At 41.2% G+C, this 72089-nt stretch overlaps 1 protein-coding gene across 1 annotated transcript; it reads right to left on the reverse strand.

The window, feature by feature from the left end:
* Positions 1-14526: 14526 nt before the first annotated feature.
* Positions 14527-43916, reverse strand: Tnfsf8 (TNF superfamily member 8). Its single transcript, XM_070012354.1, has 4 exons — positions 43436-43916; positions 31392-31434; positions 19961-20032; positions 14527-18461 (listed from the first exon to the last, which is right to left on the reverse strand). Exons 1-4 carry the CDS (start codon positions 43628-43630, stop codon positions 18067-18069), a joined length of 705 nt encoding a protein of 234 aa, XP_069868455.1. The 5' UTR covers positions 43631-43916; the 3' UTR covers positions 14527-18066.
* Positions 43917-72089: the final 28173 nt, after the last annotated feature.

The raw sequence follows: 72089 nt of genomic DNA on the forward strand, positions 1-72089 counted from the left end.
CCATTGTAGAGGTGGGAGCATTTTGGGCTTTCAAAGGTTAAGATCCTGCGGGGTTATAAGCCATTCTGCCAACACCCACAGTTGAGGGCATGATCCTTTATCAACATCCAGGCCATGGTGCTCAGTCATCAAGGTTTCCCAACACCCCTCCCAGCCCTTGAATCACTGTATTAAATAAACTATGATTCAATTTAATTCCACTTATTTCTTTTCACTTTTTTGGTCACCGATAGAAATATCTAAAATCAAAATCCTATTTCTGCTTCACATCTGTGGCTGATTCCTATTGGTAGCATTTTATTTATAGCCTACATTTTATTTCCCCAATGTAATAAAATTAAAAAGTAAAGTACATGCTGTAATAATAAATAAAACCCAAGCTATTTAGAAATTGGAAAAGAAAACCAAAATGTGTATCATAAATACTCACTTAGACATCTTTTTTAGGTCAATGCAGAGTAGTTAGGAAATAAGTATGGATAATAGAATTGTATATGTCAAAACATAGAAGATTTACTGAAAAGAAAATTAAGAATCTCATGACGTCATTATTAAATAAAAAAACAAATATACTACACAGTTTACTCCAGAAATTATGAAAACAAAAAGTATGTTAACTTCAAGAATGGGAGACCCTGGACAATTGTCGAATTGTCTCTGTATCCATGTTTCCTATGAGCTAAACAACTAGGGCTTACTTGTATCATGTTGAATCCTTTCAAACTCAGTGCAGAGTTGGCTTCCTTGTAACCCCTTTCCTGAAGTGGAAATGGGCCCAGAGGTTGTGTGACTTGTTCAACACCTCACAATAGACGAGACATTTGCTTGGAATGCTAGCTTTAATGTAACCTACTGGTTACATCAAATGCTAACATACATGATTGGGGTAGTATACTCACTTGGGGCTGGAGGATAGAACTCTGGAAGTTAGAAAACTGAAAAGCCTCAACCATTCTTGCATTTGACATGATTTGGTAGGTGCCACTTGTTTTCATTTCAGAATTCTTAGCCTTGTCCTTTGAAAGACAAGGGAATGATAGGTGATTGCTTAACTTTTCTTTGCAGTGGGGTAGGGGGAGTGGTTACCAATGAAAGGTGCATTTGGCAGATCAGCATTCCAGGTGTCTGGTTGGTTGGTTTTTTGTTGGCAAGGTCTTCCATCCTGGTGTGGCTTGCAGTCATGTATTTGGGAGAGAGCTCCCTTGAGTTAGGGCCGTCTGTCCAAGTAATAATCTAACACTGACTTCATACCTGGAAACATTGCATCTAAGCCTTTATTAGCTACAAGACAGATAGGGAGAGAGAGAGAGAGAGAGAGAGAGAGAGAGAGAGAGGAGAGAGAGGGAGAGGAGAGAGAGAATGAAACAGAGTGGGGAGGGAGGGGGAGATAGATATCAACAAATCAACATGATCCAATTTTGTACTTTGAGAAGATCCTTCTTCATGGATGGAAAATACATTGGGTGGCAATGGGGAAGAAGACAGATGAAGAACTGGTGGGGGCCCATCTCAGATCCAGGTTAAGAAAGATGGCTTGGGCTCCAAGGAAAACTATGTGAAACCATCTCTGGAGGTAACTGTAAGGAGAGACTAAGCTTATTTCTGTACATAACTAAAAAAACCACACAACTCTTCAGAAGACAGGAAGGGAATCCATAAAATAGAATTCAGAACCCCAAAAAAGATGATTGGCCTTTATTAGGAGTAAGCATACTGGCTCTGTGATGGCAGGTTAAAAAGAGAAAATAGGTAGGGATACATGGGCTTCACCCTGAGTGGTGGAGGAGCTGAATTTGTTCCTGGTAACTTCTGTTTTTCTCCAGTATGAGGCAAGGTCATCTGTTGAAACTAGATTAGATGGAAGAGGAGGTGTGAGAGTGGTTGGGAGTGTAAGATTATCTGTGAACTGGAAAGGGCTAGGCAGTGAGGTGAGCCTGATGATCATAGGACCATTAGATCAACTTTCCACCTATCCTGAGACAGCCTCAAAGAACAGAGATTTGGTGGCTGGTGAGAAAGGTAGAAGGGATTTACCAGAAAATCTTTAAAGTGATAGTTCTTGAAATCTAGGATGTAAAGTAAGGGGAATGAAGTCAAGAGAATCCAAAGGATACTGGGAGATTGGTGGAGAGGGAGGGATAGCCTGGACCTTGTATCCTGAAATGCTAAGCAGTGGTGGTCAGGAAGGGTGTGGAGGGGGGACAGTTCAGGATGATACATTCTCTGCTCATGAGAAGATCTGAGCATGAATGTGAGAGTGGGTAGCTGAGATAAACGGGAGGAAATGGAGGAGGGGTGGACAAACCAGGATCTGGGAAGTTCTGCACAAGGATGTTGAAGCTTGTGATGTTGATGACAGGGGTCAGGAGCTTAGATCTTTAAGACTAGGGGTGGGGTGGGTGGTCAGGAAGCAATGAGTGCAGATATATATATATATATATGTCTAAAACATATGATATATAATTATTATATATTGTAAATATTTTATCACAACATAATTATGTAAAATATATATATATATAATTATATTAAGATATAATATATTTACATATTATAGCCTATATATTATATAATAAAGTTATGGACATAAGTATCTATATCAGGATCTATGTCTATTATATATTATAATCATATCTATGGAGATATATTGATATAAAGTTATCAATCTCGATGTGGACAGGCGGGGTATAGTTGGTGGATCATAAGGCGGCCCTAGGTTTTGTTTTAGCAGGAAGCCAACCAGGCCTCCAAAGCAATCAAACTACTTTCACTTCCTCCAGCAACAGCGGAGCCTTTCTGTTACTTCACACCCTCAACGACAAACCCTCCACAGCAGCAGACATCTTGATTTGAGGAATCTGGTGGGAGGATAGCAAGATCTTGTTGTGGTTTTAATCTGTTTTCTTGATGATGAATGATGCCATCAGAGAACCATCAACTTGCTGGTCATGTAGATAATCTCTTTTAGGAAGTCCTATTTGAGTTTGTCAAGTTTTTTTTTTTTCCTTTTGTGGTTGTGGGGCTTGAACTCTGGGCCTGGGCGCTGTCCCTCAGCTCCTCAGCTCAAGGCTAGTACTCCACCACTTGAGCCACAGCACCACTTCCAGGAAGTCCTATTTAAATCATTAATTTACTGAGAAATATGACTGGTCCAAATTAGGTTGATTTGTCTTTTTCATTGACATATGAGGTTTTTTTATTGTGAACATGAATACTCTGTCACATATGAACTCATGTGAGAAGTTTGTAATTTTAGTAACATTGATGTATCAGTTTTGTGATTTTTTTGTCTGTGAATGATGCTTTGCCTACCTTGATATTGTGAACGAATTCTCCTACATTTTATCTCAGAAACTTCACTGTCTTATTGTTGGCATTTAGATCTATAATCTGTCACAAATAAATGTTTATGTATGCTATGAGGTGTGAGAGTCAGAGCATTCTTCCATAGGCATGCAATTGTTCTGACATGGCTTACAGAAAAGAATGTTGAGATTTTTCACAATTTAAATAATCACAGTATGAGTTCATTCTAAGGGCCTTTTTTCTGTTTGTATATGAACAAACTGCTTTGATCTCTTATACTTTAGAGTAAGTTGACATCTGATGGCAAGTTTTGTAATTCATTTTATTCAAATCTATCTTGGCTATTCTAGGTTCTTTGCATTTCAAAATAAATTTCACAGTTTGCCAACTTATTTTCCTGTTTTTATTTTCTTCTTAAACTTTTTATTTGTGTATGCTAGAGATCAGATCCGTGTTTACTCATGATAGGCAGTAGCTTTACCATCACCCCTCAGCTCAGTCTGTCAATTTTTATATGTCTTTGTAAATATTAATTAGAATCACATTGTTTTGTGGATTAACTTTGGGACACTTTATATTATTATATATTTAATATTTCAATTCATGTATCTTAAATCACCTGAGTTTTTTCAGCAAGATTTGAAATTTTCCAGTATGGGGTTTTAACAGCTTTCATTAGAATTATTCATTGACATGTGAGATTTTTGAATACTATAATGAATGGTATATTTTCCTTAATTTCATTCATCAGTTTTTTCTTTATATTAAGAATGCAATTGATATTGTGTGTGCCAGTTTTGTTTCTGAGGTTTTGTGCTCCAGGGTAGTAGTGTACCTCTTGAGCCACAGCTTCACTTCCAGCTTTTTGGTGGTTAATTGGAGATAAGATCTCACATACTTTCTTGTTTGGACTGACTTTGACCTGCAATTTTCAGATCTCAGCCTCCTGAGTAGCTAGGATTACAGGTGTAATTACAACAGATTCTTTTTATTCATAAAAGAGACCTTTTGAATGAATGTGGTATGAGTGCAATTCTGTATGTAAGACATGCTGTGAATGGAGTCATTCTTATCAAGTTATTGTTTCTGAATATTAAAAGAGGAAAGTTCTGCCCAGAAATTCAGTGGGCACATCAAGATATATGTCTTAGAAGAGTCAAACAACTTTTGAATTAGATAAAGGTTAATGATTTCATCCCAGCCATTGATATACTCATGCTCTAAGGCTCCAGTTCTTACAGTGTCATCAACTCTCATTGAAGAAATATAATAATATAATAATCTCTACTAATACATAAAATATTTGTTATTTTCATTGTTCTTAATAAATGTTGGATAATGTTGAATTTCAATTCAACATTTCAGTTTTTGAGTACAGTGAATGTTATGAATGGCACCCCTCCCATCATTCTCCCTCATTTTTCCAATCCTATTCATCCCTTCAGTTTACCTAGTTCCATTTCACATATATATTAGACATGATGACTGCATTTGCCCATCTTTCCTTTCTCTGTTATTCTGTCTTTCCTCTCTCCATCTGTCTACCTCCTTCACCTTGACCTCAGCCCCTCACCCCCAACACATCCCAGCTTCTTGGTATTGGTACTGGTAGTCATTTTGTTAAACTGTACACTAGTTGTTCAAAGGAGTTACATTATCAGAGTCTTCCCTCTTCCCTGTATATATCATATTTTAGTTAATGCATGTGTGTATGTATGCATATGACCTTGTACATACTTACATATACTTATAATTTAGATTGAACTTCCACATATGAGAGAAAACATGCAAATTTGTCTCTGTGCCTGACTTACTTCACTTGACAGAATTTTTCCAGGTCTGTCTATTTTCCTGCAAATGACATAATAGCATTCTTCCTAATAAATGAGTAAAATTCCATTGTATGTATGTGTGTATATGTGTGTATAGATGTAGATGTATAGATAGATAGATAGATAGATAGATAGATAGATAGATAGATAGATAGATAGATAGATAGATAGGCAGGCAGGCAGGCAGACAGACAGACAGACAGACAGACAGACAGACAGATAGATAGATAGGTAGATATAGATGTAAATAAACATTTTCCAGGACTGCCAGCAGCATGATTTTTATGCCAATGGGACCCTGATGTAGAAAACCTTAAATCACAATGATTATGTGTTTCTTCACAAAAAATATGAATGGTACAGGTTGCCAAACTCTGAAGGTACTACACATAAAGTACATGGAGTTCCACTAGAAAAATGTGTAGTTAAAATTGGGTGGGGGGAGGGGGGAGGCCGGGAAGGGAAGTGAAGGGTAAACAAAGGAGGAGGCTGCAATGCTTGGTAAGAAATGTATCCATTATCCTGCCCATGTAATTGTAGCCCCTTTGTACAGTATGTTCTCAAATAAAATAAAATACAATTTAAAAAAAAAAAAAAAAAAGAAAGAAAGAAAGAAAGAAAGAAAGAAAGAAAGCCACCATGAACAAATTAATCTCATTCCAAAGATGCACAGATGGCTCAACATATATAACTCAATAAATATAGATAAAATATAGATAAACAAAATAAGGGATAAAAAAAAAAAAAAAAAAAAAAAAAAAAAGAAAAATGTGTAGTTGGTAAAGGAACTATCCCACTTAAAGACCTTTGAATAGGAATTCTCCCTTAATGGTACATAACAGACAAAAACCAGGAGCTAGCTCCATTGAAAGACAAAATCAACATCCTTCAGTTGTTACCAATTGGAATTGGCTTTTATATATTGGCATTGTATCTAGCAGCTTACTAAATTTATTTAATTGTAAATGTATTACAATTGTAGCTCAATTTGTATCATCTGTCAATAAAGAGACACTGATCACTTTTCCTATACTTTATTTATTTATTTTTCCTACTTTATCACTTTGGCTGGAAGCTCCAGTTCCATTTTGAATAGCTTTAGTGACAACAGATATTCTCATCTATTTCCCAACACAGGGAAAATATTGAATATGTCACCACTGAATAGGATGTTAGCTGTAGCTTTTTACAAATATGACTCTTTTTATTTCTATGAATAGGCCTGCATCATCCTTTTGGTGGCTTCAGAAGCCTTGTCTTTCTTTCATTCTTTTTTTTTTGTTACTTTTTCACATTGTTAGGAGAGATTTGCCAGGTCCATGGTCAAAGCCCATATGCTTGGTCATGGGAAATGTGCAAGCTAATTCCAACACACTTGACATAGCTACATCTAGGAAGTTAGTTACAGGGGTGAATGTATGTGTGCATGCATGTGTGTGTGTGTGTGTGTGTGTTTGTGTGTGTGTGTGTGTGTGTGTGTGTGTGTGTGTGTGTGTGTGTGTGTGTGTGTGTGTGAATATGCAAGGAGGGCAGTGCTGGTGAACATTTTCTGTAGAAGACCAGGTAGCCATTAGGTTAATCTTTTGGGGGCATGTAGGATCTCTTGTATTCAGAGGCATCACTTCACCTCTGCCATTGGAACAAAAATCCAGCCATGAACTATGAGTGAATGAAGGATGCAGCTGTGATCTGGCAACTGGTAGAGGCCTCCAGGGCTGTAATTTGCTGATTCCAGAATATAGAGCAGTTCTGGATAAGAAATGAGAACACATTGATGACTCTGGAGGCCAGCAATGAACTGAGCATGTGTCTTCCCATGTTCTCTTATCTGTAAAGTTATATTGTAAAAGAGAATATTCTCTCATCTTGGAAGAATAGTTGTAGAATCTGAAAAGTACTCCATAAAGTCACTTGTGATGGTATCCACTCAGCCTGTTATGTTTTCAAGAAGCGTAACAAACGTCTGCTGAATGGCAAGAGCTTTATCAAGGTGATGGTAGATAATGATGAGACACATAGAATTTGGTAAAGGTACCAATATTGGAGTGTTTGGTGTTGTCCTAGGGCACAATGACAGCCTGACAGTGGGGGTGGAGCTTTCTCTTGGAGGGAATTAGTGTTCTGGGGCAGTCAGTTTGGGAAGTGGTTAACCCTGGGCAGGAAATGAGTGGCCCTTTGAGTTGGAGGTGGTTACACTCTCTTTCTTCTTTCTGGAACCAGGAAGAGTACTATTAAAATTCCAAATCTCAGAAAGGCCTGGATGACTTTGTCTGAGGGGAGTGAGCTGTTTCCTGGCTATGTTGGGTTCATCATAAGTTCATGATTTTCCACTTAGTGATAACGATCAAGAAGAGAAATATGCTTTATGGAGCAAAGTGTGTCAAAGCTCAGGGATGCTGAGAGCAAGAGCCTATCAAGAGCCTAGAGTAGGGTGTGAATGATGGTGGTGGTGTTGGAGTTGGAAGGGTCATGCCAGAATAATTAAAAGGAAGAATCATTACTTTACAGATACCACCAAGAGAAGGACATGGGTCGACAGAAGCCCACACCCAGCATTACAAAGAGCATTAGAGTGCAGTTTTCTGGGTGCTGGGATGGAGGCAAAGATAGCAAAATCTCCATTGGATGCTGACTTTAGTCTGGGAATAGCTCTGAAGAAATAATATCTGAGTTGGGATTTTAGGTCCAGTTAAACAAGCTGAGAAGGAAGAAGCCATTGTGGATGAAGAAGCCATTGTGTGTGGGGGGAGTGGGAAAAGAATGAGGGAGGGTGTAACGAGTTCGACCAGAAATGTACTCCCTACCTATCTAAGTGTAACTTCTCTGTACACCACCTTGACAATAAAATTAAAAACTTCTCTGTACACCACCTTGACAATAAAATTAAAATTAAAGACAAACAGTGTGTTCCATGTCAGGAAGCCTAGCTGCAAGGCAGTGTCATGTAGTATTGGTAAGGATGTGGCTCTGGGGTGGGAGGAACAACATTTACATCTTGGTTCTTCAGCTCAGAATCTAGATAAACCTGAATAGGCTTCTGTATTTCTTCAAGGCTCTGTTAGCCCCTTCTGGAACATGGGCAACATTCATCAGTCTCCAGCTCCTGATAGTCCTGTGAGGAAGGCAACATAGCATCCATCTGAAGGCTTCTCCATGGTGGCTGGAACTTGGGCAAGCCTTCCGTAGGAGTCATCAGTGATAGGCACCTGCACTATAGAGCTGTTTAAGTTAACAGTACAGTCAATGAAGAAGGAGCAGGAAATGATCAGACACCATTGTGGAGGGGGGGTGTTTGTGTGTAATGACTGTACCAGTGGAAGCATTTTCTTGCTTGCTGCCTTTTGATCTTGTGGTATTGATCCTGGGATAGATTGTGGCTTTCCTTCCTTTGACTTCTTCCCTGGATGCCTAGCTGCATCAGGCCAACTGATAAATATGGAATTAGAAGGACAGCATGTAGGTCATCTGAAGCTACTATCACTCAGAACTTCTGGCTATGGTGGAGCTATGGCCTTCATCTCTGTGCATCTGTAGCCACTTAAGCTGATAGCCCAGCCTGGCAAGTCCCATAGTGAGTGATCTGTGACATCACATTTTAGTCACAGATTTTGTGACAGACACTGGTCTAACTGATGGCTTAGGGATGGAGGTCTTACTTCTTTTCTTTAGGGGCAGAGGGCTTATTTCTGGTGTGTCAAGGGGAGCTGAGGGAGAGGACCCACACAGTGCTTTGTGTCTCCCCCATGCCTAATCACCTGATTCAGTTTTCCCTACAGTATGAACATGTCCATTGAGTGTTTGTCTCGTGGGGAGACTTTTGCTTATTCAGTGGGTGCTTTTTTTCTCCTTTCTCCTGATACAATGGGAACAGGTTTCAGTATGTTTGAGAAACCTTCATTCCTCAAATCTGCACTCTTTTTCTGTTCTTCTGCAAAGTTATTTACAGATATCAAATATAATAAAATACCCATAGATGAATCTTTGTCTAGCTTAGTATATATGTTTGTGCTTTGACAGCTTTGGGAAGGATTATTTTTTTCTCATCTGACAGTTGAGGATATTGAAGTTTGGAGTGTCTTGGTGGCTTGCCAAGGTCAGAGTGTTAGCAATTTGCTTAAACTAGGGCCCACCCTCAGGTGTGTAAATGCCATGGTTATTTTCTTTCCCATGAGCTAACTTAGCTTAGATGGTTTTCTTTTTCTTTGGTCCCAGAGAAAGTAAAGCCCTTCCTTTGAGCATCTGGACTGTATCCAAGGCTTTCACCAAACTGGCCAGATGTCTGTCCCTGCTGTTACCCAAGATTTTCAAGAAAGAGAGCGGGATGAAATCACAAGGTTTTGAAACTCTTTGATACTAATTAAAAACTGAACAGCATCGTGTAGACTTAGTGATTCAGGCCCTAGTTTCTAGACTTTCACATTTGCATAAGTATCAGAAAGGGATAAGAGAGAGTCGGCAGCTTGGGGCAAACAAGAACATAATGGACTCAAAGCAAATTTCTTCACTAAGGAAGCCAGTGTTCTGTGAACTGTACAGGGCTCAAGCATCTCCTGTGAATACCATTAAAATTCTGTTTCTACATGTATCTGAATAAGATGCTCATTTAAAAATTTTTATTATTATTATTAATTATTATTGTGTGTGTCAATCCTATTACTTGACTCAAGGTTCCACACTCTCACTTGGGATTTTTCCACTCACAGTTGGTGTTCTACCACTTGAGCCTGTCACACCACCACTTCCAGCTTCCTGCTGGTCAAATGGAGGTAAGGGTCACCTGGCCTTCTTCATCCTGGGCTGAATTCAAACTTTGATTCTCAGATCTCAGACTCCTGGGTAGCTCCTAAATTACAGGTGTGAGCCACCAGAGTCTGGCAAGATGATGCTTTAAAAAAAGATTAAGATAAAAGTGATGTGCAGAGGGGTTACAGTTATGTAAATGTACACTTTTTTTTGACAATGTCACCCCTTCCCTTACTCTCTCCCAGTTTTCCCTCCCATCCCCACCCACAAGTTGTATAGTTCAGTTTCAATGTAGTATCTAGTGAGTACCACTGCTGCATTTGTTTATCTTTTGTCTCTCCACTTCTGGGCTTCCCCTTATACTCCCAAAGACATATAAACAAACAAGCAAGAACAAAAGAAAAGAAAATAAAAACAGCATGAAAGGAAAAACAAACCCTCTTGTTTCCATTTCCTTGAATAGTTATCAGAATCAACTCCAGGAAATGGAAACTAGATTTTAAAAACAAACAAAAAACAAAACACAAATAACAAGCTCTCTGATGGTGTCACACATCCAGAAGAAAAAAATAAATAAATGCACATAATTAAGCCACGGAATCCTAGAGTTTAAACATTCATGTTTGAAACCTTAAAATAATCCTGATTTCTGGGGTGAAGGTTTGGATAGGAAAGGTTCCCCGCAGGCACAAGTGCGGAACACCCGTTCTCCAGCTGATGGCGCTATTGTGGGAGGTGGTGGAAACTTGGGGAGGGGCCGAGCCGCTGGAAGTACGTCACCATCACCGGAAGGGAGGTGTTTGACGGTTATGCCAGGTTCTTGGTGCTTGTTGCTTCCTGGCTGCTTTGGTGAGCTGCTCGTCTGCATCACACCTTCCCTGCATGATGGGCTGACACCACCAAAACTGTGAGTCAAAGTAATTAATTCCTCCTCTTCAGTTGTTCCCGCCAAGCATTTGGTCACTATGACAAGGTTTCTAGCAACATACAGCTTCTAACCCCAGAGATGCTAAGTTAGTCGGTCTAGGATGTGACCTATGGTTTCAGGACTAATAAAAGCCTTTGGCTGATTGTAGGATACATCAAAGTTTGGTTTAGTATTTCTAAGATTCATGTCATCACTAATTCTTTTTACCCCCCATGGTGGTGGTGACCAAACCTGGACCGTAACATCCATGCGAAGCAATCACACTGAGCTACTGTCTTCAAATGTTTTGAATCACTGAATAGTTAGGATAGCATGGAAGGCCGAAGGAAAGGAGATGGATTATATAGTAACTATTCTACGCCTTACTCACATAAGGGGTTCAATTGAAGTAAGGGGACTGGGGCTATGCTTCCCCTAGATAATTGGCTCTTGCTTTCCCCTGTTTGTTCCCTTAGAAGGTTTGCTTTTATTTAACACTTCTATTAGGTTTAAGTGTTCTCATCTGGTTTGTTTATGTATAACATTTTTGTTAGGTTTAATTACATACACCTTATATGGGCTTGGCCTATATAAGCTTTGTGCTAGCTGCATTCAGGGCTGCTGGTTTTTGAGACAAGAGTCCAGCAGTCCTCTGGATCTCCAATAAAGGCTCATAATTTGGCCTCTTACATAGTGGTTTCTGTTTCTTGTGACTGAGTTTCCTTACAACACAAAAGAGTAAGTGAAAATTTGCCTTTTACTCTTCCAAATTCTCAGGTAGCACAGGTGGATTAAGTTTCATCAAAACTTTGTTTTTCTTTAATAGGCCTTCTTTTGAGTGTTGAAAAAAAGATTTTCCTAAGATCAAAGTTCATTATCTGCATGTATGGAAATATCACAATCCTCTTTTGCTACAATTAATATAAACTATATATACACTATATGTACACTAATACTAATTTAAATAAGAAAAATGGTAGCTTTCAATTCACATTTTCATATTATGTAGAGTTGCTTTTTGTCTTTTTCTCTGAAATGGACCTGCATTTTAAGTGTTTTCTTCAGTTATTAAGGACTTTCTTTAAACAAATTTAAACTTACTATAAAGGTGATGTACAGAGGGATTACAATTACATAAATCAGGTAAAAGTACATTTCTTTTGGGATGTCACCCCTTCCCATGCTTTCTAAGAAATTCTTACTGAATAGACATCTCCCTCTCTTAGGAACTGTGCTGAACTCTAAAGACCTAGCACTGAGGAAGAATGATAGGGTATCTATCTTCTGGAGTTTAGATATCAGAGCAAAGCTATAGAAAAAAGCCACAAGTGTCCACAGAAGTATAATAGCATTAAGGATGGGACAAGGAAAGAGACAACAAGGAAGTAGGTGAGACCAGAGGGTCAGGAAGACTTCTTTGAGGAGGTAACATTGAAATGGAGACTAGAGCAATGAGATAAGGAGAATGAATTGAATCTCTCATTAGAAAGAAGAGCATTCACCAACACTAGGGGAGAAATAGGATGGGGTTCAGTGTGACTTGAGCAAGGAGCCCAAGGAGGTAGAGATGTTTGTATACAAAGCTAGAGAGATGTGTGTAGAGTCTCAATGGAAAGGGGCCTGATAAAAAGAGCCAGTTTAGGAAGTTGTGCATGTAATTGAGGCATGGGCTGTAGAAGACAGAGTCCCAAATCCTAGCTGTGAGTGCTGTTGGCCATATTACTCAAAATCTGGGATTCTTGATGTCCTTGTTGAAGAGTATGGGCATGGTGATGCTTACCTCAGTAAGATTGCTTTAAGGATCGAATGTAATAACTTGATAAAGGACTGTTATTACTAGTTCCAGACACCATCTATACACTGATGGCAATACCTCCCAACTCTCAGCTTTGTTCCAATCTCATTCCTTACACACTCATATGCAGACAACATTAATACTTGGCAGCATTCTAGATATTGCATAGCTTTTTTAGACAGTCACAAGGTAGCAAAGGCAAAGGACTATGAGAGGCTGAGTTAGTTAATGAAATTTGGAAGAGGACTAGAGAAAAGACTGGGGTGAGTCGCATGGAATAAGTCAATTTGAACATATTGTGATTGCATCCATTAAGGATCAGTGACAGAATACATAAACAAGGTGAATAGGGTTTATCTTAGGCTCTACGTGGCCTGTAGAATTGTTGAGTGATGAGGAAACTACTTTCAGGAGCAGCTTTTAAAGTCACTTCTAGGAAGGGAGATGCTGTGATACCATCTGTCACCTCAGTAGCTTTGCAACCAGGAAATCGATCCATGTAGAATCACAGCAATGCTGTTGTTAACAGGAAACCACTGCAGCCAGGAAGCTGCTACTGTTGGGATTCTAAAACTGATGTACTTCTGCAACAGATTGCGTTAGCAGAATGAATGCTCTTCCTTCTCCATCTAGATTCATCATGACTTAGTGAACTAGTTGCAGAACACACAAACTTTGGCAACTGCAGCTGCAGGAAAACAAAGTGCTTTTCCCAGCTGTGCATGCTGTGAAGAATGTACAGATGATTCCAGATCTTGTCCATTTCAAACTCCACAGCACCAGAGCCTGAGCTATAAGGGAGAGAGTGAAGTATATTTTTAACTTTGCAACATCAGTAGTTAGGAAAGCACTAGGACAGTGTTTGGCAAACTACAGTGTGTGACTGATGAGAGCATCATAAAGTCAAGTCAGGTGGTAACAAGATTCTTTTTTTAGTTCTTGTTGACAATTTAAGATATTTCTTTCTCCGGGTCATGGTTAAAAACAACAACAATAAAAAAAACTAGAAATCCACTGAGCTGAGTGTTACCTGCCAGTTTTCATTGCAGGGTCTCGTGAGAGAACTGTGGGGAGAGCCCAGTGGCTACTCACCATCTAGGGTTAGAATTTAAGAGAAAGGAAATAGTGTTTACAGTCATTGGTTAAAAAAGTCAGATCATGAGAATGGTCACCCAAGGTGATGGTTTGGGCCAGATTTTTGAGGAGTATGGAGATTTGATTTAAAGGGAAGAATCTGTTTTTAGAACTGTGTGCATAGTTTATGCACTCTGGGATTTTTTTTCCTCCACATTTACTCTCTAGTAAAAGAGGTGGATCCAGACAAGACCCAGAGAACCTTGGAAAGCCGTATATGCAGGATCAGAGACTGGCATCTAACATGGGTCCTGCATTGCACTGGCACTAAGAACATGACTGTTTCCTAGGATGCACAGAGGGGACAAGTGCTTAGCAAAGATGCAAAGACTCCTTCACATTCCAGACATGAAGCTCCAGCTCACAAGCTGTGAGCATAGAAGAGATGAAACCCGCACTCGCCATGGTTGCCACAGAAGCTTTGGGGAGCCATTTATTTTCCAAGAGTACTTTGGCAGTATGGAAAAATAGTGGCCTCAGTGATTGGTTTAGGTGTTAATGTGAGGCCTTGAGTTCAAACTCTTAAACTCCAGAAAAGGAAAAGTGTTAACAGGGAGTAGGAGCTGTTGAACCCCAGATTTGCTTATCATAGCAATCTGTGTAATAATAAAACCATGGAGGTGAATTATTTATCCTTAGGAAAAAGGACAAACTGGTTTCTTCAAGCAATGAAATGTATAGTATTTAAACGAGTGAATTAGCTCTGCGTATATTAGTCTGGACAAATCTCAGAAATCTAATTGTTACAGAAGAATGCAGGTCACAACAGGTTATATAAAGTATATCATTTATTTAAAATATAATGTCACACAAAATTGAACTATATATTCTTAATGAAAAATGCCAACTTATGTAAATAAAGGGCACATACAAAATTCTAGAGTCAGTCAACTCTAGATGGGAAATGGGCAAATGGGACAGTAGGAGTTTAGTTATCTGGATTTTTTTTTCAAGAGAAGCACAAGATGGCAAAATATCAATAGTTATTAAATAAGCTGATAAAGCAAAGAAGAAGCATTTTCTGTTTTGTTCTTAATTAAAAATAAATAGAAGCATACATAAGCATTGCCGTTCCCAGTGCAAGAATCAAACTTTCTTCCTTGAACCAGGTTAAGTAGATGACTTGTAAAAATTATTAGTACACACACACACACACACACACACACACACACACACACACACACACACAGAGGCACACAGACAGACATAACTTCAAATTAAAGAAACAATATTCTTTATGAAAAAAAATACTGGCTTGATCATATAATTTTTTTCTTTTTTTTTGTTGGTCATGGGGCTTGAACTCATGGCCTGGACACTGTCCCTAAGCTTTTTTGGCTCAAGGCTAGCATTCTACTACTTTGAGCCACAGCTCAGTTCCACTTCCAGTTTTCTGGTATTTAATTGGAGATAAAGAGTGTCATAGACTTTCCTGGCCAGGATGGTGTTGAACCATGATCCTCAGATCTCAGCCTCTTGAGTAGTTAGGATTACAGGTATGAGCCACCAGGACCTGGCCCATATAGTTCTTTAGTTTCTGAGAGTCATAACTTTAAGATTGGGAGACACACTTTTCTGTGTTTCAACCATGTGCTACAGAAGATGGAGACCATTGTTGTCTTATATTTCAGTTATGATTCTGAAGTGATTGGGATGTAATGGGGTAGGGAAGAGAAAAATCTCTGGATGATGAAGACTATTTAATTAGAGCCCTGAGAAATTACAGGAAGGGTCCAGGAGAAGCCCAATAAAATCTGGTGAGAAATATCAGAGATAGGAATCAGGAGATGGGATTGAAATCCTTGTGAGGGCTATGTGTCTGTTCCCAAGGGGCTGACATCCTGTAGGAATTCCATTGGTGTTAGCTGTTTTCTAAGGCTTGTTCTGGGGATGACTCGGATGACTTCCCTTTTGATTTATGGGTTTTGTCCCCATTAAATGATCAGTGATATTCTGGTGTTTCTGGAACTCTCTCTGGTTTTTTGAATTGTGGTCTGATTCCCTCAGTACTTTCTCCCTTGCGTACCTGTTTCTAACAAACCCTTTCTGTGCACTGGGCCATTATCTGAGCCATCTTGTCTGCAGCTGAAGGATTCTGCAGAGGGTAAGATTGTCTAGTAACAGGAAGTATCTCAGTGGTGATAGAAAACAGGTGACAATAGTCACTGATCTATGTACACTGCACTTGCTGTATCCCAGCAACCTACCCATCTCCTTCTGCAAATTCAAGTTTGTGTGTGTGTGTGTGTGTGTGTGTGTGTGTGTGTGTGTGTGTGTATGTGCATGTGTGTGTTCAGTGTGGGGTATGGGAGGAAGGGAAGAGGACAGGTGTGTTAAGCTCAAGTTACCAAAGAGGCATGTGTCTCAAATAGCCTGGGTTCTCTGTGAGATGCCTGACTGATTTCATTTGCACAGATATCATTTGCTTATATGGTTCCCAGGGCCTAGTTAATTCTCAAGAATAATAGAATTTGAACTTCCTGGATTGTTTACTTCCTACTAGTTGACTTATTAATAATTATTGGCTTCTACTTTTGCTTTGTTGTATCATCATCATTATCATCATCATTAATATTTGGTACTAGAGGGGTTTGAATTTAGGGATTTATACCTGCTAGTCAGGCAGTCTATCACTTGAGCCATACTACCAGCCCTTTTTGATTTTTAGTTATTTTTTAGTTAAGTTCTCCTGCTTTTTACCCAGGTCCAAACTTGGATCCTGATGCTTCTACCTCTGCCTGCTATGTAGCTGGGATTATGGCACCAAATCACTATGTTTGGCTTACTCTTTGAAATATAGAAGATTACTAACTTTTTGACTGTCTTGGCCTTCAACTCAGAGTCTCTTAATCTTAGGCTCTCAAGTAGCTGGGATTACAGCTGTGAGCTACCACATTTAGCCTGCCATATTATTCTTTAAATGTGCTCCTTGTATCTTTTGTTGTTGATTCTCTGAGCACTGTGTGATAGGAACTGAGATTAGAAACATTAGTTTACACACACTTAGGTTACATAGCTTTTCAAGAATGAATGAATTTATGAAGATTCATTTGTCCTACATTTGAATACAACTCAAATGCAGATGTGCGTTTCTTTCCAGCTCTGTGTTCTCAAAAGCTGTTCCTATTTGACCACATACCACTTGGCTTGGGAAATTCAAGGCCTATTCCAATGCATATTCCTCCTGAAGAACCTACTCAATAAAAAAGGTGAAGAGAAATGTAGGTTTTACTGAACATTTCATAGTGGAGACCTAGGAGGAAGTTGGCATGGCTCCCGCTCAGGAAATGACCTAATTATGTTTTCCCTTGGTCATTTTTGTTTACCCACAGCCCTCTCATCTGTACCACAACTGTTATTCTTTCTTCTTTAAACCTTTTCTTTGACAGTCTTTTCTCTTCCTTGAAAAAAAGGCAAATTTTGCTTTTTTTTTTTTTTGCATAACACCCAAGGAGACCTCTTTTCTTTTAAGGATACCTCAAAGCCCAAGGGCTCACAGCAACAAATAAGGAGTCATCCAAAAGGATGAAGGAGGAAAGTCAAATTTGTTGTAGTTAAGAGAAATCTCATGGCCTCTGGAGTCAGGAGAGGAAATAGCTGTTGGTTCGAAGTTTTCACCATTTTCAGGGTTCCTGTTTTCTGTCAATAACTTTGTAGGGGCTTAAAGACCCTCACAGAGTTGTCTCTCACGAGTTGGAAGTAGGAAATATACATGAATTACCAAGGAGGTGGAAGCAGCTTTGCCCTGCTAAATGACGTCATCACTTTGACCATTACAAGCTGGCAGAGGGTTGGCTGAACATGGGAACATTCTACAAGGTGCCTTGAGTCTTGTCCTTATGACCAGCTAAAAGAAAGTGCAGCCGGGTATTGTGGGTACCATAGTTTTTATATTGGTATATGGGTTCTTCCTTTGGTTGTGAACTTCCAGAACACTTATCCAGAATCTCAGCTTACAAATCTGATCTTCAGAGGTGAAAACAATTTTGGAACAAAATTCAAACCCAGTCCTCTTAGTTATTCAGATCTGTATCCTGAGCTCCAAGGAAGGGAAAGAATAGGTCAGCGTCAAATAGTGAATTAGTGGTTGGGTTGGAGCAACCCAGTCCCTTCTGATTCCCTAGTGCCCTCTCTGTCAATCATACCACATTGCTTCCCTGTTTGCCTCTGAAAGATACCTCACTTTTTTTTAAACCTTGGAGTTGTATCTTTCCTAGACATAAGGAGAAAACTATACTATTTAATTCATTTTTTTGTGATTTCAGTCTTTTTTTTTCCCCAAGTGTTTGGATGGATGCAGTATTGTATGGTTGAGAGTTGTTTTCTTCTTGAAGGCCAAGTGAAATGGTTCAGTCTGAACTGCTGTACAAGAAGATGGACAGCACATTGTCAAGGGGAAAGGTGATTGTATCCACATATTGGAATTGATCCACTGTGACTGATATGGTTGTGTTGACCTGCAAGTAATCAAGTAAGAACTGAGAGAGATTCTGGTATATGCTTTTGGTGTGTACTCCGGCCTCACATACTGTCACGAGGGCCTGTTTCTTGACTGTTTTGTTGACACGGAGCTCTAACTTCAGGTCCACGGAACGATTTGAGCACTGCATGAGGAACTGAACTTGGCACATGATGAAGTACCAGCCTGGGAACTGGATGACCAGATCCCCGTCCTGGTATCTGACTTCGTGGATGATACCGTCAGGGTTCCAAGAGAGCTTGGAATTGTTGAGGTACTTCGACACTGGAAGGAACAGATAGAGAATTTAGGTCAAATTGTAGGTTCTGATGGAGAAACTGTCTTTACATTCAAGGTTCCCATGAAGAGTCTATGTTTTCTATAGTGTTTTCCTCCTATACGAAACATCTGCTTGTTTTTCATGTTACTGCTAGAGTCAACTTTGTATTCAAGGCATGGGTAGAAAGCCACTCCTCTTTCCTTTACTCTAAGGTTCAAAGCCAGAGGACTAGAGCATAGCTAATAGTGGACTTCTACTTCCCAGAGTATAGTTTCCCTCTCAATTTTTTTTTACCATATTATTATGTTCTTATTATGGCTCTTTCATGTCTTAGACTGTAAGCTCCTCAACTGTGTTCTGCACAAGTATTGCCAAGTTTCAGAGCTAGGACATTTGATATTACTCACTTTAAAAAATCGATGTATATCAAATTATTCGAGAATCTTCACTAGCTTTCATATGAAGGTATCACCTTGTATTATATACAGGTATGAAAATATCACAACAAAAGGCATTGTTTTGTAGGATTAATATACACTGATGTTTATTAGAAGTGTATCCTTGAATGTGATCTGAATTTTTGAATGTGTCTTTTCTACAGTAGCCAAACATCCTTGCACAGGTTCCCCATGTACACACTGAATAGCTCTGCCACCTGGGATTTAGAGACAAACAGGAAATTAGCAGAACCTCTGAGCTGACACATTTGTGTCAACGCCAAGTCTCTGAGTCCTAACAAATGAAAATTAGCACTGACTGATAAGGGTGCCTTCAGAACCGGGAAGTTGGCTTGCTGATTTTAATTGATTCTGTGTTTTTCCTTTAAGCCTTGTAATGATTCGGTGGAAAGGTAAGAGCTAATCTAATCGCAGAACTGAATGCTTAAAATGAGCAAAATGGCTATTCAGAGAATCTTGGCCATCTCCTCCCTATCTCATTGTTTTCTCCTTTAAGTGGCTTTATTGTTCCATTTAGAAGGGACTCATACCTGAAGCACACTGCAATATGCAAATAGGCCCTGTGCCAACATGTTCATTAAGCTGTCAATGGAGGGACAAGGCAGTTTTGTGGTTCTCTTGTGAATAACTTCTTAGAGGCAGAGATGAAGAGCCTGCTTCCCTTCCCTTGCATTAGGAAAAGGACTAGGTACTTAGTTAAAACTCTTAGGTGTCTCAATAGTCAGGGGTGATGAGGGGAGGTGGGGAATGGAGGGATGTGCATAGAGGACAAAAAATACCTTCACAGGCCAGGTAGGTAATACTGGAGTGAATAGGGTTGAGGAGCAAGGACCTTTGTAGCTCTGGTGGGAACCTTGCTCTTCTTTTCTCCCTCCTCCTTTCCCTCTAATCTTCAAATTCAGATTATAAAAAAATGTGGTACAGGCTAAGCCAAGCACATGTGCAGGTCCTACTCAGCCATGAGTTTTTAATTGAGCCTTCTGGTTCACAAGTTGCCCTAGGCAGTGGCCTTCATGTGGTTAGGTTTCCTGGATTTGGGTACTGACCTTGGAGGTAGGCCCATGACTTCTTGAATGGAGCCTTTTTCAGAATACATAGGAGGTCCTCTGAGCAATTCCCTAAAAGCAAGGAGATCAAACATGAATTGCCTTCCATGACTCTGGTATCTGTGGACATCAGAGCCTTTTCCATGACCCTTTGAGGCTGAAATTAGCATTCTGTTTTCACATGAAGGGATAAAAATTGCTTCAGTTCTCATTTCGCTGTGAAATTATCTTCAAACTTTTACTGTTCTAAAGTTTCTGTTGCATTGTTTGCCTTCCAAGTGGGCTTTTCTACAGAAGATTATAGAAATCAGGAGAAGGAAACACGTATGCCCTGTGAAGGACTTGCCTCTCCCTTCTTGGCCCAATTATTTTATGTATCCAAAGATGAAATATGAAGGATTAACCCTCACCCTATTATCCCAGATGCATACAGATGGCAGGCAAAACCCTAGGTATGCTTGGATGGGCTTGATGTGCAGGTAGGGCAATCCACATAAATATTCCATGTGTGCCCAACTGAACGCCCCCACCTCCCTAGACCTAATGTTTGTTTTTTCATTAGCCTCTGCGTCCTTGTTTAAGACCCCGTAAGAGTCCAACTCCAACTCCACCTCCTTGTACAACCTCTATACCCAAGGGAAGGTTGTGGCCCTCACTGTTAGGCCCCAATAAACAGTCTTAGCCTATTGAGAATCGGGTCCAGTCTATTCCTTTTTCCTTTCTCCTCCATTTTCCTAACACCCTGAGTTCCTACAAATGTAGCAAGTGCCTCTCATCTTTGAAGCAACAGAGAGGGGATGGGGAGGAAGGAGGGAGAGAGAGACAGAGACAGAGACAGAGAGACAGAGAGAGAGAGAGACAGACAGAGAGATAGACCCTACCTATCATCAAGTTCTCTTACTCAGCCAGGCAGGAGTTACTCCTCCTACTTTGGTGTGCATACCAGACACTATTCTGGTACTTTGACCTGCATCATTTATCTGGATGTGTCAGAATAACGTTGAAGGGGGTTAACCCTGATGCCTAAATAAGTGACATCTTCCAGGATGAACAAACTCATCAAAATGCTAGCCTTTGTGTTGTCTGTCTGATTCTAGAACCAGGTTTCCTTCTACAGTCCATTTTGCTAGACAACAAAGATCAAAACAGCTTTTCCCCCCAGATGTTAACAGGACAGCGGATTAAAGATATCTCAGCAGGAAGCCTACCATCTGCAGCTTCTTTGGCAGCAGCAAGCACAGCATCTATGTCATTATGGTGTTTAGGAAATTAAAATATTTTAGTATTTTCACCTGGGATGATAGCTTAGCTCTTTATTATAGTAACTGTTCTGTATGCAAAGAGTCAACTTAAGACATTTCCTTCAGTGACTCAGGAGTTTAGTGTATTGAGAGCAAATGTTCCCCTGTCTGTACCACCGAGAGGTCTCTAACCTACAATGATGTTTTCTTGGTGATGGCAGCAGCGATGACCACTCAGACACATGACAGGGGACTAAGCTCCATGTGTCCACTGCCTCTCTGAGAAGCTTCTTGATTATCTTCTCTGCTTAAGCCTGAGAAACAGGCTTGGGAAGGGTACAAGGTGAGCTGAAGAGGCTGCTTGCTCTCTTGTCTGAGCAAACTCACTGACAAAGCACGCCCATTGAAAGAACTGGGGGGCACATTTTTCATCTTGAAAGAACTCTGGCCCAAAGCATCCTTTGGTGGTGAGGACTGGTGGGCCAGCTGTCTGTGTTCCAGTCCTACCTGCTGCAGCAGCCACTCCTCCCCATCCCTGCCCACACTCCTGGGGCATATAGAATCAGAATGTGAGCACTGCTATGCTCCTATACACTACTATTATAGTACCTTCCCCCGGTCCCCCAGCCCAAGCTTCATTATACTCCCCCTGGCCTGAGCTCCTCTGTGGAGTTATATTACATCAAGTCAGAGGCAGTTCTGGCTGAGTCTCAGAATCGCTTTTGGGTATTTTTGCCTGTGTGATAATGTCCAAGCTGCTTAGAATGGTATTCAGAGTCCCTTAGGTTCTGACCCCTACCAAACTCTCTAGTCTCATCCCTTCTCCCCTCCCACTCCACTTCCCTCCCCCACCTCCTTTCCCTCCTCTCTACCTGCTAATCACCACCATCATCACTACCACCATCCCCACCACTGCTGTCATGATCTCTACCACCATCCCAGGGACTCGAGCAATAATAATAGCTAATATGTATTGGGTGGTTGTAGTGTTCTAGGTGCTCTGCTAAGTCATGTTACATTTAATTTTTACAATTCACATAATTTTCACAACTCTCCCTTGAGACAGGACCTGAAGTCTATTACATACTCCGGGACCTGTTCAGTGACTTGTTGATATTCACACAGCTAGTTGGTGGTAAGGTACAGATTCTAACTAGAACTGTGGGACTCCAGACCTGAGTGGCTTGTGAACTGCATCATGTTGATCTGTCATTCTGGGTGGCGCCTCCTGTTCCCTCTACAAGACACTCCCACCTTCATCAGCCTTATTGTTGTAACACTGCCTGGCAGTCATCTCCAGAACCTTCTCTGACCCTTCCTCTCTTTGCTTATTTGCCTCCTCCATTAGATTGTGAACTCTCAGGGCAGCTCCGAATATGCTCTGCCCAGCTCAGAATATGCTTTGTGAATGTTGAATCAAGTCCTCTACTCCAGCTCCCTTATTTTCCTCCATGGAGAGCAGCTAAGTCCTTACGCCCCGGCATGAATGAGGTGATGTGGGCTTCTGGCTGGCCTGGTCCCCTCAGGGCTGGAATAACACCAGGGTGTGCAGGTCAGCTCTGGGCTGAGGCTCACATCAGCAGCAGCCCTGTGTACTAAGCCCAGGGCGGCATCTGTCAGGTATCAGTTTACAAGTAGATGGTGAGACAAGGCAAGCCCAGGCCTGCCTCTCACATGCAGATTCTTTTTGTTGTTGTTTCCCCCCATTTTTGGTCTTCACTGCTTAGTGAGGTGACCTCAGCTGTAATTCTGAGAAACCCAAGGATGGGAAAAAACAAAAAACCTCTTATGTTGAAGCATTTGCATTTCCTGAAGTCAAATGGCATGACATATTTAAGTTGTTCTTAAAGAATCAGATACTTTCCAAACTAGAGGAAGGACAAGGGTAGGCTCTCTTCAGGATGGCCTTGCCACAGCTGGTTCAGGGGTGGGGGTGGGGGGCTGGAAGCAAGACTCTAGAGGTGCCATGGAGGGATGGGTGCTGTTGAACTTGGAGATAACTCCAAAAGAGGACACATCTATTGCATTTGACAAAGCTAAAGTCCGATTTGGGAGTCCTTTAGATAGAGGCTGAAGAAATAAAGTCCTCAGCCCTCACCCCCACCTCCCCACTGTCAGAGTGGCAATTGGGAGACCTCCACTAATGACAGGTGTCACCCTGCAAGTCACTGAGCTGGCACCTCAGACGTTTGACCAGACCACGCTACACGGAGATGGGGTGGGCTGAATCCTGAGACTCTTGTCAAAAACTAGTAATATTCTATGGGTAAAAAGATGTGCGGCTCAAGTCTCCTGATCACCCTGTGAGTCTAATGATAGGACTCTGTCTTTGGGCATGAAGAAAAGAACGACTGACTTGGGAATCCTGCAAACTTCCTGGAGCTTAGGACTTAAGGAGCATTGAAGGTCTCTTTGTCTCCCTGCTGAATGTCTTGGAGGGCTTTTTTTTTTTGACAATCAGAATATGAGGGAAATGAGAACTGTCTGTAGGTAGTGACTGAGTTGATAGGGAGTTGGAGTCTTGGAGTTTCCATTCTGGGCTTTAATGTTCCTATTTAGATGGAGGGCAGTGTGGATTCGTGACCTAGAAGATCCTTCCTAGAGAACTCTAGCAGGCTATGCAGACTTGGCTCTTCATTGCCAGAAGTGACTGGGATGTCAGCCCTAATCCCAGAAGCTTGTCTTTGTGGGCATATGTTCTGCACATATTCAGATTTCCAGAGGTCTTGTCTTCAGTGACAGAACATTTTACTGCTGGGGGATATTGTACGTTTCCTGAGGGAGCACCGGGCCCGAACTTGGTGTGCACACAATGGATGTGCTCCCCAATGTTGCCCCATGGCTCTGACTCTTAAGTTACCCAGGGAGTGAGTAACATAGTCAGGACCAGAGCCCAGAGCTCCATTCTTCTTTCGTGGGGCTTTCTATCTTCAGATAATCAGAGTACTCGCCATTTCTCTGAATACCAAAGCTTTCAGATGCATGAATGTCTCCAAGCTCTGGCACAGAAGGCTCTAGAAGGATCTTGGACTTTTCTTTGGTTTTGTTTGGAAGGCTGGAGAGAAAAATATGCCAATCAAACCCTCCAGTTGCTCAGGGGAAGCAGATAGGATAGATTTAAGGACCATGTTGTAGAAGGCTTATGGCAACTTTTAAACTAGACCCAACTTGGAGAGTTGATCATGTCAAACTGCAAGGGCCATTTTAACAAAAATCCTAATTTTATAACTGGGAAGACAGAATTCAGAGAGATAGGGTCTTGTTCAAGACCCCAGAGGAGGTATCTAAGTAATAGAGCTGCACTCAAATCACAAGGCTCCTGACTCCCAGTCTGGACCTTTGCCTCTGTGCACTTATTTCTCTCATGGTACAGGTAGGGTTAAATCCAGAAAGAAGAAGTTTTTCAATCACCACAGACACTGGAACTAAAGCTTGTGGAGACAGCTGGAGGTGATGGGAAAACAACACTAATGAGCCTGCCTGGTCTTCGTGTGGGAGAATGCCAGCAGATGAATTCAGGCTCGTGTGCTAAACCTTGCCAAGTCACCAGTCAGGGGCCATCAGGCTTCTGTAAAGATATAACAGTGCTCAGGGCAGCTCTACTCAGCTAAAGCACCCAGGTGGATCATTCCATCCAGATGGTAGTGGTCTGAGTGCCAGATGACTTGTACCTCTATGGTACCTAAGGTATAAGGGGTGGGGGTGGGCAGATGCAGTACATCTCCAAAGAAAAGAGCATCTGGTGCAAGGAGTCTTTTACCTTTGGATCTGCTCCTACACCAGTGAAGGGAAGTGACAACCAACCCAATCAAGTGAGCAAGATTGGGGACGTAAATTCACCAGCACAGCGCAAAGGCTGGAGGCTGCAGGAGATGCTGCAGATGTTGGTTCCTATCCCCTTCCCACCTCTTCCTACTATTGTCACAGCATAGCAGTGCCAGGTAGCAGAGTGAATGAATGGACTAATGAAATGGCTCCCTGAAAGGAAGTCCATGACATTATCTGAAAGATTTGAGATTCTTCATTATGTACTTAAGTTTTTCAGACCATTGGGTGTTTTTAGGAATGTGCAGAAGCCGCCTTTCATCTATTGAAAATATTTTCTTTGAAGAAAAGGGAGGATTAGCCTAATGACTCTGCATTTTAGTTCACTTGCTCCTTACAATAATCAAGAGAGTCCCTACAGCGACACCTAGAGGAATCTCTGTTCTCAGTCAGATTGGCATCAATGTGAATCGTGGACCTGACCATTTCCTTAGTGCCTCCAGGCCAACTAGTGACGGAAAAATGAACTGCAGGATGAGCCTTTTATTAAACAAGGACAACCGGATGACCCTGGATTTACAGCAGCATCTGGGGAATGCCAAATCCAGCGTGCTTAGTGGTGAGCCCATGGCAAATAATCAGTCAATAGGAAAAGTTGGGATTTACGTAAATCCTCCAAAGGCTCTTTGGGTACCTTAGAAGTCTTTTCAATCTGACCTGTTTCAGTACACAATTTAAACCTATCTGACTATGGATATATCCTTGGGATTCATTTATATTAAGGGTGAGTTGAACTGCCCTATAAGAGCCACTTAGTTCATCTTTAATTTAAAAGAAAAAATGAGTCTGAAGTCCTCCTGAAATTCTTTAGCATTTTTCATAATGTTTAGAACCTTCCCGATAGTTTATTTGCAATGCAGAAGTGGGTAACACTCTTCAGAGAGTTAGGTTTGGGGTCAGACCCTCTCAGATTCAAATCTCACCTCTGCTAGTTATGAGTTGTATGGCTTGGAATAAGTCTTTGATCTGTTTTGAATTGTCCTTTCTTCTCCAAAATAAGAATAATGATAATATCTATCTCAGGAGCTGGCAGAGGGATCCGATGAGATAATCTACAACGAGTCTGCTGTCTACTAGCCACTCAGACCTTACCAAATGCTGCTTGGCTCTCATTCCCTTGTCCTGTGCTCTTTGACTTTTATAGAGATTGAAGCCAACATAATATGTGTCCAGAGAGTGTGAGAGAAAAATATAATGAAAATCAGCTTGAGGAGCAATCCTGCTGGCCCTGCCTTTCTCTCCTTTGCTTGATTAAATGTCTGAATGGAGATGTGGGGAACATGGAGATTTCCCCTGGATTCAGGGCTACTAAATTGCATGTGCTTTATCCAAGTACACATTTTCATATGTATCTCAGCACCATTATTTCTCTTTCAACTCCCTCCCTTTGTGTCTCCTTTTAGCTCCCTCCTCTCTCTTTTTGGGTGTGCAGATGAAGGGTAGGTGACTTTGGAATACGAGATGGCTTCCTCAGGATTGCATCCTGAGGGACTCATTCTCTAGCTATTTCTGGCAGAGAAATTCCTAATTCCTATTAGCTCTGCCCTGAGAAAGATGGAGCATTTAAGAGTCAGTGTTAGTGAGTATGTTTAAAATGAATGGAGAAGGAAATAGGCTCCTTGTGACTCATGATTATCAGAAGAACAATGTATCTCCTGAACAGGAGCCTGCCCCATAGCTTTGAAGAAGAAATTTTTTAAAAGCAAGAAAGTCGAGAGAAAAATATTGATGCACTTTGGAACATTTTAAACCTTTTCTGCTAAAGCAGTGCTCAGTTTCTCTAGAGGAAGGGGCTGTAAGGAAGAGGGAGGCGGCTGCTCCTCCATCTTCTCCTTCTCTGGCAGTGTGCTACCCTGGATAGGCTTCTCCTGCCTGCCACTTGGGGTGTGGCCACAGAGCATCAGGGGCAGCTGAGTATGGGAAGGGCAGATGCCTTGGTTCCATTTCATTGCTTTCTATGGGCAGCTTTTCTTATTTCTGTGGGGTGGGTCATAGTCCATCTCATTTGGTTTCCTTTCATGTCCCTATTTTGCCTTTCAAGAGGAAAAGGGAGGGTGCTACCAAAGGAGGTAGAAATCATAAATGTCAGCATAGGTTAGAGAATCTTACCATGTCCGATTCATGGAAGGTCACTCTAAACACCAAATCCTCCCAATACTTCAGCCATGGGAAACTCAAATCTCCAAGAGAAGAAGTGACTTATTTTGTCATTTTTGGGACTAGGATGAAGGCATACCAATTTCCAGTTTAATTCTTTGCCCTATGCCCATTTTCAGCTGGAGAAAGAATTCAGGCAAGGGCAGGGAATTTGGACTCACTTTCACAGGGAAAGAAAAATCTCCTCAATTAATAGCCAGGGGGATAGAATTATCCCAGATCACGTGACCCTTTGGTCTCAACCTCCTACCAACCAATGGATGGTAGCCTCCAGTGGCTCTCTTTGCCTCAGAGCTCCTCTAATGTGTGATAGCAGGTAACAGCATTCCACAACCCATTCCCTGTATACAGGCTCTGAGGTAGGTCATTCCTCATGCACTATGCTAGTTTAGGTATTTTCTGTCAGCATCTCTGGGTTCCTATTTCCTTACTTACAAAACAGGCTAATAATTACCGTTGGGGGCTTATTGATGGCTGGATGAATACACCAATACCCAGTCCATCATGGAAACCCATCAACACCATTCTTTTTCACTCTGCCAGTGCCTCATACACATGCCTTGGGAAATTGCAGGATTCTACTGCAGAGAAGAAGGATTTGTTTGGTGGGGTGTTTTGTTATGCAAGAGCCCAGGGAACAGTGGGAAAGGCTTGGGAGTGAGACTCAAGGACCAGAATCATTCTGCAAAACTTCAGAATCAGTAGAATTTGCATATCTGCAAACTTGGAGATGGGGAAAGGAAATGGGTAGAAATGGAGATGAGGATAGTAAGAGCAAATAGGAAGGAGAGTGGGTTAGGCCATGTGGACAAGGGCTGAGCCCTAGGAAGAGCATAGTCCTTTATGCCCTTCTCAGCAAGAAGATCTCTAATTCAACTCAACAGCACCCACCTGGGTGGCTGTGGGGTGTACTGTATTGCCCTGCCGGCAGTTCTGCACAGACTAAATCTTCCTGTAGATATTTCTGTATACAGATTAAAGCGCGGTTGGAACTCTGGGGAAATCAGGGCAAAATACCTGTGTTCTGTGAATTGGACGACAAAGCTAGGAACGATGAGTACATACAAGATTCAGAATTCGATGGGAGCAGAGGACTAGAGCAAAGAGTGACCAGGAAGTACAGGTCTTTATCCACCTACTCTCCTTGGTTCCAGATTGTTTATGGAACCAGAATGATCATTTTACTTGAATATGGAAAAGTAGACCCTATGTCCAAAGGATAGAGACTCAGCCAGGTGGCAGATGAAGGTATCTTTGCCGTCTTCTTTCATGTCCATGGTAGTTTTAGCCAGGAGTCCTTATTACCTTGTAGAGGAGATACTAGGACCCTGGTATAAGGGGAAAGGTTCACATCCTAGGGTTCCCAAGTGGTTTGCTGAACCCTGGGGTAGCCTAGTAGGCCCAAGAACAGTAGGCTAGGTACAAGGTGGCAGTGGGCTGGGGAATCACTCTGGCCAGGAACAGGACGCGTTACCCAGCAATGCATGGGTTTTTGTGGTTTCTCTGCAGCTAAGTATATCTTGTGTTGGGTTACATTAGCATGTGTGCAGAGCCCTGCAACCCAGGTTCCAGCCACTGCTGGTTTCCTGCTGATGGTGGGAGCTTTTCAGCAACCACTGAGGCAGAGGACTCTCTGGAAGGTATCAGCATTTCCATCTTGGCCCTCTCCAGTAGCAAAACTCATTCCTACCCCTGGACCTTCTTGTCAGATTCTGGAAAGAGTTCTCTGTTTCCTAGAGTGTTTTGTAATGCCCACTCCCAAGGGGCCTTAGGCTGCTTGTGTACATTCAAGACCAGCTTGATGGGGAAGAAGACTGTGGCTTCAGCTATCCTCAAGAGTGTTTCTAGTCTGTTGTTCATTTTCTGTCTTTACATATAGGACAGGAGAATTATAGTCTCAAGAGGTATCAAAGTGGAAGGACTATGCTAGGTGAAAAGACCAAAAAAGAAAAAAGAAAAAGAAAAGACCAAAAGAGGCCTGACTGCTGGTGTGGAGGCCAGTTCTGGAGCTCAGCTCTTGCCCTAAGATGAGGTTCCTTCCACCTCACCTTGCTAGTGTCTGTAGTTTGCTCAGCTAAGGAAGTATAGACTTGGATTACAAGCAGAGACTCTGGACTCTCAGCCTTTCCCCGCCATGAACTTCCTCTATGATCTTAGGCATGTCACCTGATTATTGGGGCCTCAAATGTTTATTTGAAAATGAGAATATTAGTCCCCATGTTGCTTGATTTCAGAGTTGGGGCTAAGAGAAACATAAAGGAAGGTCTTCAATGAAAACTTCACAGTTCTAGTAGGGAGTATTATTAGCGTAAAAAAGTCACCTGAGCCAGGCATTGGTAATTCATGCCTGTAATCCTAGATACTCAGGAGGCTTAGATCTGAGGGCCACAGATCCAAGCCACCCCAGGCAGGAAAAATCTGTGAGATGTCTATCTCCAATTAGCTATCAAAAGCTGGCAAAGGAGCTGTGGCTCAAGAGGTAGAGTGTTTACCTTGAGCAGAAAAGCTCAGGACAGTGCCTAGGTCCTGAGTTCAAGCTCTAGGACTGGCCTTATTTTGCCTATTGTGTTCATTAAAACAAAACAACATAACGGCTAAAAGCAAACCAGTTTAACTCTCACCCGATCCATGTCAGCCTACTGTAAAAGAACATTTTAATACCAAATCGCATGGGAAGGAGATGTGCTCTTGAAGCTACATTAACTCTAACTGGCCATGGGAAAAAGTGACTGCTTTGCCTTCCCCACTACATTCCACTGTGGATTGATAGGAACAGAATCAATAGTTCATGCTTCTGTACTTAGCAATGTGTTGTGATTTAACTCAGGCATTTAACTCCAAAGCCTGTACTTCCTCTAGTTCAGAGATTGGCAAACTCTGGGCCTAGGAGCCAAAGCCAGTCTAGCACTTCATTTTGTAAATAAAGTCTTAGGGGGAAAACAGCCAAATCTACTCATTTGTGTGTCATCTGGCCACTTTATCACTGTAACAGCACAGCTGAGGGGGACATTAAGAATCGTGTAAACTTAAAATATTTACTGTCTGGGCCTTTACAGAAGAGTTTGTTTACCTCTGTATTTTGCCTTGCTCCTTTTTATGCTAATGCGATTGTCTACACGGCATCATGGGAATTGAGACCACATGCCAAGTGCTAAACAATTTCAGCCCAGATTGAGATATTGTTTACAAAGCTGCAATTGCTCATCTGTTCTGAAAGATGCAGAATACTTGCCTATTAGTCTCCCCTCAATTTTTAAGCATGACTAAAATAGGTCAGGGGTATCTTGAAGTATATGTCAAATATTATGCTGTATCAAGGTCAGTGGGCCTAGGGTCCCCACTGTTCTGATATCTCTACTGTGGTACCTATGATGAGTCATTCTTTTCTCAGAGCTAGCTGGTTATCCAGCTGGAGGTGGACATTCTTAGATGGAAAAGACACTGGATGAGAGCTGAGGAACCCAGGGGGGTTTAGTCCATAGGACCATGGGCAAGACAATTCTCTTTCTGTAAGTCTGATTTTTCCTCCTCTGAGCAAGGAAAATATTAGTCAGATGATCTCCAACTATTTTATTTTCAATGTTAACTGAACTTCGCCAATCACTCCCCTTGGGCTAATAGAGACAATCCACAAATAACTTTCAGCGACTGGTAATGTAGGAAGTAAGGAGGTAGTCTTCTTTGACAGGTTTTCAACTTCATTTCGTATTTTGGCTATTACCATTATCCTGCTGGTTGCCATGCCAGTGAATTTCCACGTGAAGCCTTATTGCTTCCTCCAGTACCTTAGTGAGTTGAGTATGGTTATTCCCATTTTAAGAGATGGGGAACAAGGCTCTGAAGTTTGGAGTATAGAATCATATATATGGTCATATAGAATCATTGCCCAATTTAGGATTTCTAGCTCTTAACACAGTGCTGTTTTGTGTTCCTGTCAGTGTCCACACCGTGGCTCTGCTAGAAATATGTTGTTTCTTAGCAGGAGTGCTAATGGTTGGGCGGGGAGAGGAGGGGCCTGGTGTGTGGTGAAAGGTGATCAGGTGCTGCCTGGATGAATCAAGTGCATTCTGAGCAGGAACCACCTCCACCTCACTCCTCCTCATGTTGGACACAGTCATAAGAGCTTCTGGTTGGTAATGGCAAATCACACCTTATGACATCAGCTGAATGTTTCACTACACATTTACTCTAAATTCTCAAGATCTTACCTCCTTTAAGGGGAACAGTGTCAGGTGGGCTGGGAATGGAGTCCTAGAAGCAAAGAGAGAAAAGAGCAGAATGAAGATGCCAGTTGGTTGAAGCAACTTGGTTTTTTTTTTTTTTTTTTTAAATTTTCTGTTTGGTTCTTCTCAAGTACTATGTAATTTCGAATTCACTCTTCATCTGCCATTTAAATTTTAAAAATTAATTCCCTGGCCTGGCACCAGTGGCTCATGCCTATAATCCTAGCTGCTCAGGAGGTTGAGAGCTGAGGATCGTAGTTTGAAACCAGACCCAGGAAGGAAAGTCTGTGAGACTCAGCTCTAATTAACCCTCAAAAAACAAAGTGAGTGGAGCTGTGGTTCAAGTGGTAGAATGCTAGCCTTGAGCAAAAAAGCTCACCACCATCATCATTCATTGACTTAATTCACTGACAGGCTTTCTGCCCATTTTTCTGGACTACTCTACATTTCACAGGCAGGAGACATGGCCACCCAGCAAGTTCATGGATCTCAGGAAGCATGACTGGGATCCCTGCTTCTCAGTTCAGGGCTTTCCCTCGTCTATGTGTGTTATTTTTCTCCATGTAGTCAACATAAGATCAAGTGAAGTTTACAAATACGTGTAGGTTTTTTCCACATTTGATTCATCTGTGAAAATATGTTGTAAACATACCCAGAAGGTACATTTCTGTTTCTCCTGTGGTTGGAAATTCTGAATTAAGTGTATATATGCCAAGTATTGTGAAGATGTTATAAATATACTGGGTCCCTGCACTCACAGATTTATTACAAGTTGAGGTCTGAATATTATATGAAAATATTTACAAATATAGAACATGAATAAGCATTAGTGTATATTATATATTCATACACTCACATGATGTTTTACAATTATTTTTGCCATAGTAAATGTAAACATATATGTAATTTTTTGCATAAATGGTAGATTGTCTGCCAAAGGAGGGGTCCCTGGGCTTGAGTGCCAATTGAAGGAGGATAAAGAGAGGTTTAGTTCAGGTGATTTGAATGGATTTAATGGAAGTGGAGAAGCACAATTCTCCTACCACAACAAATCCCTCAGCGGCTAACTTTCCTCCAGCTCCCTTCTTTCTCACATCAGCCATGGAGACACCTCTAGTGTGCTGCCATGAGGAACTTACTTACCATTTGACTTGTACAGGTTGGGAGCTCCTGTAGCATACCAATTTGAGGTATTAACAAAGACTAAAGGTGAGGGTTTACATGGGAAAATTGAACCTCTACCAAGCTTGAACTTGGCAGCTGCCCACATCTGACTTTATTAGTTCTCTATGAATGCTGAGGAACATCTGGAATTGGCCCTTTATTTTTTATGTGATTTTTATTGTAAAAATGCTGTATGGAGGGGTTACAGTTACATGAGCAAGGTAATGAGTACATTTCCTTTTTTTTTTTTTTTTTTTTTTGGGTCCAGTCGTGGGGCCTGAACTCTGGGCCTGGGCGCTGTCCCTCAGCTCTTCAGCTCAAGGCTAGCGCGCTATCACTTGAGCCACAGCGCCACTTCCGGCTTTTTTCTTTTTGCTTATGTGGTGCTGAGGAATCGAACTCAGGGCCTCAGGCATGCAAGGCAAGCACTCTACCACTGAGCCACCTTCCCAGCCCCTACATTTCATATTGAGCATTGTTGCCTCCTCCTTTGTTTTCCCCCTACCATCCCTACCCCCCTACCTCCCCGTTGAAGTTGTAAAGTTCATTTTCAATATAGTGTTTTGTACATCTCATTGTTACAATGGGTCAACCTGTATCCTTATATAAGCAATTTTTCCCCCTTTTCCTCCCCAAATTAGAGAAGTGTATATACAAGATAAAGGGCACTGACATCAAATACAGTGAAAACAGGGGTTATACTGTGGGGAAGGAACATACAAAGAAACAAAAAAATCACATGGTACATTATAAATACATTAGAAACAATAGCAAGAAAGAAAAAATATTTGTGTCCCTATCTTGGGGTTCATTTGGCTTAACATCATCTTATATGGTCATATGTACATAGCTTTTGATTGGCCCTTTATTTCATGATGCCCCCAGAAGCTATGTTCTTTGCCTTCCATGGACATCCTGTCATCTGATGGATGGATCTCTTCCCTAGCCCAACTGGGTGGTACTGGCTCCTGAGAGTCTCCCACAGACAGGCGGGCAGGCAGGCAGAGCATCACCCTCATCTGAGCTGGGGGAGCGACACTTGCTCAGGGGAAAGGAGGTACCCTTGCTTGGAAGTTTCTCTCCCCTCTCCTACCATATCTGATAATTTTATTGCCTTAGTCAAAAGTTCTTAACCTACCAACAATGTTTTGCATTTGTGGTCAATCAGATAGACATACAGTTTATTCAAAAAACCTGACATCCAGTTCCCTTTTATGTTGCCTTTGTGAGATAACCATTAGCATTTCCAAAATCAACAAATACTTAAATTTGCCACTGAACACGACTATGGATTAGTGTGATATGTAAATGTACGTGGAAGAATACTGACTTTTAGTACTTACAGAAAGGCTTACATTTAAATGTGGCGCTAAGATCACTGAGCTCAATAGTTGCTCAGGCCTATCTGGAGACAATGAGAAAATGCTAGAATTTCAAAAGCAGCAGAGCCATCCAATAGCAGGTGATGGGGGATGGGGAGAGAGATCGGGAGAAACTGGAGAATCATTTATTTAGTACCTGCTTCGTGAGCACTTAGGTAGACACTGCATTAACCATTGGATCTGTGCAGTGGAGGTAGTCATTAAGACCGTCATTTAAACGAAACGCTTAAATATATAATATGGCTGGCAGGTGTGGCAAGAGCTATGGAAGAAAACAGCGTGTTTTAGGACAGTGCTTCTCAATTTTTTAATGTCTATGGATCATCTGGAGCTCTTGTTAGAATGTGTGTTCTGACTACTCAGCGGGTGTGAGTAGAGCTTGGTGTTTTGCATTTCTGACAAGCTCTCAAGTGACGTCAATACTCTTGGCCCACAGAACACCTTTGATCAGTAAGAGTGTAAGAGGTGATATCAGGAAGGAAGATTTGATGTATAGGCGCATCAGGGAAGAAATGACTCTCTGTCATTTAAGTGCTTTCCTGGTTTCCTAACTTTAGAGGGCATGTTCATAGCAAGGTACCTTGGCAACACAATGAATCCCGTTGTCTGACCTTTGACTTAGGGCTCAGGAAATTTGGGACAAAAATGTTTCTATTTTTTGTTGTTGTCAGTTGTAGAGCTTAAACTCAGGGTCTGGGCACTGTTCCTGAGCTCTTATGCTCAAGGCTAGCACTCTACCACTTTGAGGCAAAGTTCCACTTTGTGTTTTCTGGTGGTTAATTGGAGGTAAGTCTCACAGACTTTCTTGCCTGAGCTACCTTTGAACTGTGATCCTCAGATCTCAGCCTTTTGAGAAGCTAAGATTACAGCTGTGAGCCAACAGCGCCTGGCCTACAGGGTTTGTATTTTGAAGAGCATAAGGTATCCACAACTTCCCCTGGATATCCATAGTAGACACCATTAGTCAAAGTCAGAGAGGAACCTACACATCTTTCAGTTCACCAAACTAAATTTGTAAGAGAGGCAATCAAAGCACTAGTAAGAAAGTGGCTGGTCCTGGACAGAAATTATCCAGGGTACTTTCTGCTGCCTCAAGAGAGATGATGTCTTCAGAAGCCAAGCATAGAACAGCTCCTCTTTCTCCCCTCCTCTTTCCACAACGCAGTCCTTGCCCTTGAGTGGGGGAGAAGTGGGATTTAAGGACATGGGAACTGTCTAAATGTGTCAAATACCATGAGTGCAGACATTATATCGAGTGCTCTCAATGAAACTCCTTTTGCAAGGTGCCCAGGGTCTTGGAATTCTCTCCCAAATCTTGCCTGGAGATTTGGACCCTGAAGAAATATGAACCATCTCCTTCAATGACTTAGCTTTCAGTAAGTAATCCACAGGCTCAACTCTCCCAGGCTGTCATTGTCATTCTCAGCTCTCTTTGGTAGCTCAGGAAGTTCTACCTCAATGATGATCAACCTGTTCTAAATCATACTTCCTCTTTCTTTTTCGGCATTTATGGCTGAAAAAGCATTTGGGCATCCCAACAATATTATTGTTCTTTTGTGTATAGAGGGAAGAGTGGTCATGACCAGCTTATTTGTCCTCTGGCAAAAATGTCCTCTCTCCCAATCATCTTTACTACCTACAGGTGTTTTCTTCTTCTCCTTTTTTAGTGACTATGATTAGAAGAAGGCCAGTAATGCTTCTTCAAGTGGGTTGTTTCAGACAGAATGAGATGCTGTACATAACAGATTAGCTATAGCTTGAAAAATGATTGCTGTTTGGAGGACTACCTTGATCCTTATTATGTACTTAATCTGTCTAATACCTTTAAAGACTCAGTCTTTTCTCACAGCAATGACTGGAGAATTGTAACAAACAGCACCCACATTTGCTTTGGATATGAAATATTCTCTGTGACTGAAAATGAATCATCAAAGGCAACCATCCATCTTTGGGATATACCACAGGGAATTTCATATCCTTTTCCTTTCTGGCCTTGATTTTCTTACAGTGCATGGAGTTCTCTATAAAATTTTCAAGCTAGCTTGCCCTGGATGGTATACATCTTTATAAGGATAAATCTTTACATGATTTATCTTATTTGGTCTTTAGGTAGATCCCAAGAATTGGGAACTGACTAAGACTTAGCAAACTAAATGATTACAAGCAGTCTCACAGGTGAAAAACAATAGAAGACAGACACAAATTCAGACCTGCGGGCTTCAAAGCAATGCTTTGCAAAGCCCTATTGTTGCCTCTCTAGAAGAGAGAAGGGGAAAAACTGGGCAGAAAGTTCTCCTGACACCCAATAGGAAAGGGAATGAAGGCCAGAGGAAATCCCCAGAGGAAGGGATTGGTGGACTTGTGAGAGTAGGGAGTGACTAGGTTGACTTAAAGCAGTACTTCTCCAGCTTTCAAAGAGACCCACTGCATTTCCTGGGGTCTAGGATGGGGTCTCAGGTTTTGCAGTTCTGGTGAGTATCTGTGTGACTAGCATTGCTGGGCCATGGGCCACATTTTAAACAGCAAGGGGTTAATGATATCCTCAATAGACAAGTGAGAACACCTTGATCTAGAGCAATGACTACAAGGTTGAATGTAGACTTGGACTGAGACATGGGTTTAGGAATTCTTTCTTTCTGGTCTGAAGATGGAGTTGGTGCCTTGCTACCTCAGCTTCCTCAACTTCTTCTTGGTTGCTATCTAGCTCTGCTTAGTGATACTCCCCTGGACCCACTTCTGTTTAGGGTTCCTGCAGTCTTTACCTGAGTTTGCCTTCCTTTAGGTAGTGCCTCGCTTCACTGTTTTGTTATACTTGGAATACTCAGTCCCACCTTTTCTTGTCACTATTCTGTCAAGGGAGAATTCATCTCTGCAGAGAAATGCAGCTAACTAGTGTTGAAGGAAGGATAGAATTAGGTCTTCCATCCTTCTCCCTCAGTACATTAACTATTAAAATGAGGATCACCAAGAAAAGCTGAAATTGTAGAAGGAAGGACATTTATATCTTCAAAGTATCAGGCCCCAGATTACATAGTAAATAGTAATACAAATTAAAAAGTATTTTGTAAAACAGGTAGCTTGTGGCTACTACCACAATCAGATTGTTTAACATACCGCCATCGAAACTGGATCAACCTGACCTGAGCCCCTAGCTGCGTTATAATAAGTACAAAGCGCTATTTTTACCAACACAAAGTTTCATGAGCATGAATAAGCACTAAGAGACATCCAGATCATGAACGATTCTACAAGAGAATTAACCTGTGCCCCTTAAAAGAGGCCAGTGTCATCAAAAGTAAATAATAAAAAACAGGGAGATTGGGAGATCTAGGTTTCTCAGATTTTAATGGGCTTCACGATCCTTTGGGGAGCTTAGTACAATGCAGATCTTAATTGAGTAGCTCTGGGTTGGGCCCTGAGACTCTGCATTTCTAAAAGCTCCCAGGACTATCCTTTAAATAGCAGCTTTCTAGATGAAAACAAGCATAATCACCACACATAATGCAGCTTGGCTCTTGATTGGATTCTGAGTTCCCAAACAAAGTAAAATGAAACAGCTGTGGAAGACATCTTTGAGTGAATAGAGAAATTGAAATATGGACTGTATATGATCAGGTGACATTCCAGAGTCAACCGGAACCCTCTTGGCTTGGTGACAGCACTGTGTTTAGGTATGAGATGGACACTAAGGGGTGTGTGGGTGGAAGGTTACACTGTCTGCAACTTCCATATACTTACACCTGAGAGAGTGCAAATGTGGTCAAATATTGACACTTGGACCCTGGAGGAGAAAGGATATATTCACATTCGCCTTTTGAAATTTTTCAGAAGCTTAGGCTGACATTCTAGTTCTTCCATAAACACCTCCAGTTCCCAAATAGAAACTACCTCTCTCCTCTAGTCTGTACTGTTCTGCCCAGAGCCAAAACTCTTGGACTTTATATAGTTAACTTGGCAGAGAGATACGGTTCTTGTGGCCAACTGGGTACTCTTCTGACTGACCAGCATAAGGTTTGCTCCTCCTGGTATCCTGAGATTTGTTTGTGTTTCATTCTTAAATGGAATGAATTTCACATGTAATGAGTTACTTGGGAAGAGGAAAACATCATGGTGTATTTCAACTCACTTCTTCTATGATCTGAGCTTAAAAACAGCCTTCAGAAAAACACCCCACCGTCCCTACCAAGAATCACTGCTCGGGGATGGGAGCTCAGTTTCACTGTGAGTGTGGAGAAAGAGAACTGGGAGGATATAAAGTTGTTTTTAAATGATTTAGTTTTGCTTATAAAGAGAAGGGAGGGGCAGCGGCTTCCTCTTTTCTTTCTAGAAATGGTGTGCACTCCTTGTTCTAAATTTTCTGGAAGGTTATCATTTACATTCTTGCCAGGAGCTGGGCTACTTCACTCTCCTGGTTAGGAAAGATGTCTCGAAGGTTTGAGGTCTAAGGCTCCCTTGAAATGTAACCAGGAGAAACTTAGGGGCCTGTCTCTTATAAATTCATTTTTCTTCTGAGGAGAGAAGAGAAGTTCTATTGTTCATTCACATTTGCCTTGCTGTGTATATATTGTAGTTTTTCACGGGCTGCCTAGAGCTTATACCCATTTCTTTCTTCCCATTTGGAAGGGTATCTTTGTTGAGGGGACTTTTCCTTCCTCAAGAGTATAGTGCTACAAAGGACTGTGGATGTAGTTCAGTGTAGAGTGCTTGCCTAGCATAAGCAAAAGCCCTGGGTCCAATCCCCACCACTGTAAAAATGAGCAGAATACCAGGCAAGGTGGCTTATACCTTTAGTCACAGCCAACAAAATCCCATGTCATAGGAAAACCTGAGAATGGTTGTATGTATCTGTCATCCAAGTTCTTTGGGAATGTAGGTGGCAGGGTCAAGGTGTAAAGCTGGCCAGAGCAAAAGCTCAAGCCCCTATATGAAAAACAAACCAAGTATAAAAGATCTAGGGATATAGATAGAATAGTAGCAGACTTGCCTAGTAAGTACAAAGCCCAGTTTACTATCATCAAAGAAAGAGAAGAAATTTAGATTTAGTTAGGTGCAGTGACCGCACCTTCCCATAGCCCCAGCTCTTGGGAGGCAAAGGCAGGAGGTGCCAATATAAAGTTCTGCCTTTATTGCAAAGTGAGACCCTGTCTCCAAAACACCCCAAAATAGCAAAAGCAAAAAAACAACAGCACACGAGTACCATCCGTTTGCAAACACATTGACATCGTTATTCAAGTGAATATACATTTTCTATTCCCACCTCTAAGAATTTATTCTACAGATCTACTTGTAGATATGCACTGAGGACAAAAATCTAGAGTGAATTATAAATGTCTCACCCTATGCACAGAGAAAAGAGTTATGAAGCCTTAGAATACTGTGTGACTCTTAGCTGGGCGCTGGTGGCTCACGCCTGTAATCCTAGCTACTCAGGAGGTTGAGATCTGAGGATCACAGTTCAAAGCCAGCCCAGGCAGGAAAACACATGAGACTCTTATCTCCAATAAACCATTAGAAAACTGGATGGGTCACTGTGGCTCAAGTGGTATAATGCTCACTGTGAGCTGAAGAGCTGAGGGACAGTGCCCAGGCCCAGAGTTCAAGCCCCACAACCAACAAAAATTAAAAAATAATAAAATAAAATACTATGTGACTCTTTAAGAGAATGAAGCTGTTTCTACATTTAGACACAGAAGGATCTCTTAAGATACACCATCAAGTACACAAAGCAAAGAACTAAGGTTTTCGTATTATGTTGTGTGGATTATGAATTTGTGGCTGCTCTGATTTATGGAAGGACTCATGACAATCTATTCATAGGGGCCATCTCAGCAAAGAAGGATTGTTGTTTGGGCGTATGTGAGAGATTTCTACCTTTTTTTTTATTTGTTGGCTCTTACCCTAAACATAAATATAAAATATAAGTATATATCTTTATCTCTATGTGTAGAGAGATAGATAGATAGATAGATGAGTAGGTAGATAGGTAGATAGAGTGTCCTGCGGCTCTAACTCAGGGCCAGGGCACTGTCCTTGAGCTATTTTGCTTTAGGCTAGTGCTCTTCCATTTGAGCCACAGCTCTGCTTCTAGCATTTTGGTGATTAATGGGAGATAAGAGTCTCATTGACTTTCCTGCCCCTTCTGGCTTTAAATTGCAGTTTGCAGATCTCAGCCTCCTAAGTAGGTAGGATTATGGGTCTGAGCCACTGGTATCTGGCTAGAATATTTTATCATGACTATACTGTTTTAAATGTAAATTTAACAAAATCAACCGCCATGGAGATTTTAATACCTACTAGAGAGTTCCACAAGCAGTGCAAAAGCAGGCATATTATTGGTTTTGTCCAGTGATATACACCCAGTGCTTAGAACAATGCCCTGAACATAGCAGATTTTTCAATAAATATTTAGTTTGAACCCTGAATATTTTTGTCTCCCCCATTGAGTTTGACCTTGTTAATTAATCTTCAAGTTAAATCACAAAGCCATGGTGGTTGATTTTCCTATGTGCCCTATAATTTCTCCCTCCATGTCATTCCTCACAATGCCACTGGCCAGAATCATCTGCTTTCCTCTTCTTTTTTTAATCCATTTGAAATCATTCACCTTTCTGAAGCTGACTCGAAACTCCAGTATCCAGTGAAGGTTTTTCCTTTTTTTTGCATAAATAATTCTAAACTTTAATCTTGCTTTCTTTTTTTATTGTAAAGATACTATACAGAGGGGTTACAGTTACATGAGTAAGGTCATGAGTACATTTCCTATAGAGCATTTTTACCTCCTCGTTTGTTTTTCCCCTACCACCCCTTCCCTCCCCACATTCCCAACTGCTCCCTCCCCTCCAAAGTTGTAAAGTTCATTTTCAATATAGTGAAGGTTTTCCTTAAATCTCCCGGGAAAATACTCTCTCCTTCATTTGTAGTCACATAGCGGTCTTATATATGGCAGGAAATCCCTCATGGTTCTCTATCCCTGTCCTTGTCACACATGAAGAATGCTGTGTGGGCATCAGCTCATTCCATTTTCTATTTAAATTTACAAGGTTATCTTTATGTAGTTGTACAAAAGGGATTCAGCATGTTGGTTATGAGTACAATGCATCTTGATCAGTATCACTTATTCCCATTCCTTATTTATTTATTTATTTTGTTGGCCGTGGGGCCTGAACTCTGGGCCTGGGCGCTGTCCCTCAGCTCTTTAGCTCAAGGCTAATGTTCTACCACTTGAGCCACAGCACCACTTCTGACTTTTTCTGCTTATGTGGTACTGAGGAATTGAACTCAGGGCCTCGTGCATGTGAGGCAAACACTCTACCACTGAGCCACCTTCCCAGCCCCTCCCAGTCTCTTTTTAATAACAGGATGTTCCTTGGATACTCCTCTTGCAGCCTTCCTCAGGTTGAGCCTCTTTCTTCTGCCCAAGCCCCACCTGGTTCCAAATAGATCTCCAGCCCCCCTTCTTATCAAATGTTTCCTTGATAATCCAGGCTCAGGGGAATTACACTTCCCTAGCTCTCACCACAATTTAACACCTGAGCACCATATTTGAAATGATTGGCATTAGACAGTTGCTGCTTAATTTTGCAACTATTAATGTTACAGACTTTGCTTGTAAGCAAGTGCCTGATAGTTTATGCACTAAAGAAAACAGAGCAAAGCATAGCATAGAGTCAGATTGTAAGAGCATCTTTCCATATCCAACATGAAGGGGGTAAGCAAGTGAAGGAAAGGGATTCCCCAGGATATAAAGCTCCTTAGGGAAGGACAGGGACCAGATTTTCTATGCTTCTGTGACTAGCTGTATTGGCAAAGAGAAAGCTGTTCTCAATAAGCAACTACACAATCTCTACCCAAATGCTTGCTCTAAGTAGCTTAGTTCAAGCCTGCTCCTCTTTCATTTATAGAAAGATCCAGTCCAGCACTTTCAATTCCAGGCTTGAATCTGAGGACCACTGTAGCTTAGTATAGAACCCCAGCACCCTCTTTCCAACCTCTGGCTTTCTCTCCTGAACCCAGCAACTTTAACCGCATCCCATCCTTCAACTAAGAACGTCTGAAAGGCTACTTCAGCTTCTTTTCCTCTGGCCATTACTACATAATAACAAACACATCTCTGGCTCACTCCAAATGACAATCTCAGAAGTTGTGGAGTCTACAAGTGCCCTAGAATGTGTCTAGACTTATTTTTAGTGAGGTGAACATGAGCCCATTCAACAACAGCTTGTACAAATTCTAAATCAAATGTACCATCTAAATCAAACGTCAGTTGCTCCCTTCTTTCATTTTTATGGAGAGCTGAGCTTTCAAGGCTCTGTTGAAATTTCAAGGCCTGATGACATTCCAGAAATAGCTATCAAAGCTTCCAAAAGCCTACTTAATTTCAGCAATTGATAAATAGCAGAATATTTGCCTGAAGACAGCAGAAGGAAAACCAGAACAAATCCTACAGGATTACAGTACATGGAAAGTGAGGGATACAAAGCATGAGCAGAAAAAACATCCTCACATTGGCAGGATGTTGTGTTGTATGATGGGTGGTTTTTACATTACCCAGATCACTAAATATTTCACTTAAAAAAAAAGTCATATGCCATCCAGTGCAGTGTTTTCTATACAATCTGTCCTGTGGATGCCCTTCCCATAGCCATTTTCTGAGCTAGGAGGAAGCTTTCTCCATGACTTCCACTGCTTTCAGAAGCAAATCTCACCATTGACTATCTAAAAAATAAAAGTAAATCTCCTCCATAGCTTAACCCAGCACAGTGTGCATCCCAAAACTGCTTAGTATTCTGAGGTGTTTCTGAGGTCACAGGTAGAAAACATCTCTGCTCCCTGCCTGTCTGCTCGCTGTTTCTTTGTGACTCTGGCTCTTCAAACAGCAGCTGGTGAGGAAGCTTTCAATTTCTTTTGTGGTTTCTAATGGTGAAATACCCAACGCTGTGAGAAAGCCTGGCAGCCTGGCCGCCGCTCACTTGCCTCGTTGCCTTCTAGATCCGGGGCTTCTGAAGTTACAAAACAAACACAGCTAACAGCAAATGAACTCGGCAATGAATGAGGCTTCAGAAACCTCCGTACAACCTGGGAATAGAGCATGGAAACCCAGGATCCAACCAGAAGGTCTTCAAGACTCGGTAGCAGATAAGCTGTCAGGGTTCCCTGTTACTTTCCTCCCGTATACTATCAGTAGCTGGCTTGGCAGGGTTTAAATCTTAATTTCTCAAGGCTGAAAGTTCCCCTCTACTCTTTTGGCTCCTGTAGAACTGGAAAGTTTTGAGACGATGGTCCAATAATATTCTCTTCCCAAATCCAAATGATTTCAGAAAGTTAGTTCCTGTTTCTTCTCTCTCTCTTACATGACAAGTCTATATATATCATTCTATTTATTTTCATTTTAAAGTCTGCTCCCAGCTATGGTATTTGTTTGCCCTCGGAGCTGAAGCTGACAGTAAACCAGGGAGGAAAAGCCAAGAAGAGATGTGCACTCACCGTCCTCTGTACCACTAGCACCATGATGGTTGCCACTGTGACGACCAGACACAGAACCAGCACGGCTGTGGTGAGGTAGAAGTAGCTGCGGCTTGTGGCTCCCCAGTGGCCGGCCACCGAGCCAGGTGGCACCTGCATGGCTGGCTGAGAGGAAGGGGTCCTGCGGAAGGGTGCTCGCTGCAGCCCTGGCTCCATGCTTTATATAGGCAGCCCCGCATCACACCTTATCTCTCTCCTCATCAGATTCGGTTCTGGGCCCATCTCAGTTCCAAGGATTTTCCCCCTGCATCCTGGATCATGTGACTTGGAAAAAAACCTTCACCCTCTGCTTGGCGGAGCAACCCTTTTCTGGGGGTGTGAGGCAAAAGGAGGCAGCAAGGGTGGGGGAGAGGTTCATTTTTCATCTGCCAGAATTTGATTTGAGTGCAGAGAAACAGGGAAGGTGGCTGATGTCAGAGGACACGCGTAGGAAAACGACAGTTCCCCGTGTGTGTGTGTGTGTGTGTGTGTGTGTGTGTGTGTGTGTGTGTGTGTGTGTGTGTGTGTGTGTGTGTGTGTGTGTGTGTGCGTGCGTGTGCATGAAGCTACTTCTGTTTCGGTTTAGACTCAGTCACAAAACTCCTTCCTGCCCAGAGCCTACACATTGCATTCAGGAGGCCTAGGGCTCAGGGGACCTGGTGGATGAAGTTACTTATCTGGGTTTGGGTGAGGCTACATTTTCTGGACCACAGTAGATTGGACAAGTTGTTTGAGAATGATCCCTTCTTAAAACTGGAAATGCCATCCATTCTCTGGGTAGGCAAAGCCCACAAATGCCCAGATATATTAAAAGGGGAAGAGACTGGCACTATGAAATTGGGGATAAGGGGATGCAGGGGAAGAGGGCAGGAATCTGGAAATCCAGTGCAGTTTTAAAATCTGCAGTTTTACACATTGTTTCTATTAAATGCTTTTGAGAATCTGCTTTGCCTTAACACTCATGAAAAGGGGAAGGAATTAGCCTGGAGGGTGGGGTGGGGAGGTGGTATGCAGTGAAATGTCTGTGGGGTGTTTTGTGGGGGATGTTATATGGGGTTGGTGTTCATGTGATGTGATGATGGTGGTTTGTGATGGTTTGTGTGTGCATGTGACTGTTAGAATTGAATCACCATTTTCAGACTCAGTCCTGGGCATGTACAAACACACAATTCCACTCCATCCTCATCTCTACCTTCATTTCTATTCTCTCAGGCAGGCTGCATTTCTTCCAAGGGAAAAAGGCTCAGCAAGGATAAATACACACCTCTCAATCAAAACTGCCAGTGTTATTGATGATAGAACATGGCTGTATCAACCATCCTGGCCAGCCCCCAAACCTACATGAAATCTTTTCATCTGTACTCCACAGAAAGGCTGAACAGCTGAGAGCCTGTCTTAGCTTTTCCCTGTTTTTGTTTTGTATTGAATAGGTCACCATGGCCCTTGTGTTACAGTCATCCTAAAGATCAAGGAGATGATGTAAGAGTGCTTCATGAATGGGAATAGACTTGGCAGCTTCTGTTGGACAATTCCAGTTAAACATCCCAAAGTGGTCCCCTGGGCCACAGCTGGAATTCAGATATAGTAAGTGGATTGCCTGGGACCCAGAGCTGAGTCACATCTGTGGTGACTAACGGTCTCTGTTCAAACATGGTTTGAAGTAGTGATCACTGCCTAGAGAAATTTTCATTTGTTATCATCCTAAAGGCTGCCCATCATCTGGATCCTTCCCTTTAAGCTTTCTGGTTTCAGTCTGTCATTGTGAGCCACTGAAGATTCCAGGATCCCCTGAGAGAATGAATGCCCTGGATCCTGAGCCATACTCAGATTTAGGTCATTGATGTCCTCATGGAGACCCCCTAGCTTCTGAGCATCTCCTGAATTAGTTTGGACTTTGGAGTCAGTCTAGATATCCTTCCTAGTGATGTGACAAGATCATAAATCCTGTTGTAAGAAGAGGGGGTTGGAGACGAATTGATGAATTGTGTTCTTGGCTTTCATAAGTGGTGGATTTATAGTCAAGGTAGCTGAAATCCCCTGTACCCAAGCTGGGCTTGTTTTTTGAAGATATGCATTCACTCAGCCAGGTTGTGGGGGTGAGAGGGAGGCAAGCCTGGGTATGGGGTGGGGGTGGGTATACCTGGTTGATGGATGTCTGGTGGGTATGGACACTGAGTGGGTGGCAGGGATCTGCAGAACTCTCATCTGCCCAGAGCTGCTGAGAACAGGCTGCCTCCTCGGCCCTCTCTGTTTAGTCACTTTGATCAAAGTGGAAAACTTCTGATAGTTGAATGGAAGCTGTGGGTGTTGAAAAATAAAAAGGTTTTGCTTGAAGTTAGGTCTTCCTGAAGGCCTGCGGGGCTGAGAAGGGCAGTGGAAAAAAATGTTTGTCTTACAGTTACTCGTTTTGCATACAGTACAATGTCCTGGGAGGGAAGGCTGACACGGGGGAAAATCACCCCTTGCTCTTACTCAGAACCTTCTCAACAGTTGAGATTTTTCAGATCGGGCTCTAGTGTTTTGTGGGACTAATTTTACTCCTTTTGCCATGGCGCTCCTCTATTCACAAGCCTTCAAGGGCTCCCTACTTCCTACTCCCATTATTGTAAAGTGGAGCTTTCAGAATCGGACTCAGCATTCCACACGCAGTGCTCATTCCTTTCCCTCTTCTCTTCAAGACACCCCATGTGCCAAATGGACAGAGTCTTTGTAGTTTCTTGTGATGTGACTTACAAACTTTCTGGAAGCAAACTGCCCAGGGAGGAGGGTAAAGACGAATGGCCGACTGCAGAGGCTGTGCAGGAACGAGGGCCTATCTCTCCCCCTCTCTTACTTTTTGTCTTGGAGTTGTTCCATGATGCAAACAGTTTGGAAATTTGTGATAGAGTCTTAACATTGCACTTTTCTAATGAAGGACATGAGACACAGAAGTGGGGAGTAGCTTGGAGCTCACACAAGGAGGGGGAGACCTCATTTGTTTTGCTGCTTATTCTTAGACCTCTCTGTAAAAATTGTAACCTCATTCAGGCTTCCTTTCATTTTTTCTCTCACATTCCCAAGCTTGCACACTTCCTTTTGTGTTTCCCCTACTTCTCCCTGTCCAGGAAAGCCTTCCCAGCCCTCCACCACCGCCATCACGCCTGGAGTTCCTCTGTGTGCCTACTGTGTGGGGAATGATCCAACTCTCTACTTGTCTCAGGAAGGTGAACACATATGGGCTTTGCCTTCCTCATTAGGTGGGAGTCCCTGAGTGCAGCCTCCTCCTTCTCAGTCTCTCTTCTGTCACATTGTATACTATTTGGGACTTAGGCCTATGAATGGTCAACCTCACAGTGTTTCTGTGGACTTGGCATTTATGAAAGGAGAAAGTTCTAGAAGGAGTGGCTCCTGCAAAGGATGTTTGGAATGCCATTTCTGTGTCTCACTTCTTGCCTGCACTCTGCTTCCCTCATCCTTCCACACACAGTATATCTGGGTGCCTAATAGTCCTTGAGTTCCAGCATGCCTTTGTGAGATGGGTCATTAGCCTTCTTCTAGCCTATAAATAGTTGCTATTGCTAAGGTGTGGCCCTACGTGTGCCATTTGATGGACTGATCCAACTAATCCTCCCTTTAAGAGAGAACCCTGTTCTGAAAATAATGGAGAGGAATCATCTTTCTATAGCCTGCTTTATTACTTCCTTTATACAATGGATAGAGGGACTTTTATCATATAAGCAAGCAGTTCCAAAACATGGTTTCTGGACCAGTAGCAGCAGCATCACTTGGCCACATCAGAGAACTTCAAGAGCTTCTAGGTCTTGCCATTGTGTAGCTGAGAGCACTGAGTTATAATGAAGTTACACTCTAGGATCCTGTAACTGGGTTGTGTTGTTAGGAAGATCCTGTTTCTGTATTTTGATGGAGCCATATTTTTCAATCCATTTATGGCTGCAGGCTCCAAAAATACATCATATGTACAGATGGAGATGAATTTGGAGCAAAGTGATCTTAGTTTCATGCACCTAAAACTCTCTTGTCTTATTATTGTATGTGGTAAGAAGGAATATTGCAGCAAAATACTGGTGTATGTAGAAGGGAACAGACTCACCTAGGGTTGTATTTAAACAATAAAGAATGTAGCTAAGCTGTTTTGTGAGGATATAGGGCCTTATTCAATGATAACTGGAGAGCCATTTGTCTTGGCCATGGCTAAATGGAAGCGATTGGACATTGGAGTTGAACCATAGTGACACTTCACAAAGAGGATTCAGTAAAGTCAGGGGGAAAGATTTGGAACAGGATCAGTAAAGTGTGATCCTTGGCCATGTTAATCACCTATTTTTAATTAATCAGTTTTGATTGAAACATAATCATGGACATTTGCTTATGGCTCTATTTTCACTACAATGGCATAGATGAGTAGTGACAATAGAGGCATAGCCCATGATATCTGAACATTTATACTCTTGAGCTCCTTACAGAACCTTTTTGACTCTGATCTACAAGACTAAAATAAAGACAATGAAAGGAGTTTGAGGAAAATAAAGGAAGTTTGTTTCTTATGTCTTCTTTAGGAAATCTTCATTTTGTCTACATTGCTAACTTAGGCTTTCATGTAAGAAGATTCTTTTTAGGATTCACTAAGTGGAGAGAAGCCACATGTAGATTATGCTTTTGGTGTGTGCCAGAAACAGACTCCTGGAGAGGACATGGGAGCTGAAAGGGAAATAGGAGCAATGTTTAGATTGATGTACTTTTAATACTAGGTGGTTGTGATCTTTCTCTGTGTCTATATCTTTATTTATGAATACAGAGCTGTAAGAATTGAAGCCATTAATATAGATAAAAGGTAGAAAGGCTGAGAGTAAAGTCACTAAGAAATCCTGGTTGGTGACAGTTTTAGCAGTTAAGCATAACATGTATACCTATGAGTTTCCTGGTAACCAGGACAAAGAAGGAAACACATTGTATTGCATAACCCTCCGGTCATAAAAAGTGGATGAGCTCAAGAGGAGAAATAGATACTTTGCTGCATGAACAGGTACATTGAAATGCATAACATATTTTGAAATCTATGAATTTAAAGTATGCTCCTGCAATACATTGGAATAAAATCTTGACAAGTGAAAAATCTTGACAAGTGAAAATACTGTAACATTCAAAAGCAGGTGCAATTTTGTAATTTTCCATCACTCCTAACTAATGGTGAAAATGGGAAAAGTAATGGCAGAAAAATAACATTACTTTCCTGACCTCCAGGTGCTTCCATGGCAGGTGCAGAGCTAGAAAACTCAGGGACAGTGAGATGGCCCTCACAGACTCCATTGTCTTTGCATGGACGTGGATGAGTCTGCATGTATGTTTATCTCTAAAGGAAGGCTCCATACTGCTAAGTAATGGATAGAGGTATTAGAAACCCTACTAGGTATTAGGATTTGAGACTCTGCCTTGTACTGTCAAAGTAACAGGGAGTAAGGCAAGCATCACCCTTGCTCTCATGAAGCTTATGATGGGGTGGGGCTTATGATGGGGTTGATAAGAGATGGCTGTTTAAATAACGTTCTGGAATGTAGACAAAATAACATCTGGTTCAGAGTATTATATATACAAATGGAGAAGTCAAGCTGATCTCTCATTCTCTAGTGGGTTTCTTTCAATCATCTTCTTTGTCCTCTACACTAGTTGAAAGAGTCGGAATCTACCCCAAACTCTTAGAGGAGAATAGCCATCCTCCTCTTACATGTGGAATCACCATCTCTTTTTTTTTTTGCAAGTCTTCTCTGGCTTTCCTCTCAGTCCTGTTTTTAGCCCTGACTCCCTAGCCCCACTGCATGTACATTACTTTTTTCTGGTCCTGGTATCTACTAACCTCTTCCCTGACTCCTCTTTTGTGTGGGCAGCATCCTTCCTGCAACATCAAATACTCTTTCTTGCTTCTCTTGTTCTTGCAATTCAACACATTTTTTAAAGTTGCTGCTCAGCTATAGTCTCTTCTCTGCACTTTCACCCCTAACTTCCAGAAGCATAAGGTCCCTTTCTCCTCAGTGGGGTTTCGTGGCATGGTTGTGCCTCCTTGTCAACAGGATGAGAAGAATAATAATGTTTTTATAGCTTCTGCAACTTACATTTAGTGAGGTCATTATGTAGCAAACATCCATTTTACTCATATATTCATCATTTTACTAATTTTAGGATAATCCTGTGAGTGCTATTTCTCATCCTCTAAGTTCCTGTCCCTGCTGAACTCCTGTCATTGCCCCTATACATTGGAATGCATATAGAACAGACAGAAACTATGGCCCAGAGATATCTAAGGGGATATCATAGTGGAATTGTTCCTGGACCATCACTGGTTGCAAAACGTTCGAGTGGACAAGTATTATTTTGAAGAAAGAAGAATGAGAGAGAGAGAGAGAGAGAGGAGAGAAATTTGAGTACATCTCACAAGTATCAGATTTTTTGAAAAGGAGAATGGCTCATTTCTGGGACCATCAATTCAGTTTTTTTAAGTGTGCAATCAGGCCTGAGTCTTTTCCCTAGGCTGAGTGTACAGCTGTCTGGTAGCATTGTTTCCTGATGTAGCAAGTCAGGAAATGATCTTCTCTTTAAAGTGGGCCACTTTTTTTTTTCATTCTAGGAAATTGTAAGTGCACCATTTTTGAATATGAAGTAGAAATTAATTTATCTTGAGTTTGTTGGGGAAAACTGTGTAAACTATTTCCAATTGGAAAGCTGCACTGACCCTGCAAGACCATGTATTTTCAGGTGGGAAGGACAAGGAAAGGAAAAATGCACGAACCTTTATTTGATGCCCTGTGGGAATGGGCTAGTGAGGGGATAACCAATGTGGAAGACCAAAAGGTGTTGGAGTGTAGGGAAATCTGGAGCGGAGCTGTGAGACCTAGAAAGGGTTAAGAGATTGGAAAGCCATCTCAAACAGCACTCAGAAGGCTGAGAGCTGGGCCCTGGAGAGATCAAATAGTCTAGGCAAAGCAAGAGGTTTCTACATTAAGAGTAAGATGCTTAGGCACCCAAAATTTAAGACCTTGGAGATGAGAAAAGTCTGTGTTAATGTTGGAGTGTTTATTGCTTCCCTCTGCTTCCTAAGATAAGGGAGTCTCAGTTATCACTTGTATGCAAACGATGTCTCATGTTGATGATTGTAACTGCAAAGATAGATAGATAACCTAGTATCCATGTACCAGTAGTCACCCCTCCCCTTCCCCCACTGAACATGTTAATGGGATGTTGGGATTCAGAAGCCATGTGAGCACTGGATCCCCTGGTGCCTTCCCTTTCCTATTTTCTCTTCTGTCTCAGTGATTTGGCATTGGCATGGGTATCCCATTGTCGTGTTGTTCCTGGTCATGGCTAGCGACATTAGAGAATGAGAAAACTTGGAAGGAGCACCTAGCCAAGAAATCTGTCCTTAAGACCTGGCCTCAATACCCCTCCCTGTTCTTTCTATTCCAAAGCAAACATTGGATGTATAAATGCAGTAGGGTCACCTAAGTGGGCCTGCTTAGGTACCCCAAGTCTCAGGTCTTTTTATTGGTAATATGATAATAATTTGGCTTTTCAGTCCATTCAATGATGGAGGATGTATTTTGCAAACACCTTAGGCTTCTTCCAGGCACATTGTGGGGGCTGGGTTTATATTTGTTGGAAGAATCTGAGCCTTCCTTTGGTGGATTTCAAGTCTTAGACATCAAGCTAGCCAATCCACTGCACTACATATGGACAACAAAGCTTTCCCAACTCCCTGGTGTAGTCACCAATGGCAACTGTTCTCCTTCTCCTGCACTTCCAGGTGTTTTCACTCTTTGACTTCTTCTTTGTTCCGTCTAGGTCCCACATTTCTTCCCCAGCTGCAATTTTACCAGTGAATTTATCTCAGTTGTTGGTATCCTGTGTTTTTTATTTGTCTCAAATTGTTTATATGACTATATATATAATTTTTTAATCAAGAAAGTACTAGAATCACAATCCCTACCCACAAGGCAATCTATAAAGATTATCTTGGAATTATATTGAATTTATATTATAATGTTGTATTTTTAAAATGCATGTAGTTTCCTATGTGTCATAGCAAAACATGTAATGTTTCCTTGTTTGAGTATGTATGTATTATATTTCACTACCTCTTTCCAGGGAATGCAGAACAAATAGAAACACAATTAAAATTCCACAGTGTGGTGCATCCTTTTCTTCTTTCTCTATAAAATCACTTTCTGAGTAGCCTCTTTCATCTTTCAGTTCAGGAAATGTTAATGTAGCTGGTGAATTGTTAGAGAGGTATAAACCCTGTGTGGGAAATGAGAGAGAGAAGCAGCTACTAGTCTGAAGGGCTCCTCCTGCCATTTTTATCCAATTGTGGAAGATGGGACAAGGCACACCTGGGAAAGGCTGTTTGGGCCCGAGTGCCCTCCTGTGAAGTCGGGCCATACTGAACAAAACTGGTCCAGCTCTAATGGGTTTCATTGGATCAAGGGAATCTTCCTCCTAAACCACATGCCTTCCCTTTCTCCCTTCATTCCCTTGCTTTGACATGGTGAAACTTGACAAGATTAATAGGGGAGGAAATAAAGTGTAACTGTGAATACCTTAAATCATTGGGGGTATGTGTTCATAATGTATTGTGACTGAAAACTGCTTAATCATATGTTGAAATAAAAGGACCTAGCTTGGCACAGTGGCTCACCCCCTGGAAACCTAGCTATTTAGAAAGTGAGGATCTATGTCATCCCCCACAAAAAGTTGGTGAGACTTCATCTTAACAGATAAGCTAGAGGTGATGGTGGTGGAGTAAACCTGTCATCTTAGCTACAAAGGAGGTCTCAATAAGAGGATTAAGGTCCTGTTCAGCACTGCCAGATCCCAGCACTAACTCACCCCCCACCAAACACAAACAAACAAGACCTAACATCTCTGTTTACAGAGTTCTCTGGAGATCAGTAATGCTGTGGTTCAGGATTACAAATAAAAGTTAGAAACACTGAGATGTATACATAAATATTGATTCTACTTGGCAATAGATGAGCCCTGCACCTGAATGTCAGCAGTTGGCTAGCGTTCACTGCCATGACTGTTCCTGCGGCCACTGGTTCTGATCCTGGATTATCCATGCTTTGCCTCTTAGTATAACTAAGAATTGCTCAGAGAACTTCTGTCATGTAGATTTTAATCCAGAAGATCTGGGTGGGTTCTAGGATAATGTTCACTTTGCTTTTTACAAGGAACAGAGAATGGAGCTGATGTACTGTGGCTTGCTTCTCTTGGGAGACCAAGCCAAGGGAATGCAGCAGGCCAACAGGAGAGTATCATACATATCTCTTCAGCAGGAGATTGAAGCAGTCTCAGGCTTGTCAATTGTTTTGTGGTGATGGGACTACAACAGGTGTGTATAAATGCCACTTTCTACAGAGCTCCAAGCTCCATAGCAACCAGAACTACTAAAAAAATCTCTAGAGCTTGTACCATGGGAAATCCAACTCTATTCCTTCCCACCAGGGCTTCTTAGCTCATTCAGAGTCCTTTTCCACATGGACAGTACTGTTCCATCCATATCAGGAAATAGCGTTTAGAGAATAAACAGAGCTACAAGTTCAACCTGTTGTCATTTTCCCACAGAGAAGGAGAAGGCATTTTGTTCAAACTTTATTTATACTCACCCATTTGGTTTTTATTCCTGAGCCATTCAAGACTACCAGGTTAGTCTGTAATCCACGGCCCCTCTTACAATTTGGACCAAGTGGAATCGGATGGGGACTTGTGAGTAGCCTCTCAGCTAACTAGGTATATGTATGACCCTGTGAAAGACTCCAGGAAAGACTTGTGAGGGAGGTTGGGCTTCAAGGTGGGCAAGAACAGAGGTTTGAGCAGAGAGAGTAAGAGGTGCTGTGTGGTGTGGGCAATATAATTTGCTTAACCCCATACTTGTTTAAACCATATTCCTAAGAGGTGAAGGGAGCACTTTTAATAACCATGCTGAGCCACACTGGGGAAGTGGTATAAATGGGGACTGTACTAGCCAAGTTGTGGCAAGTAGGGTCACTAGATACAACATACTTTGTTTTCTGCCAACGAATTCTTTACTGAAGATTGTGTGACTCACCTTTACTTAACAGAGCTTTGAATGCATGTGGAAGCTGGGCAGGGATGTAATGAAACACCAAATACAGCTTCTGGATAGGAAATCTAGCCTGGTGAACTATTGTTATGTGAATAACACAGATACAAACATTCAGGGTAGGGAGAACATAGCAATCTTCTTTCTTATTTATTTTTATTGTTATTATAAAGGTGATATACCAAAGGGTTACAGTTACATAAGTCAAGTAATGAGTATGTTTCTATTTGGGCTATGTCACCCCTTCCTTTTTTTTCTCTCAGATTTTCCCTCCTGATCCCCTTCCCATAAGTTTTATACTTCATATTCAACATAGTGTCCAGTGAGTTTCAATGCTGCATTTGTTCACCGTTTGTCCTACCATTTCTGTGCTCCCCTACCCCAAAACAAATAAATTTACATACAAGACAATAGGTATAGAAAACAAAAACAGCAACAAAGGAGAAAAACAGAACAGAACAAAAACAAAAACAACAAAAATCCTCTTGATTCCATTTCTTGGAGTTTATGTCAATAAATGAGCCTTGGTGATCCTCTCCTAAGATCCTCCTTTGGTCTGAATATTTGGAGTTCTGTTTAATTTATCATGTCAAAAATGTATTTGGTCTTTGACCATCCAGTGTGTTTACTTACAGATTTATAGGCATATTGTTATTCTAGTTATAACAAATTAGAAAACCCATGAAACCTATGTTTCTTTGGATCTGGCTTACTTCAATTAATATAATTTTTCCAAGTCTTTCTATTTCTTTACGATTGGTACAATGCCATTCTTTCTGATGGAAGCATAGAATTCTATTGTGTATCTATATCATACTGCAATCTTCTTTTACCTGCTGTGACAGAAGCCTCAAGCTGGATTTTTCCCTTTTTCACTCTGCCTCTGTTTTAGTACAATACACAGATAAGCTTCTGTAACAAGTTAATTCTTAAATATCAGGGTCCAAATAAAATATTTTCTCATGTATGTGAGATATAATGGGTGACAGGCAGCCCTGTAGCCTGCAAGGTGTGGGTGTTTGTCAGTTTTCCATTATTATAATAAAATACCTGAGATACGATAACTTATAAAGAGCAAAGGTTTACTTGGGCTTGTAGCTTTAGAGATTGTAGTCCATAATGTGATGCGCCATTGCATTTATGTCTCTAATGAGAGTGCTGGATGGCAATGGCAGGAAGCAAGTGGTAGGCAGACTCCTCATGTGGATTACCAGGAATCCAAAGAGGAAGACACTGGAGTCCCACAGCACAGAGGCACACCTTCAGCAACCCAAGCACCTCCTACCAGACACCACTTCCCACAGCACCAACCTGCTGGTGAGGTTAGTCTTCCTCGCTTGCAGACACCTGCCTTCTTCTTGTGTGATGGATGAGGGGGATTGCACTCTGATTTTATTAGGGACGCTAATCACATTATGAGTTCCCCTTCATAATTTTAGAGAGACCTAATCACCTCTTGTGGTCTTACTGCCAAATCTCACACGGGGCACTCAATATATGAATCTTGGGCTGGGAATTTATGTTCAGTCTATATGTTCAGTTGATAACAGATATTTTCTTCCACTTTTCTTTCTTTGCCTGGGATACTTTCTGACCAGAACTGTGGGTTTGGGCCCACCTGTGATGCTGGGAACCGTGACTTCTAGTCATGTGGCTTCTCCATGCTTTAGTTCCAGTGACTATTTTTATAGCTTACAGAATCATGAACAGGAAGGAGATTTATGGAAAGTGGTAATTATCATGGTACAATCAGAGAAAGAGAGATATTGACTCCTTAGCCTTTCATTTAACATCCAGGCCAGTCTTTGCATCACTATTTTTATGAGTTCTGGGATTACAGGTGTGCACCACCAGGCTTAGATAACATGTTTTTTTGAGTACTAAATGCAGTTTTTTTCTAGAAATCAGATATTTGTTGACCAACAATCAATCCTCACATACTTTTTTTTCCCTTAGAGACATATGCATTATTGTTGTGCCTAATAATAGATTCAATTAATGTTAGAAAGTAAAGGTACCTGACATAGTCTTGGGACCATAAAAACTTACTGATTATAGACCTGGAGGATAATTTGGAATGATGAATTATAATGATGATGACAGCACTTATAAGATCTTACTAGGGATGGAGCTGTTTTCTACTACCTCAGTAATGTCTCATGATGCTTTAAGGTCTAGTTGTTAATGATAGCCCTTATCCCTTTCTGTTTGCAGAATTTGTTGCCGAAGTGGAGGGGCATGGTCCAGTAAAAAGTAGGAAGTACAAAGGCTTTGTGGTTGGAAAGAAAGTGGCTTATGACTCATGTGAGGAACTGGAGGAAGGTATTTGGAGTCACATTGGATAAAATGCTGAAGGGAGAAGACTTGCTACCCATGAATGTGTTGAGTGAAGGAGGAAAAAAGCAAATGTAAAAGTCTTTGTGTCCATCAAACACAGATATATGGAAAATATGTTCACTATGTAATATGAAGTTAAGAGAGATTTTGCGTTGAAGTTTGTGTGTGTGTGTATTCTTCATAATGTTACCATAAGACTCAGAGAAATGTGAGATTAGGATGCATAAAACCCCATATCAGCAGGAGAGCATTTAGGTTTGCTATCACATTTTCTCATTGGCTATGGTGATGTTGAATGTGGTTGCGCTGGGAGGATTGTGAGTTCAAGGAGGACATACTTGTACCTGAGCCCATTTAAATCTACACTGTGGATCAGGGAAGGTAATGATCTTTGAGTAATCCTGTGACAGCTTGTCTAGTTTGATTCCAAATGTGTTTATTGAATGGTTATAGGAAAGGCCTTTTCTTCTTTTGAGCAAATGATTGGCTCTTTTTGAAGCTGGGTTTTTATTTTCTGGCAGCATTTTGTTTCATTGAATTGTCTTAGGAATGAATGTCCTGCAATTGTTTGCTCCACAGAGGTTTCTTTCTGTGAAGCTGAGATATGTAGGTACATAATTATATATGACATTATATTATATGTGCATTGCCCATATACAAAAGACATCTCAACATTTATGATGGATCCTTGTGTTGTATAACAAGTATTTATTTAAACAAATCCTAGATGGTAGGTGCTGGGAATGTAGTACTAATCTCTTGAAAACAGGATTCATGTCATTGATGGATACTCTGAAGGTGCTTGTAAAAGTTATTCAGAAATAGACTTGTGGAAGTGAAAGCTCTTTTGACCAAGAAGAAAGGAATCAGTCATTACAAGGCAGAATAACAGGAGATAGGAGATGCCCTGAGGAGCTTTGTTTGTCCCAGAAATCCTTGTTCCTACTCTTCACCAACCCTGGGAATCTGATTGGCTTTTGCTGTGTCAAAGAGCTCCTCTGCCATTCTGTTGGGATCAGCCATTGGAATGAGGGAGCAGAATAAGCCTGGGGTATTCTTCCCTGGTCTCTCCTTACCAGATCTTCCTGCTTGATCGTGACCCTTTACTGAAGTCCACCACTCCTTTTGGCAATACTGAGATTTGAACTCAAGGCTTTGCAAGGCTGGTACTATACCATTGAGTCACACCCCTATTTTTGGCTGATTATATTTAGGATAGGAATTCTCTTTCTTCCTAAGTAAGTACCTGGCAAACGATCCCTATACATAAGGCTTCCTGTGTTGCAGGTTCACATCATCGTCTTCTGCTTTCTGTCATGGAGATGGAGTCTTGAATTTTTTTTCTTTCCAGGCTGACCTTGAACTTTGATCCTACTGACCTCAGTCTCTCAAGTAGCTAGGACAGACATGAGCCATGGCCCCCATGCCTTCTACCAGTTCTTGCAAGTGGCCAACTTGCTATTCTTGCCCTCTCCTTGTACTAGGACCTGTTTCCTTCCCTCTTTACCTCAGGCCTTTCCTTGCTGTTAATAGCCATGGAGTATTCCAGAGTGTCCCTGAACCTGCCTATGCCTTGTATAGCTACTTTATGAATGTATTACCCATTTGCTATGTGATACCTGTTACCTGATGAATGGGCATTCCACAGGGTGCTTTTGAAGATAATAAGGTATCTTATGTTCAAACCTGAAATGGCAGGTTTCCTGAAATTACCATGTGGACCAGATAATTAATGGGAAGAGGTGAGTTTCAGTAATAAGGAACAATATGTATGCAGGCCATCTAGCCAGACAGAACTTCATGAGTTCACGGGACTTACTGAGGACACACATATGCGGGGACAGGAGGTTGGAGAAATGAACTGTAGAAGCTGTTAGGGACTTTGGATTTAACTGCAATAAAAGTCATTGAAGGATTTTATGCAGGAGTGTGTCATGATCAGTTTTTATACATTAGTGCATTAATTTTCTTAGAGCTATCCATTGACACAGTGTGTCCGGGATGCATTTACACTGTCCAGCTCTACAGTCTATATGCTAAAGTTCCAACCAAACACTACCATCTACACCAAAGTCTTCCCTGCAACTTCCTTTCTACCTACCGAGGATAGGCAGAGAGACTTGTTAGCATTCTATACATCCATCTTCTGCTGGTTCCAGGAAGCTGCCTAATGGAATGGAGCTAGGGCTAAGTTAGCCAGTGCTGTTCAAACAAGCTGGTCAGTATAGTGAGTGATGAGATAGAAATTTGTGTCTGAACGTAAATAGATACATTGCTTTCTTCAGCCAGAAGCCTTACTGTGGGTCACCTAGCATTTATCGAAACATTGGTAAAGTGGGGGCAGCCAGATCAGACCACAGAAGGATATTCATTTCAGGGTAAGATTTGGGTCTTTGTACTGTGGACAATGGCGGGCCATGGAACATTGGTGAGAAAAATGGCAAGTTAAGAGCTGCATGTAGGAATATTACCTAGCAGTACAGGACTGGATAGATCCCAGGGAAGAGAGTGTAGGACAATGGAGACTCAATTCTCTCTTTCTTGCAGTTTCATTCATTGAACAAGAGCTGCTTTATCTTTTAAGGAACTATTATTTACCTCCTCCATTCCATACTAGTTTCGATGATGATTACTTTTGATGAACAAAACCAGAAATCACAATAGAATAGAATTCTTGAGATGAAAGTGAGTGAATTGCAGAATGCTAATCTTCAGTTTTGGTTTTTAAGTGTGAGCTGGGGGACAATCTAACCTCCCTCTGACTTGTGTGAATTTGGGGAAATTACAGAATGTGAGGAGGATTCACCATTTTCATAGTGTTATTCAAAGAAAGTTGATAAATCACCTGCACACAGTTCCATGGTGGAGAAGAGATCAAGTATTCCATTAATAAAGGCTCCAAAATATTTATAAAAGAAGAGAAAGAGTGGAGGGGGAAGCTACCTGCAGTTAGGGGAGAGGAAGAGTGAGCTTCTTGAGAATGTTTTCCAGGTAGATGGATTAACTGGCATCAAGCCTGTAGCTCAGTGGTGGGGACAGTGTACCTCCAAGAAGACAGATAAATACAACCTCAGTCTTGTGACTGAAATCTGAGCTGGGAGGGGGAAGGTCTTGAAAACGGAGTCTTCCACATGTGGGATGTGACAGTAAGTCCAGATATAGCTATAACTGAACTGGATTAGAGGATGCCCAGATGATGTTGGCTGCTGCAGGATGGCTTGGTTAATGGGTAGGGAAAACCCTCATAAATCTGGTGTTGGGGTGATCTGGACTGTAAATGTGCAGAAGGAGAAACTAAGTCTGAGTTGGAGTCAGGCTTCCCTTTGAAATCCTCAGAACTAGACTCCTAAATGATTCTGAAGTTACTTTCTGAATATATTTCTGTCCTCACTACATCACTTCACATCTGTCCTCACTCAGCTTAATCTTTTCCCTCCTATAAATGCTTCCTAATAAATTTATCAACATATTTTATTTTTATTATGTCATTTCTGAACATTATTTTGTTTTTATATTTTTATTGTAAAGATGATGTACAGAGGGGTTATAATTAAATAAGTCAGGTATTGAGTACATTTCTTTTTGAACAGAATCACTCCTTCCATCATTTTCTCCTAGTCTTTTCCCTCCCAACCCCTCTCCCTGCAAAGTTGTGTAGTTCATTTCCAACACAGTGTCTAGTGAGTATCACTGCTGTATTAGTTCACCGTTAGTCCTATCTTTCTGGGCTTCCCCTCCCCAAATCAGATAAACTTACATAGAAGACAAAAAAATACAGAAATCAAAAACAGCAACAAAAGGGGAAAGCAGATATTTTACAAAAAGTAAAATAAAAAACCTTTTGTTTCCACTTCTCGGAGTTCATTTTGATAAGCATCACTTTATATAATCATATGCACATTCTAGGGCTTGAACTCAGGGTCTGAATGCCGTCCCTGAACTTCAGTGTTCTTGGCCAGCCCTCTACCACTTTAAGCCATAGCTCTACTTCTGGCTCTTATGCTTGTTAATATTGACAATAAGAGTCTCACAGCCTTTCCTGCCTGGGCTGACTTCAAACCATGATCCTCAGATCTCAGCCTCTTGAATAGCTAGGTTTACAGGCATGAGTCACCAAGCAGCTGGCAACACATTTTCTATGTTGATCTTGGTTTTATTTACTAATCCAGCTAAGTAAACATTTTTTGAAAGCTGTCTTGTTATTTAATTAAAGCTGGTGGTAACTGGCAAAGGGTGCTTCCTCATGGTACTCTTGAGAGCAGGTATGAGAACTGATCATTGGATGAGGGGAGGCTGTGATAACTTCAGGAAGATAAAGGAAGAAGTCTATCCCACAACTGTGAGCTTGGAGCAGCCAGAGTGAATGGCAGATCCTTCTCCCTCAGGAGGTCAGCCTATGGACCAGCAGGAATTGGGCATTAAGGATGGATGAATTAGAAAATGACATCCTAAATATCAGCCAAGGGACAAAATTTTGTCAATGACAGAGTGGACCTGTTTGATCAATACAGTTCATCGTTGACATTTCTTTATGGGTAAAAAGTGTGAATCAATGAGTGGATAAAGAAAATATGACATATATACCATGGAATATTACTCATTCTATAAAGTGATGTCATTTGCAGGGAAATGAATGGAACTGGAGATCCTTATGCAAAGTGAAATAAGTCACGCTAAAAAAGCGTGCTCTTGCACCTTTGTGGAATATAGACCTACAGTGGTGATAACCATGATGATGATGATGATGATGATGATGATGATGATGATGATGATGATGATGGTGATGATGATGGTGATGATGATGATGATAGGAAATGAACATAAAAAGATGACCATATGAGGAATCTGTGGCAAGGAAAGGAGTAAAAGAAAGATTAATGAGGGATAAAGAAGGCTAAAGTACCTTACATATACACGCAGAAAGACATATATACATATATGAAGGCAGTATAATAAACAAGGAGAAAGAGAGAAGGGATGGGAATATAATGGGAAGGGTGGGCTTGTTCAAAGTTCTTTGCATATATGAAATCACAGTAAAATCCTACTATTGTTTATAGTATAAACTATAGTATAAACTATTGTTTATAGTAGGATTTTATACTAATTATACTAATTCATATACAAAATAAAAATTCAATAATGTGGCCCAGGGATTCCTGAGAATTCTTAAAACCCCTTTATAATACCCATGAAGTCAGACTACTTTCTCATTACCACCAACATGCCCAGGGCCTTTTGCAAATGTATTTTCTTTCTTCTTTTTTTTTGGGGGGGGGGGTTCCGGTCCTGGGGCCTGAACTCTGGACCTGGACGCTGTCCCTCAGCTCTTCAGCTCAAGGCTAGCGCTCTACCCCTTGAGCCACAGCGCCACTTCCAGCTTTTTTCTTTTTGCTTATGTGGTGCTGAGGAATCGAACCCAGGGCCTCATGCATGCAAGGCAAGCGCTCTACCACTGAGCCTTCCACAGCCCCACAAATGTGTTTTCTTATGAGCTTAAGTAGCTTTCTCAGAGGTGACTTGACAAGGAGCATCTGCTGTCAGACTGAAGGGAGGAGCATGTATAGGAATCCAACTGTCCATAAAGCCAGACATGAAAGAGATGTGTGAAACAATATTACATCAACACCTTTCTACATAGTAGTTTAAAAATATGGTTATATTTTTCATTAAAATATGTTATTGATGCTAACATCCAGTGGACCCTTTTGTGAACAAATCAATAAAGATTTTGAAAATTTCTCAGTTTATATTTCTATTTCTGATAATATTCATAGGTAAAGCCATAAACACAAGTTCATTGGATGGGGTCTTCAGCTTTTAAGACGATAAGAAGTTCCTATGCCAAACCACTGAGAATTTGGCCTAGCTCAATATTAATGTTGAGGGCACATTATTAATTCAGTGCTGCCTGGTCCCAGTACAATAAAAATAATTTGTAATTAATCCTTAGTAATTTCAACAAGAAATGCCAGCAGCAACGATGTAGAGACTGCCTGCTGCTTTCAAAGGGGGAGCAAGAATTAATATGCAGAGATGAACGTGCAATTTCATAAAAAATAATTATAGCTAGGTACCTTTTTAACCCAAGGGCAGGGATCGTGAAAGGTAATTAGAACACAATTTTCTTAAATATTAATTGCAGTTCCTCTAACAGAGAAAGAATCTGCTCTTTACGGAGAAAACTAAAAGAGGAAGTCCACCTGTGGGAATTTCACACGGACAGGCTTCTGCCACAGGAGCCATGGGACATGCTTATGCATGTGGCCATGTCTTTTCTGCAGTCTGGAAAGGAGCATTTTACTAAGCCAAAGCAATACCCCTGCTTTGACACTTTGATTCTGCTATAGGCCTACTCTGTGGTACCCTTCTTTTTTTTTTTATCATATTTTTATATTCTCTTGGGTCTGTTGTCCTCCTGGAGATGGAAGGGTATCCATTATTGGATGGTTTTTCAGTGTCCTGAAGCTCTTTCTGGGCTTCGCTCTCAGATGATCTTTCTGTGCTTGTCATTTTCTGTCTCCTTCCTGTTGGCATCCTGAGACTTGACTTCACCATTTTCCTTTTTTGGACTCCCTTGTTTTGTTTTGTTTTTTCAGCATCTTCATCTTCCTCTTTCTGCCTTTATTCCTTTGTTGAACTAGAGGATGTTTTGAAGTAACTTCCCAAAAAAAGAGGGTGTGTCTGGGAAGCAAATGTCTTAAAATATCTGTCTCCTATGTATTTTAGATGAGAGACTTCGTCAGAACCTTGAAGGATTTCTCCAGTTATTTCTTACAAAAGGCTGATTTCCAGTCAGATTCCTGTTTGTGTACAATTCTCCATATGATTTGAATGATTCGGTATATGATTCTAATCTTCTATGTCTGCTCCTACCTCTTAGCATCATTTCTTTTTTGGCAATTTTGAAAGGCCTGGTGATGTATCTTGGTGGCATGAAAGCCCCCTGTTTCTCTGTATCTGATGTATATGGTTTGGAATCCTTTAAATAGTTTTCTAGACATGTATCTCCCTGTCTTCTGCTTGTGAGTTGCCATCAGGCTCCGGGGCCCAGTGTGGTGGGGAGCTAAGGTTTTAACACCTGTGTTCAGGTGAGCGGTTTCATATCTCTTTGCTTCTCAGGGGCATCAGTACTCTTGAGAGTCTCACCTGCCAGGTTCTGCCAGAGCACACAGAATGACTATGTTCAGTGTTCTCCTCTTCAGGCCCTTTAAGTTGAACTTGAAAGAAAATTCTTCCAAGTTAGTCATTATTCAACTAACTATATCCTGTCTTTTTTATTGCAATGTTTTCTTTTTTTGTATGTTTTTTATTGTAAAAATGCTGTACAGAGGGGTTACAGTTACATGAGCAAGGTAATGAGTACATTTCCTATTGAGCATTGCTGCCTCCTCCTTTGTTTTCCCTCTACCATCCTTCCCTCTCTTACACAATTGAATTAAGCTCTTCACTTACACCTTAAAACAAATTTTTGTGTATGGGAGGAGCTCATTTTTCTTGAGAGGAACAAAAGATAAAAATTTGTGATCAATTTGTAGTATTAAAACATGTTTATAGCTGGGCACCAGTAGCTCACATGTTCAACCCTAGATACGGGAGACTGAGATCTGAGGATCACAGTTCAAAGACAGTCATTCAGAAAAGTCTGAGACTCTTTATCTCTAATTAACCACCAGAAAGCTGGAAGTGTAGTTGTGGCTGAAAGCGATAGAGCACTAGCATTGAGCAAAAATTGCTTAGGGACAGAGCCCAGGCCCATAGTTCAAGCCCACAACCAACAACAAAAAAAACCCCTAAAAACAAAAAGCAGAAGTTCATGACTTGTAATTATCCATGTGTTTCCTTGCCTGTTTGCTCTCCCTCTAGGAAGAAAAGGTGTTTGGTTCAAATTGAGCAGTGTCTGTCTGTCTGTCTGTCTGTCTGTCTGTCTTTAGTGGTGGGGGTCAAATCCAGGCATTTTAAACAAGCACTATGCCACTGAGCCTCATTCCCAGCCATACAATTGTTTGTTGGATAAACATATACCCAGAGTGAAGAAGTTTGACAAGAGGAAACATGGGAACTGAGTCTTGAGTGCCAATCCAAGGATTGACTTTTCCTGGTTGGAAGTTCACTGATGGTGTTTTGGAGGAGGTGTCAGTGTTGGCAGTGTAGAGTGTTTTGGTCAGAAGGATTTTAGGTAGAGTAGATTTCAGGTTATAGTATGAGGCTAGGTTGGCAGGAATATAGGGATCCTGAACTGATCATCCTCTGAGAAAAGAACTGAATCATACATCATTTATTAGGAATCAGTCAGGAAACTGTACTGATTCGATCTGGAGAGTTATAGATGACTTTCTGTAACTGGTGGTTCCTATTGGCAGAAAGAGCAGTGCCAAGGATGAAATGGGGGTAACAGTAGACAATGCATTTGTTCTTGTATTTGGGGTACTGGAGCACTGGCTGAACAAATGTCTTTGTCAGACTGTTGGCAACATGACAGGTAGAAAATGAAAATAGAGTAAGGAGTTGTTCTCACAAAGAATTGAAAGAAAGGATGACATGAAGAGAAAGGTGTTTTTCAAGGTCATAGCTGGTAATTGACAGACTCAGGATTTGACTTAGTCCTTGGTCAGCTATAAAAGTGTATTGACTCTAAAACTTGGTCAAGAGGCATCCTAGAAGAACAGAAATCTTATGATTTGTCTCTGAATAGCCCTCACATGTACCAAGACAAGTCTCTTCTCAAATGAAGATATGAATGCAACAGAGACTGAATGAAGCCTGAAGGGAGGAGGTTGATGCTATCAGATCCATCAGAGCCTGGGCAAGTGGCGAGGGCTTTAGGATGGATAGGTTCTGCACAATGATGTAGCCCTGGTTAAGGAGGAGGTCTCTTGAAGACTCCACCTGCTTTCCTTCTGAAGAATTCTTCCAAAGGATCAGCTGTACAATCTCTTGCACTTTCTATCCTGCCCACTGCTAAGGTTAAAGCCAGAGAAAATTGCGGCCAATAGCAATTCCCAGAATCCAAGCGAGGCTGACATCCTGCCCGGCTTCCTCCACTCTCACGCAGCCAGAAGAGCCTGAGAAAGCCCTGGAGCAGGGCATCTGGAGCCTTTCCGCATGTTCTTGTCTCCCAGGCCCTCTCTACAGTGTACTATTGGGTTCATGGCATGGGTCTGGAGAAGAAGAGGAAGCAATGCTGTGAGAGTGGGGGCATGGGGTGTGTAGGTTGTGAAACAGTATGAGAAACAACCAGAGCCAGCAAAGAAAGTTTTGTTTCTGAAATTTGGAATTCAAAGTATTTCACACTCAACATTTCTGTGACTAGAAGGTGGGATAAAAATCTCTTGTCACTGCACGGGTTTTCACATTTAGTTTATAATGCCTGCTTTATAACAGAAAGTATTATAAGTATTGATGATGGTTTCCTTTTCTGAAATGCGGTTTAATTTCGTAAAGAGCCGAGTAGGATGGCAGAGCTGAATCATAGGAAGTGTAAGATTGCAAGCTTTATACCCATGATTACAAAACTGTGGTCCAATGGTCTTGGTGAACTCCCTGAAAAACAGCTATTAATCCTGGGTTGTGTTGTTAGCCAGGGGCATTTCTTCCTCTTCTGTTACTAATATGGCCTTTTTTATTTTTTGTGAGAAAACAAAGCATGGGACTAATGTTTGGATCCCACCTCCTCTCTTCTTTCCTGGGTAATATTAGAATACTATAACTGTACATACATATACACATACATATACTTATATACATATATATGTATGCATACATAAATATACACATATTCGTGGCACTTAGTAGGTACTGAAATCTCCTACCATTAAACAACACTGGGTAGTTTGTTTTCTTTCCTATTGATGGTTGCTGACTCACCAAAAAAGAAAAGAAAAAAAAGTCAATTTACTGTACATTGTTAATTCAGAGGATACAAATTGTGGGTGTTTATGTTTTGGAGCTTATTTTTAGACATATAAAAATGTTCCATCCATTAGAATTTAAGATTAAGAATGAGGAAACATTAATTTATATCTGAATTATAAATTACCACAAGTGAAAATATTACATATATAGTTTCAGTTCTATATTACAGGTGTTAAAAAGGAAGAGAGAGAACAGGAAAAGGAAGGGAAGTAGGGAAAAGGGAAGGCAGGTGGCACACAAACTTGGCAGAGATTTAAAAAAAAACACCCCCAAACGTGAGAGAAAGTGGACTTAAATGCCAATGTTTGTAGACTGATAGCTTTAGTTTTATAGAATAGTATGGGTAATAGAGTCATATATTTCCTGCTGTTACTTTCCTTAGAAATCCATATCTTTTCACTTAAATTTTTTGTTTATTTTTATTTTTATTATTAAGTAGTTGTTTAATGAAGTCACAATTCCAAAAGTCAAGTTATTTCCTCTTCAATGTATCTTGATCAATGCCTCCCCTTCCATTGTTCTCCCCCAGGTATTCCCCTCCTAATGTACATTAAATATAGGAATTACATTTGCTCAACCTTCTTCCCTCCATTCTTTTTGATATAATAAACAACTTAATACATCTTACATGTTTCAGCTTATCCTCAGCATTAACAAGGAAAGAGATCAATCCAACTCTGCCTTCCAAGAGCTTGTATCTTGCAGGAGAGACAGGGAAGTAAATAAATAGCAGTAGAGAACACTAAATAACTGACCCTGATTTAGGGTAATAAGAGAACTTCATAGAGGAGGTGTTCTGCAGCTAGGTTTCAGAGGGGCTGGAGTTGGCTTTAGGCAAACCATATTTCCAGATGCCGGTGAGATTAAGATTGAGTTCTTGGCAGAAGAAACTTCTATATAGCTTTTGAAGTTGCCTGACACTCTCTGAACGGGGAGCCCATTCATTTGAAACAGCTCTTTGTGTTGGTGGAACCTTAAAATTTTGCTGTTGTGGATAGAAAAATGTGGCTTTTAATGTTGATTTACTAGTTTGGCTTTGATTAAGCTGTTTAACCTCACCAGGCTTTAACTTCCTCATGTTTAAAAGGAGGAGAAAGTGCAGGAATGTTGTTAGCTCTAAGTAAATAATTGTGCCTATTGGACAATAGTACAGACCCCCATGATAGAACCATTATCTTTTTCTCAATATGTTGGATCTGTTAGTCTAGAAGAGTCTTTGTGGCTCTGTGCACATCTTTTGAATAAAGATATCCCTATGAAAAATGAAGTATTTAATACGTAGGATTGTTCAACTCTTCTGATGAAACTTGTAGAAACTTCTGTGAGTCTCAGTTACCCCCAAAGTGGTGCTGGAAATGTCCATTGCAATGTATCATCTCTCTTTGTTTCCTAAGGCTGCAATGAAATAAAAAAAGGCTGAGGGATTCCAACTCTGGCAGGTGAACACGTGGTGATAAAAACCTAAAGCATTAACTTCTGAGTGCAAAGATCTTGAAGGCCATGAACAACGTATAACACACACACACACACACACACACACACAGACACACACACACATAGACACAAACACACACACACATGCACCCTCCCCCCCCAAACTGCCTTCAAGTCTGTAGGTATGAATAATAGCACAGGACACCAAATGGAGAGGATGCTGTAGGTCTGGCTCCTGAGCAGATGTGTTCTCTGAACCTTCTTGTACAGGATATAGAGTGAGTAAATCATGACTGGAGGGAAGTCGTTTAAAAAAAATGCTTTCTTATAGTTAGTTCCTTCTTCCATGGGGAAACCTTGAATTACCAGGCATGGATTACAATTCACATCAAATGGGACATCAATGGACAGATATATAGTTTATCACTTCTTATCAGTGAATGATTCCTGCAGCACAGGAGATTGATTCTTTCTTTACCATTTTGTGCCCTTGGCTGTAGTTGCTCTAAGTAGTTCTCAATCTAGACTGGGCATCAGGATCTCCTCATTTGAACACAGACTACTGGGTCCCACCTGCAGTGTGTCTGATCCAGTAGGTACATGATGGGTTATGAGACATTACATTCTCATGTCTACCCCTGCTGATGCTGCTGGTCTGGGGAACACAATGAAAACACTACTCTAGAAGGAGGGAACTGAGTTGTGCCTAGATTCTTCCAAGGCCCTCTGCCTTCTGTATGTTTATCAGATGTACTGTGTATTGCCCACAGGAAAATAATTTTAATCCTGAAGGGAAGTAAACCTACAATCTGGAGAACAAAGGAGTCAAAGTATGAGAGGGACATCAAGGTGTTCTTTAATGTGTGGAGATCCTGTGTCACAACAGATTGAAGTGGTAGATCTTATGAAGGTACCAGGTTTTCTTCCAACTAAAGACCATTTCAACCATTCAAAAATATCTGAAAGTTGGCATACGTGGGGCAAGATGATACATTGAACAAACTCGTTTATCCCTGCTCTGTCCTTAAACCCCTACAAAGTAAAAGTGATTGAAGATTTAGCATAGTGTGGCATAAACTTTCAAGAACAAAGGGGAGAAGGGATGAGAAGAATATTGAAAGCCACAAAGGACAGACATCTGTTCTGACTGACTTTAGCAGAAGGTACCTGAGGATACAGATCAGCAAGGCAGCAGAAGCAGAAGAGTGAGATTCATATTCTACCTCCTCAGAAAGGTTCTGGACCCTGGAACTTCTAGACATGATGAAGTTGAATTTCTTTTTTTTTAAAAAAGAGGAAGATGTGGTGAAAGGCTGGACAAGGAAAATTATGGAACATCTAGATCTTTCCCTAACCCATGATTGCAGGTAATGTTTCCTAGTTTTGGAATGGAACTGATGGTAACCAGTTAGAAGGGCTCTGGATGATTGGATGGCAGGCATACTTGGAAGAGAGAGGTACTTAGAGAAAACTAGTGAGTGATAAAATGAAAGCCAACATATACTCTTTATATCCATAGTCATCTTCCCAGAGTGTTGACCTTCCAGTAAACCCTTGTAACAAGGGGATTTAGGATATGCTTCAACGTTGAAAAGACTGGGAGAGGACTGAGCGGGGTTTGGCACAAGACACCCTGTGGGGGGTGTCCAACCTGTGTTGAAAGCCAACAGTATTTACTGAGCTGACACTGTCCCCCACATAGCAGGTTATACTCTGATGATCCATCAGCCAGTAAGGTTCACAGTGTTCTTCCCTCAGTGACCTAGAGGAGAAGATTGGGGAAGGAACCATGTATGTACAGAGACCTCAGGAGTGAAATAGCCTGCTGAGTTTGTGGAACCCTAGCACTTGAGTGCAGTTGACATGGAAAGTGTAAGTGCATGGTGGGTTAGGAGGAGGGGAGGCCAAAAAGAAGGTTTTACTCCTGTGTACTTCACTGTGCCAGGTTCTATTAAAATGCATAGTATATCATGTGCATATACTGAATCGAACCCAGGGCCTCATGCATGCAAGGCAAGCACTCTACCACTGAGCCACCTTCCCAGCCCTATTTCTGGTATTTCTAAGTGTGCATGAAGATACTTTTGCCTACTCTTTTTCACAGGGTAGGGTGTCAAAATTATTTTCCTTTTCCCCATTTTCTACTGCCCACCATCCATTTCTTTTTCTTCACTATTTGCCACACAAAAATGAACTGTAATGTTAAGGGACATTTTCTGACAAATCTGTGTCATAATTTTCTGTGCAATATACCCTGAGGAAAGATTGCTTGGCACATGGATGGGAAGTGGGACTAAGTGTTGACAGCTTGTCCTTTAGCAAATCTGTCTGTCTTCCAGGACAGCCCACCACTGGGACATCCTGACCACTCTCTTTCTACATTGCTTTTCAGGTAACTTTTTCACATTGTTGAATCATTTGAGCTAGTGTAAATGTTTACAATTTTTTCCTGCATCTAAGGTGTCCTTTACACTAGGCAGATTGCTAATGACTTTGAGCATCTCTTCATAATATATTAGCTGGTTGTTAATGAAAATTGTTAATACCCCATTGCTACATTTCTGTTGGAGCAGCTGTTTGCTGCTTCTCATTTTGCAAGATTGTCTCATAAATGGTAGATATTAATTCCTTATTGGTTTTAGACCTTTCACATCTATCTTTTCCCAACAAGTCATGTATTTCTGTTAATTTTGTTCATGAGCTTCTTCACTGTAATTCTTAGGTACAATTCAATTTGTCACTTTAAAAAATATTTTTGTGCATTTAGAACTTAAGTTTTCCCATTCTCTTCATTCCTCCCACTCCTGCCCCTGCCATTACTTTTTGTAATTTTATAGGCTTACATTGAATTTCATACCTCCTCTTGATCCTAGTCTACCCTTTTCAGGTACTGAGTTCTTGGCATTTATCTTGTTCAGCAGCAGCAGCAGCAGCAGCATTGGTTGCTGGCCTTCCGTTGTCTGAAGCTGCAGTGTTTGCTGGTGACTGTCCCCAGGGGACTTTCCCTTTGACTCACACCCATTGGGGGAATCCTGTGGGAAGCTCAGCTTTTACTTCTCACATTTTAGGGTTTTGACAGACTGTTGATTATAGACAGAGATATAAACCTTTGACAATGTGGGGAGATGAAAGGAAGGACCTTAGGTAAGTCCCTTTCTCTCTGGACCTCAATTTTCTTAATTGATATTTGGAGCCCACTCTACCTGGCAACAGGAAAATTCACTTTGTTTTGTAAAGTTTGAGAACATTCACTAAGGGAACCTCTTAAGTTGGGTCACAAAACAATTCTCTATATTTTAGAAAGGCTTTAATCACACAGTGAATATTTATCAAAATCAGAATTAACTTAGCAATAGTAAATGTAATTTTAATTAATTAAAATTTAAGAACACCCCTCTGAATAGTCCAAGGCTTCACAAAGATAATACAAAAGAAACTAGAAGCATCTTAAAACTAGAAGAGAAATATTACCTTTGAATGGTAAAATTAGAAAAGAAAAAGAACTAAAAGCTATGACCTAAGTTCTTCTTCTGAAATACTATATCTGCTGCTTTTGTGATGATGTATTTCATTATCATTCTATTCAGAATGTCTTTTAGTTTCACTTCTAGTGTAAAAACAATATTGCCTGCACAGAGATCAGTACCCTTCTAAAAGACTTAAAGGACACAAGATTGGTGGTAATATATTACTCATTAATTCATTAGTATGGTCTCTATGAAAGCCAGATGGTCCTAGATTATAACAGCCCAGTGCAAAGTCAACATGCTAGCAACCCTAATTGCAACTGCCTGGCACAATATGGTGAATTAATAGAATAAATTAATAGGGTCTCAGCTACATGCTTGTGACCCCCATGACTAATGAATTTCTTTTTATCCCTGTCAGAAAAGAGAAGTGATCTCTTTTGAATTCACATGAAGCACGCTACCATACATTTAATCTTATTCCAGGGCTGTGCTAAGTCTCCTGGCCTCTGTTACAGGGAAGTCTGAGGAAACTGGGCTGAGCATCAGGAAGAAAAACGTACCTACATATTTATGGTATTATGAACCCATAGAAGCAAAAACTGTCAGGAACATTCGAGGTTCTGATGAGAGGTAATTGCTAAACCCTCTAGGCTGTTTATATGGCTAAAATTTTTAGAGGTTCATCTCAGGTTCACTAAATCAGTTCTTGCAAAGCAGAGTTTGAATACTTGCATCTTACACTTCCAATCACAAAAAAAAAAAAAAAAAAAAAAAGGAAGCAGAGTTGACTTCTTTGGAGTTAGAACAGCAAATTCCACATCAGGAATACTGCTCTGCGTTGGCTGATTCAAGAGGGTGCCAGGGTTTGAGGAGGCTTGAGGAGCTCCCAAGTGTTTTACCGCAGGTCCAGATGCATTTATTTATTTACTTTGGTGATACTGGGGTTCAAATTCAGGGCTTCATGTTTGTTTGGCTTGCTTTCTTGAAAGCTGGCACTCAGTCACTTAAACCATACTTTCAGCCCTGTGTTTTGCTGGTTATTTTGGACATGGAATCTCTCAGGCTTTTCTGCTCAGGCTGGCTTTGAACCATAATCCTTTGGGTCTCAGCCTCCTGAGTAGCTAGGATTATAAGCCATCCGCACCCTACGCTTTACTCCTTCATGATTATGGAAGCACTGTACCAGGCCAAGCAGGACAAATAACATGCCACTTTGACAGTGTTAATTGGGGTCTATGTTACATCAGCCAAATCGGTAGTCTTATTTAGTGCAGTTTTGAAGCAGGTAATACCATTACCATGTTAGGATGTCCTGGGATTGTTTATAGGATATGAGACCAAAGTTAGATCTTCTCATTATGAGTGAAGC

This window comes from Dipodomys merriami, unplaced genomic scaffold, assembly GCF_024711535.1.
Source record: "Dipodomys merriami isolate MVZ:Mamm:240054 unplaced genomic scaffold, mDipMer1.0.p SCAF_11, whole genome shotgun sequence".
In the NCBI taxonomy this organism is placed as follows: Eukaryota; Metazoa; Chordata; class Mammalia; order Rodentia; family Heteromyidae; genus Dipodomys; species Dipodomys merriami.

Coding starts and splice junctions, on each gene's coding strand:
- Tnfsf8 (XM_070012354.1), bottom strand. CDS start 43,630: ATGGAGCCAGGGCTGCAGCGAGCACCCTTCCGCAGGACCCCTTCCTCT. Junction 31,435..43,435: donor TGCTAGTGGTACAGAGGACG/GTGAGTGCACAT, acceptor CTTTGCTTCTAG/GACTCCATTCCCAGCCCACC. Junction 20,033..31,391: donor CACTGTTCCCCTTAAAGGAG/GTAAGATCTTGA, acceptor CCTTGCTTTTAG/GGAATTGCTCAGAGGACCTC.